General features: G+C 39.9%; 1 protein-coding gene across 1 annotated transcript; it reads left to right on the forward strand.

Moving 5' to 3' along the window:
* Positions 1-26,064: 26,064 nt before the first annotated feature.
* Positions 26,065-46,393, forward strand: YIPF6 (Yip1 domain family member 6). Its single transcript, XM_053699028.1, has 7 exons — positions 26,065-26,155; positions 28,868-28,996; positions 31,050-31,128; positions 34,533-34,575; positions 35,987-36,112; positions 38,731-38,888; positions 43,868-46,393. The coding sequence occupies exons 1-7, from the start codon at positions 26,111-26,113 to the stop codon at positions 43,981-43,983; spliced, it is 696 nt and encodes a 231-aa protein (XP_053555003.1). The 5' UTR covers positions 26,065-26,110; the 3' UTR covers positions 43,984-46,393.
* Positions 46,394-72,089: the final 25,696 nt, after the last annotated feature.

Genomic DNA, 72,089 nt, shown 5'->3' on the forward strand with positions numbered 1-72,089 from the left:
GAGGGTATGGCCGCTCTACATGTTACTGAATTGCAGAGAAAAAAAATTGTGGGCAGAGAGAAGCTGCATGATGGGCATTAAAAAGAGAAAACTTTTAACTGACGTAATTCATAAAAATGATCGATCTGATTGGGTGATGTCTTCTGAAGCTGTTGTGCTTTTTGCTGAGACCAAAGTTGCAATGAAAATACCGAGCAACACTTGTTATTAGATGCAAAAGGAAAAATAAAAAATAGAAGGTGGTGACGAAAGAGGATTGATATACTCCAGACACTTTGAAGCTGACAATTTCGGTTTTACAGGTAACTCAGGAGGACATTTTTACAAGGATTGACTTAAAGTGATGGTTGCAATAAAAATTCATTACTGTACAAGCAAAACCGCATAGTTTTTTTAAAGTATATATATATATTTTATAATACAATATTTATAATCCTACTTTGTATCTTCTGTTCTTCCGCCCCCATTAATTTCCTCTTTTTGCTGGGCTGTGGCATAGGCAGCAGTTCCACCCACTCACTACATAGGCTTCCTAAGGGCTTTCAAAGGGCTGGACTTCAACAGTGTCATATGCCACACACACTGATTGGATGTTCGTTGGAATCGTCATAAAAAAAAGAACAAAACAAAGAGAGTTCATCCCAGTGGGCCGGCATAACATTGTAATAGAAGCATTACTATAGGCACGGATTTAACCCTTTTCACGGATAGATTTATAAAAAAACAAGTACATATATACTTTTTTTAATGGCAAATATTACAGGTATGGCATTTAATTAGCTAAAGTTTACCATCACTTTAATTTTAACATGCTTTTCATGAAAACACAAATGTAATGTTCAGAGTTTACTATGACTTTAATTTTAACATGCTTTTCATAATAACACAAATGTAATGTTCAGAGTTTACCATCACCTTAATATACTGAAAATTTTAACTAATCTTTTTAATCTGCACCATTGAAGTTGTGTGCTTTGCTGCATTGTTCCATTAGAGTGAAAGTAAATTTTTTTTTTTTTTTTTTTTTTATTTTTTTTAAGTGTACTTTTATTTTAATGAAATGCGAAAGACATTACAACTATAATTGTAAACATTGCAAGAGTTGAATTGATACAGAGATCACAAACCGCACCAGTACAAAGAAACAATGATACAAATTAACTTTGTCTTATCGTTAACTAGCGGGGTAAGTGGCTGCGTCAAGGGAAAATTAGAGTCGTAATCTATAAACTGTCTGATAGGTGTGGCGAGGACCGCCTAACCTAGTTTGTGATATTAGCGCTAGTAGTTCCAAAATGGTTCGGATGTTGACTAGTAACTTAGGGAAAGAAATCTATGGGTAGCCTAGTAGAGCTCACCACGGGTACGCGGCGAGGTCCACTGCTCATTCTGTACATCCTTATTTTTCACCATCAAGCCGAAGCGCTCCCATTGGGGAGGGGATAGGGCTTCTGTACAAAAGCAAACCTAATGATCGGATGGGGAGAAGGGGAGGGGGGTTCATCTTTGGACAGAAAGGAAAAGGGGGGGGAAGGAGGGTAATACAGTGTCTGGGTCTTTGGACTACTATTGCCCTCACTGCAATACTCATCTTGGGGGATTCTGCTGTAAGTAAGTATCCCAGGGTTCCCAAATAAGGCTAAAGATATCTGATTGGCGTCTTATTCGGTAAACAAAATCTTCCATGGACTTCACATAGTTTAGATATTCCACTACACTCTGCCACCTGGGGGGGTGTACTTTCTTCCAGTTTCTAGCAATTGTCATTTTGACTGAGGTGAGCATGTATATTAAGAGAGATCTCTGATGCAAGGGTATTTTCTCTAGATTTAGGTGTAGGAGGGCAAGTGCAGGGTCACAGATCTCAGGGAGAGCCATTGCTCTACATGCCTCTCGGAGCTTGTTCCAGAGTGGCTTAAGTCTAGGGCAGGACCACCATATGTGCAATGGGGTACCTAGGCCTCCACAGTCCCTCCAACAAGAGGGAGAGTGGGTAGGGTAAAGAGATTGAAGCTTGGTCGGGACCAGATGCCATCTAGTGAGCATTTTAAAATAGAGCTCGTACATCGTTGCGCAGTGCAACACCGCTTTGGTCTTAGTGATAGCCACTGTCCATTTCTGGGCAGTGAACGTTGTTTTTAAGTCTGTCTCCCAGGAGAGCAGGTGTCTCGTTTTAACTAACACAGGGGACACTATGAGGCACTTATAGTGCGCCGAAAGGGGCTTATAGATTTGGAGTCCCATTTTCCATCTCGACTCCCAGGGCGTAGGGGCCCGTGGCGAGTCTCCAAGAAGCCCCCACGCTCTCAGAAAGGAACGCAGTCTCATAAGTTCAAATTCTAGGTGCCTCGGGATTTCATATCTAGCTATCATCTCTTCTTGAGTTAAGAGGCGTCCATTGGCATAGAAGTCTCCAACCGTCTTTATTTCTAGCTGTTTCCATAAATTCAGTCTGAAGTTAGGGAGAGTCTGGAGTAGAGGAATAACTGGCTGGATGGGAGAAGGGTAGGGGGCAATCTGGGAGCTATGTCGAAATCTGTACCAAAGTAGTTGACATCCTCTGACTATTTTGTTAGAAATGGTATATGTGGAGGAAAGATGGGGGGGGGAGCCATAATAAATCAGATAAATCCAGGTATGCTGGGAGAGAAGCCTGCTCAAGCTCCCTCCATCTCGCAGGTGGGAGATCCCTTCCCCACGCTGAAGCATGGGAAATCATTGCTGCTTCATAATAGTGTCTAACACTAGGTAGACCCAATCCTCCCTGGTCAAGGGGGGAGTACAAGATTGCTGCAGCAACTCTGGGTCGCTTGCTATTCCACACATACGAGTTGAAGAGAGTCTGGAAGCCTCTTAGTAGTTTTTCCGGGACTGGGAGTGGAATACATCTCATGATATATGTTAACTTAGGTAGCAGCATCATTTTCAAGGCTGCAATTCTCCCCATCCAAGACAATTCATCATATCTTTTGGATCTTAATGATTTGGTAATTTCTTTCATCAGAGCTTGATAGTTCTCACGTAGTACTATATCTTTGTCGTGAGATAGAAAGACCCCAAGGTGGCGGATTCCCTTGTTAGACCACTTAAATGAATATTGCTTCTGCAAGGCACGCTGTTCTAAATGATCAGGGTGTATCATATATGCCTCCGTTTTGGAGACGTTGATTTTGTAATTGGAAAGCTTGCCAAATTTGTCGATTAAAGCCAGCAGGGGCGGGAGCGAGTGTGTCGGCTCTGTAATGAAGAGGGTAAGGTCATCGGCAAACAACGCCACCTTTTGTACCGAGTCATGCAGTAGTAGGCCCTGGATCCGAGTATCGCTTCTAATTGCCTCAGCTAGTGGTTCCATTACCATCGCAAAGAGGAGCGGCGACAGGGGGCAGCCCTGTCGTGTTCCATTCCGGATATGTATCTTGGGGGAGCTAAAGCCCAGTCCCTTAACTACTGCTGTGGGGAGTACGTATAGTGCCTCAATTGCTCTACAAAATGAGTGTGGGATCCCAAATATTTTTAAGGTCTCAAACATATATTCCCATCTCACCCTGTCAAAGGCCTTTTCGGCATCCAGTGACAGGGCGAGAAGGGGTAGGCCCATGTCGTGTGTTTCTGAAAGGATATTCAGTAACCTGCGTGTGTTGTCGGTTCCCTGTCTGCCTTGAACAAACCCAACCTGGTCAAGGTGAATTATAGAGGGCAAATGTTTCCCCAGTCTGGTCGCAAGGACCTTGGAATATATCTTTATATCCACATTGATAAGGGATATGGGTCTATAACTCCCACATTCCATTGGATCTTTGCCTTCTTTAGGAATAGTCAGAATGTTGGCCTCTAGAAATTCCTGGAGGGTCTTACCTTCCTCGGCAATTCCACTGAACAACCGAAGAAGCAAAGGGGAAAGGAGTGAGGCAAAAGACCGGTAAAATAATGGTGTGAACCCATCTGGGCCAGGGGCCTTGTGGGGTTTCAGTGATAGGATGGCTGTTTTTATTTCATCAATAGTAAAAGGTTTCTCTAGATCCTCTATAGAGTCGTCGCTTAGTTTTGGTAATTGCAAACTTGTTAGGAACCGTCTCAATTCATCTCCACTCGGAGGCAGGTCACTAGAGCCACCCTCTAAATCATAGAGGGCAGCATAGTACTCCGAGAAGGCAGTGCCAATGTCCTTGGGGGAACGGACTATTCCTCGAACCGACTTAATAGCCGGGATCCTGCTGTTGGCCGCTCGGTTTCTAAGCTTGCGGGCTAAAAGCCTGTCAGCTTTGTTTCCCTTACTATAATAGATCTGCTTTAATTTAAACAGATTGGCTTGGACCTTTAATAGTTCCTGCTTATTGATTTCGGATCTTATAAGCCCTACTTGTGTGGCAAGAGCAGGATCAAGAGTTTTTTTGTTGGCCATTTCGAGGGGTCTCAGATCGGCATACAGTTTTGCCAATGGGACCTGCTGGGTTGCCTTCCACTGGGCCTTTTTTTTTAGGAAGTGGCCTCTCAAGTAAGCTTTAAGCGCGGCCCAAACAATTTCAAGTTTAGTGTCACCCGTGTCATTAAATTTCAGGAAGTCAGAAATTAACTCAGTCAATTGCGGGATCTCAGGTTCCGCTAGGCACTGGTCAGGAAGCCTCCAAGGTGGTCTACAGTTGGGGGTCTGTAAAATTGACAGTTGAGCGCTAACCAAGTCATGGTCTGACCAAAGACAGGGCTTAATCTTCGGGGCGGTAAATTTATCTAGTGTCCATGAGTCGCATAGGATGTAGTCTATCCGCGAGTATGAATTGTGTGGTATCGAATGATGTGTATAATCTAGTTCAGTAGGGGCGAGGCACCTCCAGACATCAAACAGTCCAAACTGGAACATGAGTCTACGGAAAGCATAAGATTGGGTAGCTAGGTTCCGGTCTATCGGGTGATTTTTATTTATTTTCTTATCTAACATCGGATCCCAAACCAAGTTCAAATCTCCCCCTAAAAGGACCTGTCCCCTTTTAATGAGGTCTAGCTTATTGAGAAATTTTCTGAGAAAGGGGATCTGTCCAGTGTTCGGGGTATAGATTGAAGCCAGCGTGCAAAGAACTCCATTAAGGGAGCAAATCAGAATAAGAAATCTACCTTCTGGGTCTCGGTCAATATGCTCTATTTTACAACAAATATCCCGGTGAATCATTATTGCAACACCTCTTTTTTTTTTCGTGAAGGAGGCAGTTTCACATACGGGGTATAGGGGAGACCTTCTGGGTAGTGTAGAGGTCTTTTCCCAGTGAGTCTCTTGCAAGAATACTAGGTGTAATCCATGTGTGACCAAGTACCTATATAGGAGGCTCCGTTTAGTTGGGGAATTAAGTCCCTGTACATTCAGGGTAGCTACTGATATAGGAGCCATGGTAGTGTGGGATTCTTTCTACTTAATAGAGTAATTCTGTGGAGGGGATGGACAAGAAAGGGGCGGTTATAAGGGGGAGAAAGCTATTAGGAGCACTTCAGCTAGACAGCAAGAATTTTACTGTGATGGGGACTAACTAGCGCGTACCGATGTGTGTATAACACTATCACAATGAGTGATCTCTCAAGTGTAAGTAAGAGAGCACAACTATTTTGATGTGGGGGGGAAGAGGCCGGCAAAAATAGCCCAGCCCCAGTCGGCTATTCTGAGTTATGCTATATATTATTTCTCCTAACGAGAGTCTTAGGATGCAATGTAGGACCAGCTCCTGATACGTTTTTAGTCTCAGGGCAAGAAGTAAATGCGTAGGGCAATGCTCTGCATATAAGATTAGTGTCACAGATTAATAAAGAGCTTCATGTCATGGGCTATGGTCCGTCATTACTGTCTCTGACCTCCGGGGGACCTCCTAGTAATCCCTCAAGTTAAACTGTCACACAGGAAATACATTGTGCAGGGTGGATTGTAGGTCTGCTGAAAGTTGCATTAAAACAGTGAAACAATCATCAAAAACATAAGGAACAACAATTTTAGAAACAATAACAATGTGTAACAATGATCTCCATATTAATAAGCCTAGGTTGGGGGCACCATCAGCGGCGGCCCAAGGGTAAAACACAAATAAGGGTCCAGTTGGTATCCTATCTGCAGAGAAACAAGTGTCTAATCGCCTGGACGGACACAGGTACGGTTAGCCGCGGGGGGGTGGAAAGGAGGGGGATTGTACAATCATAATTTCAAAATATATATCAGCCATTGTGAGCGGACCCATAAGGGGAAAGTGCTCTTCTTACAAGGCTAGTGTAAAAGAATGATAACAAAGTGTAGGTTTTAATCCATAGCCAAACCTTTCTACCCATGTCCTCCAGGGGCCCACAAGGGGTCTCCTAAGTTAGATTGTCACATCTGCAGTGTGTTGTACAGTTAAACTTGCAGGTCTGTCAGAATTGGCATAAACAACGTAACAAGGAACTGAAATACTAGCAGCAAAAATAACAAGAAAAATAACAAAACACAATAATGGTAACCATGTTAAGAAATCTAGTTGGAGGGTTACATTGACATTACCTCTAAGGGCCACAGACTAGAGTATGTCTAGTTAACATCATATCTATAGGTGATCAAGTTCTTAATTATCTGGGCCGGCATAGTTATGATCTTCCAGTACCAGAGAGGGGGAGGGGGTTTGTACATATATAACTGTAAGATACATGACCTTAAACGCTGGTGGACACATAGTGAGACAAAAAGGGAGAAAAAAGAGAGAAGGGGAAAGGAGTTGAGGAGTGGGAGAAGGGAAGGTAAAAGGAGAGAGAGAACAGAGGTGGGAAAACAACCATCATAAACATAGCATATACATCTTTGATACTATATCAATCTCACCAATCTTCATGTACCCTTGGTACACAGGAGTCAGTCTCTTTAGTGAAGTATAGTCTCTTGATCAAAAGTCTGTGGATCAAAAGTCCAATCTATGGAGAAATAATAGGGTATGGAACAGTTTATTTTCTAATTGCTGATGTCTCTAGAGATAGGGTCACGGTCTCCAGATGTTGAGGTTGTCCTCTGACGGCTTCTAGGTCTCTGTGGGAGGGGACCCCAGTCAGGGGCTGATGCTCTCAGGCCTCTTCCAGGCACAATCGCCTGGGGAGGCGCAGGTGGGTTTTGTGGTAGTAGTCCCCATCTTTGGAGCAATTCCCTTGCTTGCTGTGGAGAGGAAGCTGCAAATTGCTGTCCGTCTTTGGTGATGTAGAGCTTAACCGGGAAGCCCCACCTGTATTTTATAGCTTTGTCTCTTAAAGTTTTAGTGTAGGGTTGGTAGTGTCTTCTTAGTTGGAGGGTGTGAGGAGAGAGATCCTGAAATATTTGGATAGTAGCGTATTGTTCCGGGAGTGGTCTGTCACTGGCTAAGGTCTTGAGTAGCTTCTCCCGGAAGGTATAATAATGAAGCCGGGCAATGACATCTCTAGGCTTGTCTCCCTCGGCCATCCGTGGCCTCAGGGCTCTATGAACTCTATCAATCAGCATCTCTTTCTCCATCTCTGTACCTAGGACAGTTACAAACAAGTCCTGCAGGAACTTTTCCAAATCTTGAGGAGGTACTGACTCAGGGATGCCTTTCACTCTAATGTTGTTTCGCCGAGTCCTGTCCTCAAGGTCTGCAAGTTTAAGCTCCAGGTCAGTGATCTGTTCTGCAAGACTCTGTGAGTAGTCTAGTAGATTGGAGTGATCTATCCTCAGGTCCTCTTGTTTACGTTCTAACGCATCTGTTCTTTCCCCTATCAAGGCTATGTCTCTCTTCAGATCAGCGTGACCCTTGTCAAACTTCTTAGACAGGGAGTCATGGTGAGAGGCCAGGAGTGACTTGATAGAATCCATCATATTATTGTCAGCAGAGGCTTCTTTATGTTGGAGACGGCCTGTGGCTTGGGTTAGCGTTGTTCTAATGTGTGCATCATTAAGGCTGCTTGTATCTGAGGCTTCGTCCTCTGAGCCAGACTGTCGCCTAGAGGCAGGCTGTCCAAAGTGATCCGCTACCGTCCTTTTTGGCGTGTTATGGGGCTTTTGCTTTCTCTTAAAAGATTGAGGCATTGTGTATGTCTGCAGGACTAACAAAATGGAGGGTGCTAAATCAGTTGAGAGGAGAATATAGCACTATAGGAAAATCTTTTATAAAACCGACTGGGGCTATGGCATTAGTGGGTCTATTACATCTTCATCACAACCCGCAGCTGTAGTCCGTAGATTGGGCTAGGTCAAATAGGAGATCTTTTTAATGAGGGTTGTTAGCGCTTCTGTGCAAGTTCCAAGTTTCAAGTCCCTCCTCAGGGGAGTTGTCCCCTTAGGACGATGTGGGGTCAGGTATGGGGGTATGACCCGCAGGCAATAAGGGCCGGCGGGAAAGGGTGAGGAGGGACTGATAGAGCAGGGAGGGGTGTGAAGCTGAGCCTAAATCTTGGCCTGTTCCCCAGAGCAGCCCTCTAGGCCGTAAGCAGCTTTCTGGGTTTTAGCACTTGATTTTCAGATATGGTTATGATCCTCAACTTCTGTCTCCTCACAGCAAGTTTAATCTGCCTGGTGTGCTATTGTCGTAGTGTCTGGTAGGTTGTCAATGCAGCAAGGGAGCATATACATTAATATCAAGTAACAAATGATGTTGTGTAGGCTGTGCTAGGGGGCAAAATGCTGTTTGACTATCTATTTAAATCCTGGTGCCTTTTTCCCCTGCACTCCAAACAATTAGCACATATGGTTGCTGCTGTGATAAGTACTTTTGCAAAGTGTGCTGTTATTTTGTTTGCCCAGCTCCCATTATGTCCCGGTGACCTAATGTCTGTAAAAAGCAGAGAGGCCTCCACAGCACTAGCAAGGTGCCTAGTAAAATGGCGTCTATTCGCGCCAAAAATCTCTAACCCTGTGTATGGGTCCAAGCTCCCCGCCACAAGCACTGGCGGGTGTCCTAGGGAGAACTCCGGTCCGTCCCTTCAGCAACAAGTGTCCGGTGTATAGTGTGTGGACAGGGTGAGTGTTTCTTACACAGACCTGAGGCGGGCAGCTGCGCGGAAGATCCTCTCTTCGGGTAGTGCTGGGCAGCGTCGGGAAGGAGCTCACAAAGTGCACCGCTGCACCCAGGGACCTCCGATTGAGCCGCAGGAGATGTCGGGTAGGTTCTCTGCTTGTGCGGCAAGTTGTGGTGTCCGGTTGGTGCTGGAAGTCAGGGTAGTTGCTGGGAGTATAGCTCCGTGTCACAGTGATACTCCGCTATATGGCCGCAAAGCTGCTTATGCTGAGGAGTGTAAAAACCGCTCAGGAGTTACAACATTAACGATCCATACACTGAGGGGTATAATCAATAACCCCAGGGCAAATTGGTTTTGAGCTTATATTGAAAAATAAAGTTATATGGGCATTTTGTGTGAGGAGCTCTTGCAATACACGACCGCTCAGTATGGCTGCCGGCTCCGCCCCCCGTGAAAGTAAATTTTAACGAATAAAAGCCCTGTTTTTAAAAATACTATTAAAAACAGGGGCACTTTCATTCATGAAAGTTTACATTGCAGCTGTTTTTTTAAAATAACTTTTATTCCTTGCAAGCTTGGAAAACCAGAGCAGTGATTCCCTCGCCCCCAGGTCCTCTCTTCTTACGTCAGAAATGACGAATCCAGCTTCCTCCAATAACGGCTTCACCCCAGAGTAAACATTCCCTGAGGCAACGCCGTGATTGGATTAAGCCGGATTTGTCATTTCTGACGTAAGAGAGGAGGATGGGGGAATCGCTGCTAAGGTGATCTAAGCTTGCAAGGAATAAAATGTAAGTATTTAAAAAAACGGCTGGAATGTAAACTTTCATGAATGAAAGTGCTCGTTTTTAATAGTATTTTTAAAAACAGGGCTTCGATTCGTAAAAATTTACATTCACTTTAACGTTGTCATTAAACAAAGACAGTTCCGTGCTATTTGTAATGCTTTAAAGTACAATTATTTCCAATTGTCTCTTCTGTAGAATTTACAGTTGGGATTATAATTCTTTTGAATATGGAAATCAGGATTCCAATGCATTTTCTTTTGTCTTTTTTTTTTAAATTTGTTAGCACTTGGGGCATATTGACAGGTGTTCTCGTTCTATTTTATAACATTGTTTTCTATAGAGAAATGTACAATTTATTTTGTACCCATCAATTGAAATCAAGCTCATGTATTTCTAAATTGTTCACAAGAATAAAAGAAAAGTGCACAGCCACTCCAGGCTCTGTAGAAAAGAGAACTTTTAAGAACAGTAAATAGGGTTTTTCAAAGTAACATTCCATGTTGTACTTTGTAAAATACCTAAAATAAATATAAAAAACAAAGAGGGACTTCAACATTCAAAACAGATTAGGAAAAGTTGCATGTCAATATATGCCTAAATAACTCAAAAAGAAATATTCTGCACAGGATCAACTAAAATATATTGAGAAAATATCTTAGGGGCACTGCCCTCTCTATAATAAATTTGTGAGACTGAAAAATCACAAAAGAACATTTTTGGGTTTCATATCCCTTTAAGCCTAATTCTCCCAAGATTTTTTTTTTTTTTTTTTTTTTTTAAAGAATAATTTTTTATTAATTTTAACATTAAACAAACAATTCAACAGAAGAAATCACAGGACTGTAATCTGAGCAAACAATTTCATGGAGGTCTACTTGTATAGGCTACAGTACACTTCAATAACTATTAGTTTCGTATTTCTAGCTTGTAGGTTTCTGGGTATTATAGCTTTTTGTAGCTGTAGACCTTAGCATAGTCCTTTATTGTCCATGTTCGTTTTATGCAGATTTTGGTCTTCGTCCTGTCATTATATTATAGTTGATGTGCGGCTACTACAATAGACCAACACCTCACATCTCCAAGCCTGAGATATTCTCCAGCTAAACCATAGAGCAATATAAAAAGAAGGAAAAGGAAATAACAAACACAACAGAAGAGAGAAGGGAGGTGGACGGGAGGGGGGGAGGGTAACAGGGAGGGTAACTGGCAGAGACGTCCTCGAATGAGAATTATATGCAGCTCTGTTATGACAACGTTTACAAACCTTAGTTTTTTTAAATTTGTTAGGGCAAAGGAAGTTCAATGATGTATTTATGTCCCATCTAGTCTGTTAATGTACTTATGATGTGGGGGTCCTTTTGCGTGATAGAATCCCAATAAAATCTGACATCCGCATAGAATGCAGATTTGCCTCTTCTAAAGTAGCCATATTCCTCACATGAGAGCATTTTATCAGTGCTTTGTAACCAGCTATCTAGTGTTGGTATTGAGGGGGACTTCCAATGCTGGGCAATCAGTGTTTTAGCGCAATTGAGTCCTATACGTATTAGTGTCTTTCTAATTTTGCATTGGAGCGGGGGTGTCTCATTTAGCAGGATTAATCTTGGGTTTAAAGAGAAGTCTATTTCCGCCAGTTTCCCCAATGTGGTCTCAATTCCCCTCCAGTATGAGTGCAGTTTGGGGCACGACCACCACATATGTATTGTGGTGCCTCGTTCGTTGCAACCTCTCCAACACGACGGGGAAGAGACAGGGTAAATGTTGTTTAATCTCGCTGGTGTCAAATACCAGCGTATAAGGACTTTATAATTGAGTTCAATTACTTTAGGTGAGGTAGAGGAGGTGCGTGTGTTCTGATAAATTTGTATCCATTGTTTAGTGTCCATTGTTGTACCCAATTCTCTATGCCATTTAGCTACATATGGGGGAAGTATGGATGTTTGTGCATTTTGGAGCATACCTTTAGCTAATGACAAAGTACCTCTGGCAGTTTTCCCTGCTAAGCAAGTCTGCTCAAATGGTGTTGGCAATCTAAGAAGGTCTTCTTTATTGGGAGTTGTCTGGATAAAGTGTCGTAATTGAGCGTATTTTAGCCAGGGGGCAAAGGAGCCAAATAAAATTGGTGCAAGTTCCTCCCTAGTTTTGAGTGTGCCTTGTGCAATCAGAAGCGCCATGGGCACGGAGTCCAGCAGTTCAGTAATTTGTGTGTCTTTTTTCCTGGTTTCGTAACCCCCCATCAATTCTATATTAGGGAAAATTGGAGTAAGCGGGGAAACTAGGGTGGACAGAGCTGGTGTATTTTTAATTAAGTAGTCCCAAGTATTAAATATATGACGATAAAGTGCGGATGATTGACAGGCAGGGGTGCGCCTATTTTTAGGGAGCCAGCAGAGGGGGCCTGGGTTAGGGGACCTGAGCAGATGAGAATCAATCATTACCCATGCTTTAGATTCTTTTCTACAATGCCAATCCAAAATTCTCTGCAGTACAGACGCGTGATAGTATAGGCTTATCTCTGGTAGACCTAGTCCTCCATTTTGGAGGGATCTATACATTGTTCCCCGAGCTATTCTTGGGCGAGATCCACCCCATACAAAGGTATTCACGGCTTTCTGTATTTGTTGTATAAATGTCTTAGGAAGGGTGATCGGCATTGCCTGTAAGATATACAAAATTTGGGGGAGTATTGTCATTTTGATTGATTGTATCCTGCCCCACCACGACAAAGGTTTTTCCCTCCAGGAGGATAGAGAATGCTGTATAGAGTGCAAGAGGGGCCAGTAATTCAGGGTGAACCATCGTGCAGGGTTAGAGGATAATACTATGCCTAGATATTTTAAATGTGAATTTTGAATTCTGAATGGGCATGTTGGTATGAAATTTGTGAAGTCGTTAGTAGTCATGGAGATATTTAGGAGTTCTGACTTGGAATAATTTATGTGGAAATGCGAAAATTTACTGAAGTTGTTAAATTCCTGGGTCAGATTGGGCAGTGATATGTCAGGTAGGGTTAGGGTAACTAACACATCGTCTGCAAACATGGCTAGTTTGTGGGAGTCTGGGCCGATTCTAATACCGTGTATATCTGGGTTTTTCCTAATGTGACAGGCTAGGATCTCCATCGTGAGGACAAAAAGAATGGGCGATAGCGGGCATCCCTGTCTAGTCCCGTTACTAATGTTAAAACTTTGTGAGAGTACCCCATTTGCACGGACTCTTGCTGAGGGTCTATTGTATAGGTGGAAAATTTGTTTGATCATTAAGTCCCCGAAACCAAAATGTTGTAGTGTACTGTGCAGAAAGGGCCAATTCAGCCTGTCAAAGGCCTTTTCCTCATCAGTGGAGGCCAGGACTGCAGGGATCTGTTTTGTTTTTGCATATTCCATTAAATGGAGAACTCTAATTGTATTGTCCCTGGCCTCCCTGAGCGGAACGAAGCCAGCCTGATCTACATGCACTAGGGTTGGGAGTATTTTACTGATACGGTTTGCTAGGATCTTGGCATATATTTTAATATCCCCATTTAGTAGGGATATCGGGCGATAGTTGCTTGGTTCCGTGGGGGATTTTCCTGGTTAAGGGATTACCGAGATGTGTGCTTCTAGTAGGTTAGGGGAGAGGAGTCCATCTTTATTGAGGGAGTTAAAGAGTTTAGTTAGGTGAGGGGCCAAGATAGATTGGAACTGTTTATAGTAGGAGGCCGAGAGGCCATCCGGGCCGGGGCTTTTACGCAAAGGTGTACTGTTTATGGCTGCAATAATTTCTGTCAGGGATATGGGGTCATCCATTTGTTTCGAAATATGGTCAGGTAAACTCGGAATATTGGCTCTTTGTATGTAGGCATCTATTGCCTCGCTGTCTGAGGAGTGTGGTGTTGCATGGATGTTATATAGGGTGTGATAATAATCTCTAAAGATATTAGCGATTGTTTTACTGTCATGGCTATGTTCCCCTGGCGTGGTTGGCAGCGACAATTTATGGATAAATCGGTTATTAGTGCGGTCTTTTAGGGCTTTTAGATCGCTTTTCTCTGCATCTCCTTGTTGAGCAAGTCATTCAAGTCGCGTCTAGTTTTAGTTAATTGAGTTATGTACTGTTCATTATTTGGGGTTTGCATATGTAGTGTCTCTGTATCTCGGAGCTGCTGTAGTAGCATAGAGTATCTCTCATTATAATTTTTCCTCAATATAGACTTCTGTTTCAGAAATTCCCCCCTAATTACAGCTTTGTGGGCATCCCAGACTAAGGCGGGGGGTGTATCTGGGTTTGCATTATGTAGGAAATAGTCTTTGAGCGAGCGCGTACTTTTATCTTTAATTAATGGTTGCAGCAGAAGTATTTCGTCTAGGCGCCATTAGGGATCAGTAAGGGGCTTGTCCGGCAAAGCCAGGGACAGTGTTACCATCGAATGGTCAGACCATGGGGTTGGCAGGATATCCGAGTGTTTTGCTAGGTGTAGGCTCCTCTGATCTATAAATATGTGGTCTATTCTGGAATATGACTTTTGGGGATTTGAATAAAAAGTATATGTTCTTTGTGTAGGGTGTTGAAGTCTCCAAGTATCTAACAATGTTGCATTTCGCAGGGCTCTTAAGATGACACCTCTGGAGCTCTTGGGTACTGAGCTTTTATGAGTGGAACAATCTAGCGGTGGTTCAATAGCCACATTACTGTCTCCTGCAAGAATCAGTGTGCCCTGCGTCACCTCCAATAGTGTTCTGAGCAGTTTTTTAAAAAAACGGGCTTGGCCAGTATTTGGTGCATAATATGTTGCCAGTGTGGTTGGGCGGTTGTAGAGTGTGCCTACGAGAATCAAAAATCGTCCCTCATTGTCTACACATTTCTGAGTGAGTTGGAAGGGGATATTGTGTTTAAATAGTATGCCTACTCCATTTCGCTTAGCAGGGGCCGAATTAAAATATCCAACTGGAAATTGTTTAGAAGAGCACTTGTCTCCTGTTTACAGAAATGTGTCTCCTGTTTCCCAAGATTTTTATTTAAAATTCAGTAACTTGGTAATTTTTAGAGAACATTTTGCATCTCATAGTATATTGCTTAGCAAGTGTAACACGATGGTGTAAATGAATGGTTGCAACCTTCAACTGGTACCAATATAGCTGGTTCCGTAGCAGTAAACATGCACAATATGTACTAAACTAAATCTATGTCAGACTCCTATGTTTAGTCAATATATTTGTCTTCATTGTTTTAAGCAAAGCATTTATATAATAATTGTGACTTTAGTGTATAATAATATAATTCAGGTGTTAATATATTTGATATTAATATTTATAGGTACCTTGTATAAATAAAACATTAGTCAACATAATTCTTAATAATTTATAGGATTTATTGAATGTGTTTTACATCTATTAAATATTTAACATTTTGAGATACCAGCTGTAAATGGCTTTTTAAAACTTAACGGGATGAAAAGGTCAACATTTAAAATGTGCATGAGTGCAGTTACATTTTAAATAGAAGCATTTGTGTATTATATTTAATACAAACAACAAAATATAATATACAGTATAATACTACATATTTGCTCTGGGAATTTCCACTGCCTAAAAATACATCACACCGCAGTTGAACTCCTACATTATATGGAGTGAGTATACTGCACTTATATTCATCGGTATTTACATGCACCTCAAGCCCTTTTTTCTCTTCATCATTTAGAGAAATATTACTTCACAGACCAGCGCCATCTACCTTTCTATTGCCACGTGTATATACTTAGCATTAGCTAAAAAAGAAATTGTTGTTGCTTTTTTTATGTTAGAAACTCATATGCTGTGAGTGCCCTGTGCAACAGTAGTCAAACACCACATCTTCCTGATGATCAAATATTCTCCTGCTTGGACAGAAATTATATTGCAGACTTCAGTGAGGGCCCAATTCTCTACAGGTCTCTGGGCTGATGAGATTCTTTAACCCCTTAGTGACCAGAGCACTTTTCCATTTTCTGTCCGTTTGGGACCAAGGCTATTTTTACATTTTTGCAGTGTTTGTGTTTAGCTGTAATTTTCTTCTTACTCATTTACTGTACCCACACATATTATATACCGTTTTTCTCGCCATTAAATGGACTTTCTAAAGATACCATTATTTTCATCATATCTTATAATTTACTATAAAAAAAATTATAAAATATGAGGAAAAAATGGAAAAAAACACACTTTTTCTAACTTTGACCCCCAAAATCTGTTACATATCTAAAACCACCAAAAAACACCCATGCTAAATAGTTTCTAAATTTTGTCCTGAGTTTAGAAATACCCAATGTTTACATGTTCTTTGCTTTTTTTGCAAGTTATAGGGCCATAAATACAAGTAGCACTTTGCTATTTCCAAACCATTTTTTTCCAAAATTAGCGCTAGTTACATTAGAACACTGATATCTTTCAGGAATCCCTGAATATCCCTTGACATGTATATATTTTTTTTTAGTAGACATCCCAAAGTATTGATCTAGGCCAATTTTGGTATATTTCATACCACCATTTCACCGCCAAATGCGATCAAATACAAAAAATTGTTCACTTTTTCACGAATTTTTTCACAAACTTTAGGTTTCTCACTGAAATCATTTACAAACAGCTTGTGCAATTATGGCATAAATGGTTGTAAATTCTTCTCTGGGATCCCCTTTGTTCAGAAATAGCACACATATATGGCTTTGGCGTTGCTTTTTGGTAATTAGAAGGCCGCTAAATGCCACTGCGCACCACAAGTGTATCATGCCCAGCAGTTAAGGGGTTAATTAGGGAGCTTTTAGGGAGCTTGTAGGGTTAATTTTAGCTTTAGTGTAGTGTAGTAGACAACCCCAAGTATTGATCTAGGCACATTTTGGTATATTTCATGCCACCATTTCACCGCCAAATGCGATCAAATTAAAAAAAACGTAAAATTTTTCACAATTTTAGGTTTCTCACTGAAATCATTTACAAACAGCTTGTGCAATTATGGCACAAATGGTTGTAAATGCTTGTCTGGGATCCCCTTTGTTCAGAAATAGCAGACATATATGACTTTGGCGTTGCTTTCTGGTAATTAGAAGGCCACTAAATCCTGTTGCGCCTCACACGTGTATTATGGCTAGCAGTGAAAGGGTTAATTAGGGAGTTTGTAGTGAGCTTGCAGGGTTAATTTTAGCTTTAGTGTAGAGATCAGCCTCCCATCTGACACATCCCACCCCCTGATCCCTCCCAAACAGCTCCCTTCCCTCCCCCACCCCACAATTGTCCCCGCCATCTTAAGTACTGGCAGAAAGTCTGCCAGTACTAAAATAAAAGAGTTTTTAAAAAAAAATGAATTTTTTTTTTAGCATATTTACATATGCTACTGTGTAGGATCCCCCCCTTAGCCCCCAACCTCCCTGATCCCCCCCAAAACCGCTCTCTAACCCTCCCCTCTGCCTTATTGGGGGCCATCTTGGGTACTGGCAGCTGTCTGCCAGTACCCAGTTTACAATAAAAAGTGCTTTTTTTTGGTTTTTTTTGTTTTTTTCTGTAGTGTAGCTTCCCCCAACCCCCCACCCCCCACAAACAAACCCCCACCACCTTGCTCATTGTATATATTTTATTTTGAATATATTTTTTATTTCCCCATTTTCTGCAGTGTAGCGGTTCCCACCCGCTCCCTCCCCGTGCACGCGCCCGCCCCCACCCTCCCGTGCACGCGCGCGCGCCCGTGCGCGCCCCCAGCCACCCCCGCCCACGATCCCGCCCCCCTTCAGATCCACATGGCCATCGATGGCCGCCACCCGCCTCCCGGTCCGGCTCCCACCCACCAACGCCGGTAGCCACCGATCTCCGGTGCAGAGAGGGCCACAGAGTGGCTCTCTCTGCACCGGATGGCTTACAAACGTTATTGCAGGATGCCTCCATATCGAGGCATCACTGCAATAACCGGAAAGCAGCTGGAAGCGAGCAGGATCGCTTCCAGCTGCTTTCCACACTGAGGACGTGCAGGGTACGTTCTCAGGCATTAACTGCCTTTTTTCTGAGGACGTACCCTGCACGTCCTCAGTCGTTAAGGGGTTAAAGGGCCACTGTAAGTAAATATTTTCTATACCTGTTACTAACTACCCCAAATACGCTTTTTATCAATAGCATTTCATTAACATATCTCTACCGTATATCAGAAATCTTGTCTGCAAATTTAATTGTTTTCCAAACCCACTCCGTGGGTATCCTTTGCTCTGTACCAATCCGTTTACAATACCTAGGTTTCAAAATGGCGCTTTAAACACAAAGTTATTGGTTTAAGTATTTTGAACACGCAGTGCTGAAAATAGTGGGCAGGATAACGTGACATCATCGGCGAATAAAATATATAACTTTTAGAACGTTATGAAACTTTGTTTTGGAGAAAATATAGGTCAGTAGGTTTTAATTAATGTTTATTAACTTTAATATGTTAGTTGTTTATCTTAAAAATTATAACAGAAAGTAATCCTTTAACAAAGCTCACCAGTACCTCTATGTCCCTGGTGAAATTCTATAAAGGCACTTTTTACCCTGAAAACAGGGTGTCTTGCTAGTATTTTTGTATGCAAAACAAAAAAAAGTGCACAATGAAAATCATAAGCTAAAAAGCATACAAAACACATAATTGAAGCATTCACACAAAAACTACTCATGAATATATATATATATTGTTAAGGTGCATCAAAAATTGTAACAAAATTGTTCACCAAAAATCGTATTTTGTCAAATATGTAAAATTTGTACTTAAATTACACAGGAATAAATTGTATTAAATATGCACAGCATAAATTGTAATTTAAGTACACTGGCTGTGCAAAAAACACATATAAATTTGTACTTATAAGTACCAAATACAAAGCGTAATTGTTGTTGTTTTATCGTAAAATGGGCTGAATATGGTTGTTCAGTAGGCGTATATGGAATTGTCTCTCAAAGCCAAGTGTAATTCTCTAAATATTTTCTCCCTACAGTTCTCACTGTTTTTTTTCTCGCAACTTAAAAGGTGGTGAGCTTTTATCAAAGTACTCAAAACACTAATAACTCTGAAAGGAAAACCTATGCATACAGAAAATAAAAGTGATTTTAAGATACAGTGCGCTGAAAACAGCATCATTTGATTTGTATTAGGCGTAATATTAAAGCTTAAACATACACTGGTTTTTCCCTATGTAATTCATCCTCCATTTCAAACTTTTACAAAGAAGAGAACTCTTATTATTTCTATGGGAGACAGCTGGTCATTCGTCGGGACAGTCCCTTTTTTTTATAGAATTCCACGAGTGCTGCCACTTTGAATGTCGGAGTGGAACACCATGTCTAGAACAGCAACATTTTTAGAAAAGGCCCCTGAATGCTAAAAGAAAAAGGACGGAACCTGGAAGTGCCAGAGAGCTGAGAAATGCCACCCATAAAGCTCCCCACTCAGATGAGATGATCTAAAATGATCCTCCAGCACTGCGAGGTCTCTCAAAAGATTCTAGAAACATTTTGCTTTACTTCTCTAAGAGGTGTTTTCTGCATTTATGTATGTAAAGGAGAAGCCTAGAGCAATATAGAACTGCATGACATGACAGTTTTCTTACACTTACACTTTGTGCTTTGTATTGTAAATTACGGTACACTTCAGATTAGGTTCTTTATATTTCAGCTTTGCACTTTAATTACATTGCACTACTGCTGTAAGCATTTTACATAAGCTGGTCTCTCTGATTTTTCTCAAACGCTATATGCAGGTGAAGTTTGCTTAAATTCACAATACACTTATTTAACTGACAACACAGTAATATATACTAAACTAGAGACAAAAGCAAGATAAACTGCAGTGAACACATTTCAGTTTAATTTGTATTTGAGCAAACTGAGACTTTATATAAGCCCCAGTTGCTGTTTTGTTAACTTCACTCTCCCCTGTGAAGTTCTATATACCATAGAGCCTCATTACTTTCTATAAAAGGCATCTCTAATATCTCTAGGGGTTCCAGGTTCTGTTCTTTTTCTTATAGAATTCAGTGAGTTCAGCCCCTGTATATAATTTCTTTCTAAACTAGAGAATATTTGATCATCAAACCCATAGAAATTAAGCTCTTTGGGAAACTGAAGCTGTCATGTTAATGATAAACAAAACAAATACAAAGTGCAATGTAATTTGTAAAAGATACACATAAATATACAAAGTATGACCCTAAATTGTTAAAGGGACACTCAAGTCAAAAATAAAGTTTTATGATTCAGATAGAACATGCAATTTTAAACAACTTTTTCATTTACTTCCATTAACAAAATGTGCACAATCTTTTCATATTTACACTTGAGTCAGCATTATTATTAATAACAGGTATTTGTAGAGCGCCAACAAATTCTACAGCGCTATAAACATAGTTGGTATACAGGATAACATTTATAGGGATAAAATGGGTAGAGGGCCCTGCCGAAAGTTGCACTTTTTTAGTCGGAGTTCCACAGGATGGGGGCCAGTCTGGAGAAGTCCTGTAAACGGGAATGTGAGGAAGTAACAAGAGAGGAGGAGAGGAGGAGATTGTGAGCAGAGCGAAGGGGACGGGAGGGAGAGTATCTGGAGACAAGGTCTGAAATGTAGTGGGGAGCAGTGCAGTTGAGGGCTTTATATGTCAGTGTGAGGATTTTGTGTTTAATCCTGGTGGCAAGAGGAAGCCAGTGAAGGGATTGGCAGAGAGGTGCAGCAGATGAAGAGCGAAGTGTAAGGAAGATGAGCCTGGCAGAGGCATTCATTATGGATTGTAAAGGAGCTAGGCGGCAGCTAGGTAGACTAGAGAGGACGGAGTTGCAGCAGTCGAGACGGGAAAGGATGAGAGAGTGGATTAAAATCTTAGTTGTGTCTTGTGTAAGGAAATTTTAGAGATGTTTTTAAGGTGGAAGCGACAGGCTTTAGCCAAGGACTGAATGTGAGTGAAGGACAGGTCTGAGTCAAGTGTGACCCCAAGACATTGGGCATGTGGGGTAAGGGTGATGATGGAATTATCAACAGTTATAGAAAATTGGGGGTTGGAGATTTTGGAAGGGGGAGAAATAAGGAGTTCAGTTTTGAGAGAGATTTAGCTTAAGGTAGTGAGAGGACATCCAAGATGAGATATGAGAGAGTTAGTGACACAGGTTAGTAAGGAAGGAGGTAGGTCTGGTGAAGAGAGGTAGATTTGGGTGTCATTGGCATACAAATAATATTGAAACCCGTGGGACTTGAATAAGGAACCTAATAATGACATATAGATTGAGAAGAGAAGTGGACCGAGGACAGAGCCTTGATGTACCCCAACAGAAACTGGTAACAGGGCAGAGGATGCTCCGGAGAAGGCTACACTAAAGGTACGGTTAGATAGATAGGAAGAGAACCACAAGAGAGCTGTATCGCAGAAGCCGAAGGATTGGAGGGTTTGGAGCAAAAGAGAATGGTTGACAGTGTCAAAGGCTGCAGACAGATCAAGGAGGATAAGCAGAGAGAAGTGGCCTTTGGATTTTGCTGTAAGTAGGTCATTGGTAACCTTGACAATTGCTGTCTCTGTGGAGTGATGGGGACGAAATCCAGATTGCAATGGGTCAAGAAGAGAGTATAGTGTAAGGAAATGGGATAGACGTGCATATACTAGCTTTTCAATGAGCTTTGAGGCAAGAGGGAGTAGGGATATAGGACGGTAGTTGGATGGGGAGGTTGGATCGAGGGAAGGTTTTTTGAGGATAGGTGTTACCAGTGCATGTTTTAGAGATAAGGGAAATATACCAGTGCTGAGGGAGAGGTTGAAAATGTGTGTGAGTATGGGGGTGAAGGTAGAAGAGAGGGAGGGGAGTAGCTGTGAGGGGATATGGTTGAGGGGACAGGTAGTGAGGTGGGAGGATAGTATAAGGGCAGAAACGTCTTCCTTTGTAACAGGGGCAAAAGAGCTAAATTTAAGGGTATTTGGGTTTTGAATGATTGTGAGCTTTTGAGGGGGTGGGAGATTGGTAGTAAGTTGAGAGGTGATTTAATTTCTGATGGAGTCAATTTTGTTGAAGTGGCTGGCAAAATCTTGAAATGAGAGAGAAGTTGTATTAAGAGGTGGGGGTGGGCGGAAAAAAGTACTGAACGTTGAAAACAGACATTTTGGGTTAGCGGAAAGACTAGAGATGAGATTGTAGAAGTATTGTTGCTTATAAAGTTTAAGGGCAGAATAGTAGGAGTTCAGGATGAACTACTGAGCATGTGCAAGAATTCACAGAATATATGTATATGCATTTGTGATTGGCAGATGGCTGTCACATGATACATGGGGAGTGGAAATAGACATAACTTTGAAAATTGTCAGAAAAAAATCAAATCTACTACTCATTTGAATTTCAGACTAAGTTCTATTGCTTTGTCTTTTTATCATATATTTGTTGTTTATGCAAATCTACTATATTTACTAGTCCTTTAAAAAAGTTACACAGAAAGTGTCAAAGCATAATCAGAATTTGTAAAAATCACATTTCTAAATAAACTGCTGTATACAGAATCTATATACATTAAAATATAAAATACTAACAAAGGAGAAAATCTGAAGTGTAAATTAATATAAAATACAATGCACAAAAATGCAGCAAAACTCTCATGTCATGCAGTGCTTTATTGCACTCAGCTTGTCTCTCTTTCACATCCAGAAATGCAGTGAACGCCGCTTTGGAGAAGTATAGCAAAATCTTCCTTGTTGGAAGATAAATTCATATCATCTTGTCTGAGAGGAAAACTTTATATCATCAGGCCCCTAATCTGAAGTGTAAAGTAATATAAAATACAAAGCACAAAGTGTAAATGCAGCACAACTTGCATGCCATAGAGTGATATATTGCACTGGGCTTGACTCTCTTTCACATCCAAAAATGCAGGGAAAGGTATAGCAAACTCATCCTTCACAGTACAGTGGAGGATCTTTTATATCCTCTGAGAGCTTAATAGCATCAGGACTTGAGTCAGCAGTGAATTGTATTGACACAATACTCACCAACCCAATGTCTCTGATCAGGCATGGTGTCTGAACAATTATACTCTAGTCTACTCACACGTAGCATATGTGTGTATGCCACTGAAACACTAATACATTTTACTATAAGCATTTTTGCAAATGGAAGTGTGATGAGAGCAGGAAGTGATGTCACTAGTTTGGGGGCGGGGCTTAGGTCCGGTAGTCTGTGTCGGAGTTAGATAGTGAAATCAACGTGACTAGATGTATGTTTCCATGCTCTGTAATAAAATAGAGTTGTACCATCATTGCTGTGTCCTGCATATGTCCTGCATCTCATGACATGGTGTCAGAAGTTCTTGCCTGCGCTTCTGTTCCTGATCGATGACGATGTCAAAGGTTACCCCACCTGAGCCTTTTGACTTCTCTCAGCCTGCAGCTTGGCCCACATGGCGTCAGCGGTTTTAGCTCTTCAGCATTGCTTCCAAGCTGGACAAGGAGAGTGGTGAAGTACAAATTAATTCTCTTTTATACTCTATGGGGAAAGATGTGGAGCCAGTGTTCAATGCTTTTACTTTCCAAGAAGGGGAAGAACTTAACTTTGATATAGTTATGGATAAACTCAGTGCCCACGTTGTGCCCAAAAGAAATGTGATTCATGAGAGAGCTTGTTTTTACAAATGTAATAAGCGTGTTGGAGAATCTGTGGAGCCATTTGTGAGCAGCCTGTATGAACTAGCTGAATTCTGTGAGTTTGGTGTTGCTAAAGAAGAGCAAATCAGAGACAGAATAGTTATTGGAATTGCAGATGCTGAAGTCTCACTGAAGCTGCAGTTAGAGCCTGATTTAACATTAGATGGGGCTATTAGGATGGCCCGCAGAGTGAACTGGTGAAAAAGCAAAGTGCTGATCTGAGGTCTGAGAGTATTGTGGATGAAGTGCAACAGTCCACGAAAACTGCTAATGAAAGGCATAGTGTGAGCGGTAGATCTAAAAGAAATGGATAGACCTAGAAGTGGATGGGCGCAGCATGCCCGATGCACACGGTGCTACCGTGCCCATGATCAGAGTGTTATATGCCCGGCCAGAGATAAAAGATGCAGAAAATGTAACAGAATGGGCCATTTTGAAGTGGTGTGTAAAACTGAATACATTAAGGAGATACAAGTGGACAGTGACCAGGAGGGTCAGGAAGTGTCTTTTGTGGGGTCTGTTGTGGAACGGCCAAGCTCAGAGGAAGATTGGAAGGTTACTTTTACTGTAATGGGAGCCAAAGTTGATTTTAAGATTGACACAGGAGCAGATATCACTGTAATGTCTCTCGCTGCATTTATGAAACTGACTCGACAGCCCCAGCTGGCGAAGGTTACTACAAATGTCATTAGTCCTGGTGGCCGCATTGATTGTGCAGGGAAATTTCTTGCCAGCTGTGAGTTCAAGCAAAGGAAATTCACCATGTGGGTGCATGTGATTCCAGGTCAGTGTGTTAGCAATTTATTGAGCAGAAAAGCAGCCTGTGACTTGGGCCTCGTGGCCAGAGTGAATGAGATCTCCGAAGATATGTTTGGCGAATTGGCCTACTGAATTGCAAGCCAGTCCGTATAGCACTTAAAAGTGACGCAGTCCCATGTGATGAGAGCAGGAAGTGATGTCACTAGTTTGGGGGCGGGGCTTAGGTCCGGTAGTCTGTGTCGGAGTTAGATAGTGAAATCAACGTGACTAGGGCTGCGTTCGGGCAGCGCTCCAAGCGAACTGGGACTCGCTTGGAGCATTTTTCTCACACTTGCAAGTGAGATGCCTGGCGTTTTTTGAGCACTCTGATGACGTAAGTCCCAGCACTTCCAGTGTGCTGGAAAAGCTGGGACTTTTCAGAGCAAGCTCAAACGCTTGGCAACATGGCAGCCTCCACACACGTGTTGCTGTGGAGGTTGCCATGTTTTTAGTATAAGCAGCAGAGGGACCGGTGAGGCGGATAAGTCTGACAGCAGCATTTAGTACAGGGCAAAGTGGTTTAGTAACCTATCTCCACTTTGCCCTGTACTAAATGCTGCTGTCAGGCTTATCCGGTGTTATTGTTTCCCCAGTGTCTCTGGTTTCCCCTGCCTCTCGGCAAACATCGGAACTTTGACCCACCTCCATTCAGTTGCTCTCAGCTCAGCACCTGTAGTATTATTAGCTGAATGGTGCAGGATAAGCTACAGGGGCTGAGCTGAGAGCAGCTGAATGGAGGTGGGTCAGGGTTCCGATGTTTGCTGATTGTGCAGTTTACTCCACTGTGTTACTAAACATTAGAGTTGGATTCATGGTATGCTTATTTCTGTATTGCTGTTGACAATGCTGCTGTAAAATCCACAGAAAACTAAACTCTTGTGCTAAAAGGTATTCAGATTTGACAGGGCGTTAAAAAACTATACATGTTGTATAAAAATAATCCTCCACTTAAACACATACAATTTGTACGGTCAGCTACAAGGGAGCTTGGTAAAAACGATCGCATGCACAAAGTCCATTATTGTGCAGCAGATCCCTTTGCGCATGCAATCGTTTTCTCTAAGCTCCCTTGCTTGTGACGTCACCCAGCGCCATATCATCGCTGGAAGTGAAGCGCTCCCACTAGCTCCTGAGCGCTGCCCGAACGCGACCTAGATGTATGTTTCCATGCTCTGTAATAAAATAGAGTTGTACCATCATTGCTGTGTCCTGCATCTCATGACAGGAAGTATATTGTAAACAGGATTCTAGTTAAAACTGAAAAACATTCACACATATTTAAATTTTGACCTTTCTATCTCTTTAAAGAGATAAAAAGGTCAAAATGTAAACATGCGTGAACGCTTTTCAGTTTTAAATAGATGTTTACAATATAAATAGGCTTTTATGTCCCTTTAACACAGTAGATGTTTCGATATTATTCAGAAATACAACTGAAGCTTTTAAAATGACATGGAATTATATATATTTCCTATGTGCGTTCACAAATCTGTGTTCGAAGCAGAAAAAATGCACCATAATAACCTGTGCCTATCCCATATATATATATATATAAAATCACTGCTGCTCCTTATTAAAAACTATAAATATGAAAACCATTGCTACCTTGCTGAAATGCGCTAAAATTCTCTCTTATACTTGTAGCTGTTAGGAGGATCTGCGTACAGAACAATTATAAATACTACACAAGCTTGCGATAGCCTGCTCAAGGCACACGCTTCTTTACAAGTTTACACGCACAGTATATATGCACAAAGTGACTGTATGCATTTGTACATTGATTTCTCCATTTCCACACCGGTAAGTATCTTTATTTCACGAAAAAAACAAGTGACATTACCGCCGGAAGAGGATACTGGCAGCTGACTTATGACGTAGGTGAATCCGACTCCACGTAGCTGCTACAGCTGGAGAGGGGCGGAGGGTAAAGATGGCGGAAACGGAGGATCGAGATGCCAGTGGAAACAGGCAGCTGGTGAGGAAGTTTTGCAGCTTGGGAACGAGGAAGGGCTTTGATAAATTGCTATGTTGTAAATAGCTGATGTGCAGTGAGCAGTAGAAGTGTGGTAACTTTATATGTGGTGGTTAATTGCGTTATAACATTCCAGTTTCAAAATCGTTTTTATATTAGGGTAAATGATTTGTCCAAAAGCGAATTTCTGCAGTTGTCGAGCATTGTAGTCACTGTACCACACACCAATGTGTGTCTAGGTAGTAGGCACTGTGCCGCACACACCGCCGTGCATCTGGGTCTGTGCCGCACACACCGCCGTGCATCTGGGTCTGTGCCGCACACACCGCCGTGCATCTGGGTCTGTGCCGCACACACCGCCGTGCATCTGGGTCTGTGCCGCACACACCGCCGTGCATCTGGGTCTGTGCCGCACACACCGCCGTGCATCTGGGTCTGTGCCGCACACACCGCCGTGCATCTGGGTCTGTGCCGCACACACCGCCGTGCATCTGGGTCTGTGCCGCACAAACCGCCGTGCATCTGGGTCTGTGCCGCACACACCGCCGTGCATCTGGGTCTGTGCCGCACACACCGCCGTGCATCTGGGTCTGTGCCGCACACACCGCCGTGCATCTGGGTCTGTGCCGCACACACCGCCGTGCATCTGGGTCTGTGCCGCACACACCGCCGTGCATCTGGGTCTGTGCCGCACACACCGCCGTGCATCTGGGTCTGTGCCGCACACACCGCCGTGCATCTGGGTCTGTGCCGCACACACCGCCGTGCATCTGGGTCTGTGCCGCACAAACCGCCGTGCATCTGGGTCTGTGCCGCACACACCGCCGTGCATCTGGGTCTGTGCCGCACACACCGCCGTGCATCTGGGTCTGTGCCGCACACACCGCCGTGCATCTGGGTCTGTGCCGCACACACCGCCGTGCATCTGGGTCTGTGCCGCACACACCGCCGTGCATCTGGGTCTGTGCCGCACACACCGCCGTGCATCTGGGTCTGTGCCGCACACACCGCCGTGCATCTGGGTCTGTGCCGCACACACCGCCGTGCATCTGGGTCTGTGCCGCACACACCGCCGTGCATCTGGGTCTGTGCCGCACACACCGCCGTGCATCTGGGTCTGTGCCGCACACACCGCCGTGCATCTGGGTCTGTGCCGCACACACCGCCGTGCATCTGGGTCTGTGCCGCACACACCGCCGTGCATCTGGGTCTGTGCCGCACACACCGCCGTGCATCTGGGTCTGTGCCGCACACACCGCCGTGCATCTGGGTCTGTGCCGCACACACCGCCGTGCATCTGGGTCTGTGCCGCACACACCGCCGTGCATCTGGGTCTGTGCCGCACACACCGCCGTGCATCCTGGGTCTGTGCCGCACACACCGCCGTGCATCCTGGGTCTGTGCCGCACACACCGCCGTGAATCCTGGGTCTGTGCCGCACACACCGCCGTGAATCCTGGGTCTGTGCCGCACACACCGCCGTGAATCCTGGGTCTGTGCCGCACACACCGCCGTGAATCCTGGGTCTGTGCCGCACACACCGCCGTGAATCCTGGGTCTGTGCCGCACACACCGCCGTGAATCCTGGGTCTGTGCCGCACACACCGCCGTGAATCCTGGGTCTGTGCCGCACACACCGCCGTGAATCCTGGGTCTGTGCCGCACACACCGCCGTGAATCCTGGGTCTGTGCCGCACACACCGCCGTGAATCCTGGGTCTGTGCCGCACACACCGCCGTGAATCCTGGGTCTGTGCCGCACACACCGCCGTGAATCCTGGGTCTGTGCCGCACACACCGCCGTGAATCCTGGGTCTGTGCCGCACACACCGCCGTGAATCCTGGGTCTGTGCCGCACACACCGCCGTGAATCCTGGGTCTGTGCCGCACACACCGCCGTGAATCCTGGGTCTGTGCCGCACACACCGCCGTGCACCTCTAGGGGCTGCGCCGCACACAAAACCGGCGCCACCTCTAGGGGCTGCGCCGCACACAAAACCGGCGCGCACCTCTAGGGGCTGCGCCGCACACAAAACCGACGCGCACCTCTAGGGGCTGCGCCGCACACAAAACCGACGCGCACCTCTAGGGGCTGCGCCGCACACAAAACCGGCGCGCACCTCTAGGGGCTGCGCCGCACACACAACCGGCGCGCACCTCTAGGGGCTGCGCCGCACACACACGTTTAGAAATTACAATTAAAGTATATGGGGATTTTTGTAGATAAATAATTTGGTCATTTTTAAAAGTTTTGTGATCCACCCCCTCCAGTGCAGTGGGAGTTCTTGCCGTACAAACAGTACACACTTTTACCTGTGTGTGTTAGGCATCTGTGCCACATATTCACACTGCTGTTTAGAGAGGGTCTGTACCTGGCACATTGGCAGCTACACAATTCAACAGTGAGGCTCTGTGCTGTTGAGTAATGCAAGTAAATACTCCACCTAATAAAAATAAACGCTAAATGTCAAAGGCTTACCAAGCTATATTAAATGTAGGAGCTAGTAAGATTGAGCAGATTTTAGGAGTTACACAAATGTTTGTGTTCAGACATGTAGTAATCAAAAAAAGTTTAGATCCAAAAGTAAAATTCAGGGGGTCGTAGGTTTCTGGTGTTTAGGATTTGTCAATCATTTAAATATGTACTGCTTTATAAATGTGACATGCATTGTGGTTTTTAATATGTTGTTTTTTTATTAATTATTATTATTAACAGTTTGCAGGTTTGTCAGATGTATCCATATCAGGAGATATTCCAGTGGAGGGGGAAATCACTGTGCCTATGGCCTCTCAGTCACAGGAGGAAGATTACTCTACATTAGATGAACCTGTCAAGGAGACCATAGTATGTAGCACACACTAGCTGATGGAGATTCCATGAACTGGTGCTGATAATTTCTGTTTTTTTTTCAAAAGAAAGGGTTTTCCCCTTGAACTCTTATATGAATGAGTAGAGAATATTAGGTGATTTGTTGTCATAATGATAAATATCAAATGTGATTACCATAATACTATGTGCCCAAAGCAGCCCCAGTGTGGTTAACACACTTGTATGTTCTCAAATGCATATTCTATTATATTCTTGAGGTTATTTAAAGCAAGCCTGCTACTGAAGAATGCTATTTATATAAAAAATGTAACCCCTTTAGGACCGGGCATTTCAGACAAAAACTTCCCTAAAAGACCAGAGCATTTTTGCCATTACTACATTTAGTAACAGAAATAGAGCCTTTTTTATATTTACCTATCAAAACTATGTGTATGTGTGTATATGTAATTGTTTTTTTTTTTTTGTTTTTTTGTTTTTTTTTAGTAGACAACCTAAAGTATTGATCTAGGCCCATTTTGGTATATTTCACGCCACCATTTCACCGCCAAATGTGATCAAATAAAAAAAAATTGTTAGCTTTTTCACAATTTTAGGTTTCTCACTGAAATTATTTACAAACAGTTTGTGTGATTATGGCACAAATGGTTGTAAATTCTTCTCTGGGATCCCTCCCTTTGTTCAGAAATAGCAGACATATATGGCTTTGGCATTGCTTTTTGTTAATAAGAAGGCCGCTAAATGCCACTGCGCACCACACTTGTATTATGCCCAGCAGTTAAGGGGTTAATTAGGTAGCTTGTAGAGTTAATTTTAGCTTTAGTGTAGAGATCAGCCTCCCACCTAACACATCCCACCCCCTGATCTCTCCCTGACACCCCTCAAACAGCTCTATTCTCTCCCCCACATTACAATTGTCACCGCCATCTTAAGTTCTGGCAGAAAGTCTGCCAGTATGAAAATAAAAGCCTGTTTTTTTTTGTTTTTTTTATATATTTGCTGCAGTGTAGGTTCCCCCCTCTCCATAAAAGCTCTCTAACCCTCTACCTGTCTGCCAGTACCCAGTTTGCTGCAAAATTGGCAATTTAAAAATAATAAAAACATAAGTCCCTTTTTTTTTCTGTAGTGTAGCTGCCCCCCCCCTCAATACACTACCCCCCCCACCCCTCCCAGATCCCTTTCTCTTAATAGATCCTACATGGGATCCAACTCATTGCCCCTACTCCCTCCTTTCCCCTCAGTTACGCCGTTTTTGGTGAGGGTTTTTTTAGTCCCTGTAGCGTGGCCGAGCGGTCACACCCACTCTCCCGCCTCCTCCACGATGGGCCACCCACCAACAATCGGCACCACCGCTGTCTGATGCCCTCTCTGCATCGGTAACTCTGCAAATCTATTTCTGCAGTGCCCCACAAAGGGGACTTTCATTCATGAAGTATAACATATACTCCTTTTATTTGTTTCAAGTGTTCCTCATTCTGAGCTGCTCAGGCAGCCCACAGCAGAACGCTGTTTTGCCAAGAGGTGACTTTTCCACCTCTTGGGAAATAGCGTGTGGGAAATCTGGCTCCCAAGGGTGCCAAGCCGGATTTCCCGCATGGCTATTTGCTAAGAGGTGGAAACTTCACCTCTGTCAAAAAATAGCGTTCTGCCGTGGGCTGCCTTAGCAGCTCAGAACGGCGAACGCTTGAAACAAGTAAAGGAGCTTTCTGCATGAAGTATCTTATACTTCATGAATGAAAGTCCCCTTGGTCACAAACGCTAGGATTTACTTTCACTTTTAATGAAAAGTTTTAAGTGCTTTGCGTTTTTAAATGTCAGAAAGGTACATTTATTTATAGAGTAATTTCATATAACAAATTTACTGTAACACATGCCTATTATTGATGTACTTTTAAAACTATTCTTACACTGTTATAGCTTGTTGTGAAAGCCAAATCAAATTTAGCTGATTAAACAAAACACAGCAATTAAAGCAAGAAAATAAGCTAATACCGCTGTGTATGGGTTTAATTTATTTTTGTTTCTTTTAAAACTTTCACCTATCTCTGAGATATTCTATCCTCTGTTGCAGATGCGGGACCTAAAGGCTGTTGGCAAGAAGTTCATACATGTTATGTATCCCAAAAAGAGCACTGCACTGCTCAGAGACTGTGAGTATTCACCCTATGCCCTACTATGCACACATAAGTGCTGCCATCTGACTCTACCCTTAAGTGTGTGTGTGTGTGTGTGTGTGTATATATATATATATATATATATATATATATATATATATATATATATATATATATATATATATATATATATATATATATATATATATATATATATATATATATATATACTTGTTTTCAAATACTCGCCGATACCAATTACCGATACTTTTTTTTTAATGTCATGTGACAGTTTACCAAGCACAATACAGACTAATTATTTAAGATTCCTTCTTTATAATTATAAAGGGCTGTAATTCAAAAGACATTATGAAATAATAAAAAAGTTCACTGAACATGTTTATAAATAAAAACTATTACAATAAAATATTAAATTTAAAGGGGTGATACAATTGGGTTGTAGGGCTGTTATATAACATCAATCTGACATTTGTATGGAGGTTCGACTCTAAGTTGAACAGTCTTTCACTTTCCACACTACTGCATGGGGCAGAAAGATATTTTTGGGCCATTTTTGCCAGAGCTTGAAATCTGTTTATTAACTGCCCAGTACTTCAGGGTTTTGTCTGAACGAGGTACTGTGATCTCTCCTACAATAATACAAATAACAACAATTTGTATTGTCAGAACAGTAGTAAACAATTTTTAGTTTAGTCTCCACTCCAGTTTAAAATGAAATGGGAACATGCAGTTTGAAAAAACGCCACAAGATAGCATATGGGTAGGAAGTAGAGGTATTGGTTTAAGTATCGGTGCATTTGCACGAGTACAAGTACTCATGCAAATACTTGGTATCGGTACCAATACTAGTATCGGTATCGGTGCATCCCTATTAAAAAAAAATATATATATATGTATGGGACTAGACAAGCGCCAAAAGGCACACTTCGTGTAATACGTTCAGATAATTTACTTATAGTATAACAATGGGAAAAATCCGCTCTCACCTGGTTCAACCTCAAGGTATGAGGTATACAAAGGGCACTTGTGTTAGTGTACTCTCATCTCTTGTAGTCCTCCTGTATGTCCTTAGGTCTCCTGGTGTCCCTGGAAGTCTGCAGCGTGTCCCTGGAAATCTTAATGTATAGGTTGAACCAGGTGAGAGCGGATTTTTCCCATTGTTATACTATAAGTAAATTATCTGAACGTATTACACGAAGTGTGCCTTTTGGCGCTTGTCTTGTCCCATACTCTTTCAGATTTTCAAGAGGAACCTCGCCCTGCGGGGGATCATCCTTTTTCTCACAGACGAGCGGCCTAATCTTTCACAGCACACAGGAACTAGCATTGTGGATTCTAATGAACAATATACATCCATAGACTTGCCACATTTGATTGAATGAGACTGTTTACTGCCTGACCTGCAAGTGTCTTGTGTACATATATATATTCCAGGTAGTGGATGGGAATATATATATATATATATATATATATATATATATATATATATATATATATATATACACACACACACACACAGCGCTTTGTGGTGCTGAAGTTTAACCTCCCATGGATTTTGAAACAGTGCTGTAATCATTGTGAGATTGCAAGAAAAGTGACTGGCACCATTTTGTTATGTTTAGTTCACTCTTTTTAGTGCAATCTGTGTCTCAGTGCTATAGGCTGGCAAATTGTACTACAGTGATTGTCACTATTTTACAGGTACAGTATTTATTGAATACTGTGCTAGTGTTAAACTAAACATAGCACTATTGCACCCCTAATAAATGTTAGTTCAAACATGTTTTCAAGTATTTTAAACTCACTGGCAAGTGAAAAGAAAGCTAAAACTGCCTTGTTGTTTAACACTTTAAGGCAGTTTTCACTTTACAGCGGGGCTCCGGTCCCTAACCTGCTTTATGAGCGGGATATGTATATTATTTTTTTCTATCAATCTTATGTTGTCCTAAGATTATATAGAAGCCACTTAGAACTTTTCTGGATTCCTTATGTTTGGTAAATAGGAGTATTATGCAATAAGTCCCCTTGATTCTACAAACTTTTAACATAAGGATTATTTTGGTATTTGTGACAGCACAGGGACATAGGCTTGTACATCTTAAAGGGACATTAAACACTTCTTGTTTTTGTGTAAAATTTATATTTGTCCCACACTCCATAGAGGGACTAAAAAGCAAAATATGTAGCCTTTGCAGATTTGGTATTTTGGCCTCCTAGGGAGTGTGGGGCAAGCACCATTCTTTGACAAAAGCAGCAAGCTGATATTTTATCATGTATGTTAATTATCCTCTGTTCCACTTCTCTTGGGGATACTATTTTCTGTTAGCAGATACTTGTCTATTTTGTTTTGTGGCACTGCTGACTTATATAATAGTAAGGTTGATTGGCTACTTCATTAATGAAAAGTAGAGTATATCATCACCTGCAGCTTTGCAAACAGATTCTGCTGAATCATAAGGAAGTTGTGTTCTTATAGCATCTACCTTTTAAATATAAGTTCAAAGGTATTCTTTTTCTTTTAAGCTATTCATATATTCAGGTTTTTATTCTGGAGCTGAATTAAAAAACAACAACTTTGTTAGTATATGGAAATCTATTTCTCTTTACCAAGTACACATAAAGAATAAACTATCGTTTCAGCATATAGGAAAAAAATGAGTTTAACAAATTAAATAGCATATCAAGAAGCCATATTTTTCCAAGAAATGTGGCTTTTCACTTCTTTTGCACAGATAATACAGATCTATGAAGACTCAATTTTGCCTTTTTTCATCAGTAAAAGCCGGCAGTGTTTTTTTGTACATTCATTGGCATAGTGTAGTGGGAGTCATATATTACAAGAGCAATGTTTATTTTAATGCATCTGTTAAAGTCATATCATAAAAACCATACTGTAATTTGCTTATGTAATTTTGCACTACTCGCCCTGCAAAAAGGGCCATTATAGTCTAAAAATACATGCTTTGATTTGTTAGAACGTGTCATTTTAGCACTAGGGACCCTGACACTCTGTTATTAATACCCGCAAAAGGGTTAAACACTACTTGCACGGAACTGCTGGTCCCAAGCAGAAACAGTCTGTGAGCCAATCAGCAGCGGTTGTCAGACAGCTGGGTTGTGCAACTACCACTGCTGATTGGATCACTGCCTTTGTCAGCTCAGGACCAGCTGTTCCGTGGTGAGTAGTGCAACAAATTAGAGCATGAAATATTTCCAGTACAATGTCCCCATACGCTATTCTTTTTTCTTGCAATACAAAGTTTACTTTCAGCAAGTTAAATGAAAGCGTTGTATGTTAATAATTTTTATATATATATATATATATATAGTATGTGTTTGTGTGTTCTTGAAGGTTAAAACAATTCTTAATTGCATTTTCTTTTCTTTAACATGACTCTACTCTGGACTCTTCTCTTAAGGGGATTTATGGGGCCCATTGGTGCTCTGTGTATCACTTGCCCTGTAAGTATTCTATGTTGGGTTTTTTTTGTTGTTGTGTGGTTTTTTGTTTTTTTTTCATTTTCATTGTATAGACCTTTGATGAAAAAAATCATATCATGTAAAAAAAAAATCAATATCAAATGTCCTTTTTAAAGGGACAGTAACATAAAAACTATAAGGATTGGATAGTTGTACTGCTGTCATAGAATGCTAAAGACACATCCATGCGTCTAAGCTTCTATCAGCCTACCTAGATTTACTCTTCAACAAAGAAGCATTTCTTTTAAAAAGAAAATATATTAGAAAATTTGTGGTAGTGACAGAGTAAGTAAAACATATTTAAGCTGACTATATAGGGCTCGGTTTATCATTCATATTCTCCTATATTTATTATATATTATTATTTTTTACTAAAAGTTCTCATGAGAAATAATTCCCCTATTTATCATTTAAAAATGCGCCTAAAATTGGGCAAGTTGAACTGTAAAATTCTCCTACTCTGTTCTCACTCTCCTTGGAGAACATGTTGTCCAAAAAAAGGGTTAAATTAGCTCCTTTAGTCGTATTTCATATAGTTCTCCTCATTAATTCTCCTAGTTACAAATATCATTTATATTCTCCTGTGGAGAGCTGAAAGTTCTCCTGCATAGTTCCTGCATTAAAGTTCTCCATAACTACTGTGGAGAACAGCATTAGAAATCTATTCTCTATCTGTTGTGGTAGAAAAGGGCCCTACAAGGTGCAAAAATAATCTGTAACAAAGCGCAATAATAATGGTTATTGGAGCATGATAAAGGAATTATATAATGGTGCACCAAAATAATATACACCAGAGCACAAAAATTATCTATTGGGGCATAAAAATAAGATATAAAAGAAGCGTTAAAATTGAAGCACAAAAACAATGAAAATGTAGATCTATTTTCTTACATGACAGTTTGCTGAAGAGGGGTGTTAACAAAGCTACTAAGAAGGCTGTATAAATATTTCTAATGCCTTAAATATGACTGACATGGAGAATAGTTGCTTATTTTCAGTGGTAAATAAGGAGAAGATACTAATCCGACTGGAGAAATGTATCATTAGTTCTCCTCAGCTCTCCTATGGAGAAAAAACTTTGTTTAAGATAAATACGGGCGCACAGGTGCGCCTCTCCAAAGGAGAGCTGCGGAAAACCGATAGAATTCCCCAAATGATTGATAAATCGAGCCCATAGAATAGTTATCAGCCCTGTGCTTATATGCTTCTGCAAGCATTTTAATAAAGATCAAGTAAAATTAAGCTTTTGTTTTCCTCTAGATTTTATTTGCATTTACTTTTTAATATAACTTGTATTTTTCTTGCAGTCAGTGACCCTTGAAACCTTTATTTATAAGAGGGGAGCTGCTGTTTGTTGATGTTGGTCTAATTGTTAATTTTCTCTTCTCTACAGAATGCTCCAGGGCAGTTCAGCTAACAGCAAGGACGATGGAGGACCACAGTTCGCAGAGGTCTTTGTTGTCATTTGGTTTGGCGCCGTGGTCATCACTTTAAATTCAAAGCTTCTAGGCGGCACAATGTTAGTAATAACAGCTTTGTACATTTTTGTTTAATATATATATGTATATGTGTGTATATATATATATATATATATATATATATATATATATATATATATATATATATATATATATATATATATATATATATATATATATATATATATATATATATATATATATATATATATATATATATATATATATATATAAATTTAGGGTTGCACCGATACCATTTTTTTTAAGATCGAGTACAAGTACCGATACTTTTTTTTTTTTTTATGTCATGTGACATTTTCTTAAGCACAATACAGACTAATGATTTAAGATAGCTTCTTTATAATTATGAAGAACTGTAACTCAAGACATTAGGAAATAAAAACAGTTTTATTTGCTTGTTGTCACAAAGTTGTAAAAACTCGAAGAAATTTCACAGATCATGTTTATAAATAAAAATATTACAATAAAATATATTAACAAAAACAATACATAACAAATGTAAAATCACAACCAACCAAAAGTGCAATACAGTTAAAAATATAACAGTGCAATGTTTAATCATGGAGAACTATACTATGGGATAGATTACCTCTTCCTGCAATTATATAAGCTAAGCATGTTCCTCAGAGTACAGTATGTTTTGAGCATAATTGTGCAAGATGAGAGCTAGCAGTATAATGGGCAATCTAGTAATTAGAAAACATTTTTCAAAAGTTAGTAGCAAGTTTTTTTAAAGGAACCAAAGCATCTCTGGATGTTCAGCTATAAGTCTGTTTCTGCTATCGGTAAGGGCGTTTGACACTAAGCTGAACAGTCTTTCACTTTCCACACTACTGCATGGGGTAGAAAGATATTTTTGGGTCATTAAATCTGTTAACTGCCCAGTACTTAAGGGGTTTGCCTGAATGAGGTACAGTGATCTCTCCCAGGTAGGCTTCCCGCTGTAAAGTAGCAGCTTTTGGAGCACTGCTCTTAGACTTACAATAATACAAATAACAGCAATTGTTATTGGCAGAACAGAAGTGAACAATTTTTAGTTAAGTCTCCACTACAGCTTAAAATGAAATGGGAATATGAATTTTGAAAAAAACACCACAAGATGGTGTATGGGTAAGATCTAAGATCTGGAGGTATCGGTTTAAGTATCGGTCCATTTTCACGAGTACAAATACTTGGTATCGGTAGAATCCTAGAGAGAATTTTTTATTTTAAATTAATGCAGTTTAGGGATGGTATATATTTTTAAATTTCTGTAGTGTATTGTGAACCCACCCACATTTCCCCTCAAACAGCTCTCTAACCCTCCCCTCTCACTTGGTGCCGTCATCTTAGGTACTGGCAGCTGTCTGCCAGTACCCAGTTTGTATTTTTTTTTAAATGTTGTTATTTAATCAAAATATTATGTTTCTGTAGTGGCCGCCCACCCGCCTCCTTCCCTCCCACACCATGCACAGTACCACCACAGCAGAAACAGTGTGTCACTGTCTGTATCTGCTATCTGGCTTCATATAGTAACAGGAGCGCGATCATTCAGCAACAATAATTAAGTTATACCCAGTGGCGTATTTAGATTTTGTGCTGCCCTAGGCACTCCTTTTAAAGGTTTTAGGCCTTTTTTCCTCTTAATATTTTTTGAGCCAGTGTGTGTTGAAAATTGGCTGGCAAAACACTTGCATCTCATACCATTTTCTCCCAAAGGGGAGGGGAGAAAAGGGAGGGAAAGGAGAGAGAAGAGAAAAGTGGGGAGGGGAAGAAAGGACAGAAAGAAAGGAGTAAAAGAAGGGAGGGAGTGAGTTGATGGAGAAAGGAAAAGAAGAATACACTTTGAAACAATCACTGTCCTTCACATGCAACAACAAACTGTAATTACCATCATTCAAGTAATTAAACTTTTTAAGTGTCAGTTTACTATTTAATCTGTGGGTTCATGAATGCAGAGACAGCTAGCTATTAGTAGCTAACATACGTCAGCACTGAGAGTTTGATTAGACATCACAAGCTGATCTAAGCAGTGCACAGATGCATCCAGTCTGTTAGTTACTAAGACCTGCAATAAGCACTGCACTCGCAGACTCACCACAGCTGACAAGGGGAGGCAGCATATCGGCACAAGGTCTTCTCCTCCAGCCTCACCTTGTAAGCATCTCCCCGGCAAGTTTCTCACCAAGAACGATTCCACTGCAAAAATGCCGGCGTCTCTAAATGAATCAACGGTTTAAAGGCGCATTGCCTGTGAAAAGCGACCTTAATTGGCGCACGTGCCTTGTCTCCTTGGTAAAAGCCTGCACTTTATCGCTCACTGTACTGTGTGCTGGCTTTTAGAGAGAGGGTAGGGCAGATGGGCTGCCCCTCCAAAATCTGCTGCCCTAGCCACCAGCCTTGTTGGCCTAGGCCATAATACGCCCCTGGTTATACACCAGCCTTGTTGGCCTAGGCCATAATACGCCCATAATACCTCATGTACGTGTACCACCAACACTTAGCTGGTGAAAATTAGTAATCTCTGCATTTTAGATACTGGCGGGTTGTGCGTGTCATAATCTTTTTAGCCACCCAGTCATAGCATATTTATAGCATATATTTTGTTTAACAGGAAATCATTGGCCTTTTTGTTTTACATTTGCTGTTTCTCTTTCAGCTCTTTTTTCCAGAGTCTATGTGTGTTGGGTTACTGTATCCTGCCTCTCACTGTGGCAATGCTAGTATGCAGACTAGTGTTTCTTGGGGGCATGAACACAGTGACTTTCGTTATACGACTGGTCGTAGTGTCTCTCATGTTTGCTTGGTCCACCTTTGGTAAGAACCTACTTTTTATTTATGTATGTGTATGTGTGTGTGTGTGTGTGTGTGTGTATATATATATATATGTGTATACAGGTGGCCCTCGGTTTAAGCCGGTTCAATTTGCACCGTTTCAGTATATCAACCTTTTTTTTTAGTCATGTGACTGCTATTGAAAAGCATTGAGAAAGCAGTGCATTGATTAAAATAGCCAGTAGGTGGAGCTGTCCGCTTGTGTTGCAGCAAAGATACACACAAGCAGGCTGAAATGAATCAGTGTAGCTATCTAGACATGAGCTATCGAACAGTTTTTATTGGAACAAGATCTTCCTGTCTATAAATCAGTCCAGTTTGGAATGCATAAAAGGAACTGTTTGCAGAAAAATGCAAGTAAAGTCTGTGTTGTGTGATTATTTCATAAGGTTTATAATGCAGTTTAGCAAATGTTTTTGTGCATTTAACTTAGTTTAATTATATATTCTGTGTTGTGTGAATATTTGATGCTGTTTAGCATTTAAAGTCTTCATTTCAAAGCTTTATAAATAATGTATTAGGTGTTGCTTATGACAATTTTGAGAGGGGCCTGGAATCTCACTCCCTCACTTCCCATTGACTTACATTATAAACTGGGTTTCAATTTACAATGGTTTCGATTTACAACCATTCCTTCTGGAACCTAACCCCGGCGTAAACTGAGGGCTACCTGTATATGTGTATATATGTGTGTATGTATATACAGTAAATATATATACTGTATATGTAGCGCTGCGGAATCTGTTGGCGCTCTACAAATACATGATGATGATGATAAAAAATAATATATATATATATGTATATGTGTGTGTGTTCAAGAAGGAGCTCTCACCACAATAACAGCTGCCAGGGTGCCAACGGTAAAATATAGCTGATAAAGGACGGCACTCACTGTACTTTCCAAAGTGTACTTTTAATAGAAAAAAAGTGACGTTTCGGTGGGGGGGGGGGGGGGGGGGAAACTCCCCTTACTCAGACAAGCAAACACAAGTGACAAGAATCCTTTTAAACATTGTAAGCCCCTCCCAGTGAAGTGAAAAAATTGTGCCAAAACCATAGTCATGACAACAATCCGAAACAAGTAATGTCAGTTTCTAGACAACAAAAAATTATAAACATTCATAGTGTCAGAGCATACCTCAGTATACAAATTATGCACTCCCAAATATGCTTCCCAAAAAAAACTAATTCCCAAAAATCATGTGTAAATAGTGTGATCATAGATAAAATATAACAGTACATGTCTGTCTATAATTCTAAAAGACCTGCATCCCTCAATTTACTATGCTGAATGTAGCAGCACAGCCACAGGGAAAAAGAAAGAAAAAACTGAGAAATGGCACTGAGAATATGTGCATGTGAACAGAAACTGAGCAACAGAGACTGAAAACAGAAACAAAAAACGGAAAAATGGAGACACAGAGACAAATTAAGATTAAAGTAAAATAGAAATAAACTGTTACCTCTGCTATCCTCCTAATTCATGTCTCAGCTGGAGATCTGTCTGTCCCCAGCATGTAGTCTCACCACATACAAACACTCAGGCTCAACATATGGACGTCATAATGCAGAGTCATAGCTGAGAGGCCACACAATGATTACACAGAGATCGTCCGCCCTCTTGTGGTATACGCAGATACTGCAGCTACAATAAGCCCTATATTTGCATACCTCAGACCAAACATATATCTATATATAAGCAGGCTATTTGATCCTTTTTCAGGGTCACATAATAATAACAAACATTACTGCTGTGAAAAACAGTCGTGCACTAACCCAGATATATAAGTCCTTACCAATGGTAATAGCTGTCATGTGTATCACTCTCAGGTCAATGTAAAAGCCTGGGGAGACAGCTTTACATCCTCTGTTTCTTAAAGGGGTAGGGAAATTAACTGTATAAATCAGATACATCATTACAGTCCCATAGACTGATAGGATAAAAAGAAAAACAGAATAAGGAGGATCCTACATTACTCTATTAGTCTCTTAAAGGGATTAGAGAGTCCCCGAGAGTAACGTCTAATCCCTTTAAGAGACTAATAGAGTAATGTAGGATCCTCCTTATTCTGTTTTTCTTTTTATCCTATCAGTCTATGGGACTGTAATGATGTATCTGATTTATACAGTTAATTTCCCTACCCCTTTAAGAAACAGAGGATGTAAAGCTGTCTCCCCAGGCTTTTACATTGACCTGAGAGTGATACACATGACAGCTATTACCATTGGTAAGGACTTATATATCTGGGTTAGTGCACGACTGTTTTTCACAGCAGTAATGTTTGTTATTATTATGTGACCCTGAAAAAGGATCAAATAGCCTGCTTATATATAGATATATGTTTGGTCTGAGGTATGCAAATATAGGGCTTATTGTAGCTGCAGTATCTGCGTATACCACAAGAGGGCGGACGATCTCTGTGTAATCATTGTGTGGCCTCTCAGCTATGACTCTGCATTATGACGTCCAGCAGCACCAGTACACCATATGACACATTATATTGAATAAGCGCCAGTAGGGGGCGTGAAACATGTCAGACATCTCTCTTGTGGGTCACTCCATGTCTGTCTGACCCTGTGTGGGTCATTTTCAATGGTCTGGAATAAAGATTAAATTTTTTGCCTACTTTTTACTCTCCTGAGTCGCTACTTTTGTGTCCTATCCTGTTGCATTGCGGCAACACAGATCCGCTGCCTAATAGTGACTCTCTGTCTGTCTGCTGCGCACCGGAAGTGCGTGCTCTCAGTGCGTGTGTCCGGGAACTGGAGAGAGTGAACGGAACCTTGAGATTGTCCCTGCTTTTTCACAATTTTTGTTCTCAAATCCTCAGACAATTTTTTGCTGCACTTTCTCTTTTCCATGCTCAGGGTGGCACACAGAGACACACAACAGAAAGGTTGAGAACATTTTTCACCATTTTAACTGGTTGCCGGTGTGATTTCTATATTGTCAGCACCTGTAAGGTGAGTTTAATTACAAATTACAGGAGCATCACAAACTTGGAATGCAATCATTTCTTACAATTTTTAGAAGGTGCCAATAATTTTGTCCAGTCCATTTTTGGAGTTTTGTGTGGAATTTGTCAGATTTTTGTTTTCTCCACTTTTTTTGTGTCATACCAATACAAACAAAAGAAATAAACATGAGAATGCCTAAACATTGCAACAATTTTCTGGGCAAAGTGGTGCATTGTCTGACAGAAATGCAGGAGTGCCAATATTTCTTGCCATGACTGTATATATTACTGCATGTTGGAGGTAAAATCAATAGATTGATAGATGGTCTTCATTAAAGTCTGTTTAGCCTTTTACTGCAACTACCATGTAGCTAAATGTGCATATACAACAGAATCTTAGTTTATTAACTGGTGAAGGATCATTTGGATTTGTATATACTGTATGTTAACGTGTTCATGTGTTTTAAGGACTTCAGGTGTAGATAGACATTCAGAAGTATAAACTTGTATATTTCGTGCACACAACTATAGGTGAGACATATTATGACCTACAGGGCTGGTCTATAAAGCATGCACAGGTAGCCAATCACCTCCCTGCTTCATGTGCTTTCTGCCCAGTCACGTGATCCAGTTAAGGAGGCTGCAACATAACACAGCATAACAATGGTCAAAGTACATTTATTACTCCACTTGAAGAAACAAACTTATAAATGTGTCCCCAGATCTCACAATACATTTAAATAAAAGATCGGTTTTCTAAGTAGAGAATGCCATGGACTACTGTGTCTGACATATGTGATCAAAACTCTGTTACTTGACAAAATATCAATTCAAATATTTCCTTATCGCCTCCTTTTATTCATGATCAGATATGGGAAAGAGGAAAGGCTGTAAAGGGCTACCCATATTCTGTCACCTAACTTATTTTTAATACGTTTTCAAATAATTAACATATTTAGGGTATGGGTTTTCCACACTTCTGTTTGCTAACTTGCTCTTTATTTATCTTTAAAGTGACACAAAGTCAAAATTAAACACTCACGATTCAGATTATTATTCCTTTATCAAATTATGTTGTATTGTCTTTTTATTATGCACTTGTTAATTATGCAATTCTATGTTATTTAATGGTCCTTTAATTGAAACAGCAATTTTGCCAAAATATTCACTGCTCTCTGATCGGCTTAGCTCTTATTCCTGTGGTGGGTGACAGGGTAAGCATCTACATATAATTTATTATGGTAGTTTTCCATTATCTGGACGCCAGCCACCCCTGATTATGATTAGAATTATATAATTACGCCCCCTGCACATTTATATAATATAATTCTAATCATAATATATAGGAATTGTACATCCCCTGATGAAGTACCTTATCTTTAAAGAAACAAAAACGGCACTTATTGTAATACCCATTTTTATAGAGAATACAAAAAATGTGCAATTTCCATTTTAAAGGGATATGAAATCTAAATTATTTCTTTCATGATTCAAATAGATCATGCAACTATCTAATTTACTCCTATTATATCTTATCTTTATTTGAAAAAGCAGGAATGCAAGCTTAGGAGGCAGAATCATTTTTGGTTCAGCACCCTGGTTTGCGCTTGCTGATTGGTGGCTACATTTAGCCACCAATAATCAAGTGCTATCCAGGTGCTGAACCAAAAATGGGCCAGTTCCTAAGCTTACATTACTGCTGTTCAAATAAAGACACCAAGAGAATGAAGAAAAAAGGATGATAATAGGAGAAAATTAAAAAGTTGCTTAAAATTGCATTCTCTATCCGAGTCCCTTTTAAGTTGATCAACAAAGGTTGCCATCTGCTCTACTAAAGACTTCTGGTGTTTTGAGGCTTTTTTTTTCTTTGTAATTGATGACCCAAGTAGTGTGTGAAAATATAAAGCTAAATATAGACATCAAATTATGTTGTTTTTGTCTGTATATTTTTTATAAACAAGAACTGTGTAAACCCACTTTTTTTTTTTCTCTCCCCGTTTTTAGCCTCCACAGCATTCTTAGCAGACAGTCAACCTCCCAATCGCAGGGCACTTGCAGTTTATCCAATATTCCTCTTTTACTTTGTAATCAGCTGGATGATTCTGACCTTCAGTCCTTGAGCTACAGTAAATACACCAGGTCATAAGCTTGGACTAGTTTGGATCTACCAGCACATGGAAGGATTGTATAACTGTATTTGGACGTTTCTCCAAAACACCGGAGTTAGTCAACTCTGTGTGAGTGAGCTGCAGTACAGGAAGACCGTACGTGTGTCCAAGCAGTTGTTAGTTTAACTTGTATATAACCCTGCACTATATAGAAGCCTCTACATGTTTTCACATACTTCTGTAAATAAACGTGATGCTAGCGTTATGTCCCTGTACTGGAAGGGGAGCCAGGGAACTTGTGAATCATTATGGTGGCGAGAGAGTTCCAACTTTATTTCTATTTAAATTAACAAGCTTCCATATTCTCCAAGTGTATTTAATGTAAACAATCTGTGGGGTTTCTGTAGTCTCCTTTAAACAGGTTGTGGCCATGGGGGCACCACATACAATAAATGTTCAAGAGTCATTTTATTTGTGCCTGTTAACTTAAGTTTCCTATCTCCATTTAAAAATGTTTCTGTAAATATGGCACTATGCAAAATTAAATGATGCAAACATGTAAACCAACATTGGGCTAGATTATGAGTGGAGCACAAACGCTTGCACCCGAGTAATTTATCGCGAGGGTTTGTGCTCATCAGGTGTACTGCTCGTATTACAAGTTGAGAGTAAACGCAATTGCTTGAGCGCAATCGTGATTTAAGCAAGAAATATTACCGTGACTTCAAAGCTCTGGTTAACAGTTTTGCGAAAATAAAAAGTTGCATAAAACACATAAAAAATGCATCACAAAGTATAGTTACACACATAACACTATTAAAAAAAAATATTGCACACAAAAGTTAAGTCTCAAAGGTATGAGGTCTCAGGTGGTGTTGAAAAATGTATATGGTGTGTGTGTATATAGATATATATTGGTGTGTGTGTGTGTGTGTACATATGTATTAATATGTGTGTATATATGTATTTACAGACACATAAATACATATGTATACACATAGGCAGATATATAAGTCCATTGGAGCCCTTTGCCGTAGTAGGTGAAAACATATAAAAGCTTATTAAATATTCATATTTAATAGAGGTTTTAACTGTGAATGTACTGTAAATATTTCACATTCCAATGTTCTGCACATAGCAGAATATGTTCCAAGTATTTCTAAATAGAGATATATATATATATATATATATATATATATAAATATCTGTGTGTGTGTATATATATATATATATATGTATGTATGTGTGTATATATGTATATTGTACCAAATTACCATCAGAAATATATGTATATATGAATAACTAGAACATATATATTCTATGTGCATAACATTGGAATGTGAAATATTCATATTTTCATATCGGGTTTGCACAAATGAGAATGTGATTGGGTTTGCTCGAAAGTAGGGTGTTTTTTTCCCACTTTAATTTTTCTCCACACTTTTTTTTCTCTCCTCCATTGACTTCTATGGGGGAATACATAAACGTGCACACAATATTCTAATTTTGAATTTTTGCACTTTTCAGGTTAGCGTGATTGCAAAAACGGTTTACTTTTTAACTTGTAAATTGAGAGCAACCAAACGAGCTCAAAAATCTTGTAGCGCATATTAATCGCAATTAATCAAGTGGAAGCATTCATTTGAACTCCACTCGAAATCTAGCCCATTGTGTGCAGGCTGTACTATATACAATACACTTAAAAGAAAGCAGATAGTGCTGCGTTTAACCTCTTCTCTGCTACATTGGCAAACATTATTTTTTGTGACTTGGACTCTCACTCCCCTTAACCCTTGTGCCGTGGTGGCTAGAAAAAGCTTTTGAGTACTCAAAACACAGTAATTCCTTATATTGGATAGATGGTATAAATACCTAACTTTTATGGATAAATCCAAAGACAAGAACGGTTATGATGGATTGCATAATATGGTAAGAGACCAGTACACCGCTGGAAAATAGTTACTTTGTTATGTTAGTTATTCTCTGTTACTGTCAGATTTTTGGGTGATATTCTCATTTTGAAAGTGATCAGAACTGTTGCAAAGAGTAAAGGCAGAAAAAAAATCTGTATTCAGCTTATTAAACCAAATAACCTGAAGAGGGCAGAAGAGCTGCTTGTGTGTATATAAGATTTGCACACACAAGTGTATGGCCAGTGCATTACAATATAAACTGTATGCAGGACAGTGTACTAAAAGATATGTCTTTGTTTTTATATTTGGTTGCACACCAATCGGTTGGTTAATGAGTGTGTACCTAAACACTAATATATTCTCTGTGCAGCTTTCTCTTTTCTTCATGGGGTGTAAGTAACATGTGAGGGGCTGCTGTTTCTTTTCTTTAATATGTGATCTGTAAATTTTGAAGGGTATAAATGCAATCTATATTTTTTAATTTATTAAAGCTTTGTTTTATAATTGAATGCACTTGTGGTGTTTCATTCATCTCTTGCAGTACATACATTTCCAAACACACGATGATCTGAAACAAATGACCAGAAAATTTTTCTGACCCATGAGATAAATAGATAATTTGGCTTTTTTTTACATTGAACTCAGAAAATTGGTAGAATTGTCACTGAATATTATAGAAAATCCACTACCACAAGCAGCATTTTAAAAGAGTCACGTGCACATCTAAAGTTTCTTAAACAAGGGACTCCATCAGGATTAGTACCTTTTTGAATTGGAAAGAAATGTTTTTCGCGCACTAAATTCGAGCAATGCGCATTTAGAGGCCTATTTATCAAAGGTCTGTCTGACCTGTGCAGATCAGGTCCGACAGACCTCGCTGAATGCGGAGAGCAACTCGCCAGAAACACGGGCCCTCAAGCTCCATTCGGAGCTTGATAAATGGGCCTCATAGTATGCAAGAGAGGTTTTTGAGAAGGGGTCATTATAAAAAAAAAAGTGGTACAGAGATCTACGATCAGAGCAGTAAGAACTGAAAAAGATTCCATATTCTGAAGCTCCAGAAAAAGATGATCAAAAAATTAGATGCCTGACAAAATGCAGCTGTTAATGGAAGAACCTGCAGTCTATCTTGATAATTTGGCACTACTTATAAATAGATGAGTACATTTAGGTAGTTGGTGACAAACCGTCGCTGACTGTGAGACGAGCTCCTTGTCTTAGAGGGACATAACCCCCCCCCTTTTTTTTTCATGTTTCAGATAGAACATACAATTTTAAACAGCTTTCCAACTTCTATTATCTATTTCTTTCATGTAATTGGCAAGAGTCCATGAGCTAGTGACATATGGGATATACAATCCTACCAGGAGGGGCAAAGTTTCCCAAACCTCAAAATGCCTATAAATGCACCCCTCACCACACCCACAATTCAGTTTTACAAACTTTGCCTCCTATGGAGGTGGTGAAGTAAGTTTTTGCTAAGATTTCTACGTTGATATGCGCTTCTCAGCATTGTTTTAGCCTGATTCCTCTCAGAGTACAGCGAATGTCAGAGGGACGTGAATGGAGTATCACTTATTTGAATACAATGATTTCCCTAACGGGGGTCTATTTCATAGGTTCTCTGTTATCGGTCGTAGAGATTCATCTCCTACCTCCCTTTTCAGATCGACGATATACTCTCATTTTACCATTACCTCTACTAATAACCGTTTTAGTACTGGTTTGGCTATCTGCTATATGTGGATGGGTGTCTTTTGGTAAGTATGTTTTCATTACTTAAGACTCAGCTATGGTTTGGCACTTTATGCATTTATATAAAGTTCTAAATATATGTATTGTACTTATATTTGCCATGAGTCAGGTTCATGTATTTCCTTCTGCAGACTGTCAGTTTCATATTTGGGAATGTAAACATTTTTAAGAAATTTATTTCTTACCTGGGGTTTAGTCTTTTTTTTCAATTGACTACTTCTTGCAATTGCGGTATTAGGCCCGCGGGTGCGTTAAATGCTAAACTTTATTGCGTCATTTTTGGTTCCAAAAAAATTTTTGCCGCAAAAAAGTACGTTTATGACGCAACTTTGTCATGTATGACGCCGAGACCTTTTATTTCCGGTCATTTTTGGCGCCAAAAAAGAGTTTACGTTAAGTTGTGCGTCATACTTGGCGCCAAACTTTTTTCATTATTTCAATACCCCTTGTTTGTTTGCCTCTTGCTTTTTGCTTTCAGAGGCCTATGCTATTGCATTTTTTCCCATTCCTGAAACTGTCATATATTTTTTTTTCTTACATTGTGCAAGATGTCCCAATCTGATCCTGCCTCAGAAGTTTCTGCTGGAACATTGCTGCCTGACATCGGTTCTACCAAAGCTAAGTGCATTTGTTGTAAAATTGTAGAAATTATTCCACCGAATGTCATTTGTAATAGTTGTCATGATAAACTTTTACATGCAGATAGTGTTTCCATCAGTAATAGTACATTGCCAGTTGCAGTTCCTTCAACTTCTAATATGCATGATATACCTGTAAACTTTAAAGAATTTGTTTCTGATTCTATTATGAAGGCTTTGTCTGCATTTCCACCTTCTAATAAACGTAAAAGGTCTTTTAAAACTTCTCATTTAGCTGATGAAATTTCAAATGACCAACAACATAATAATTCATCCTCTTCTGATGAGGATCTATCTGAAACAGAAGATCCTTCCTCAGACATTGACACTGACAAATCTACTTATTTATTTAAAATAGAGTATATGCGTTCTTTATTAAAAGAAGTGTTAATTACTTTGGATATTGAGGTAACCAGTCCTATTGACGTTCAGTCTAATAAACATTTAAATGCTGTTTTTAAACCTCCTGTGTTTTCCCCAGGGTTTTTTCCCATTCCTGAGGCTATTTCTGATATGATTTCTAGGGAATGGAATAAGCCAGGTACTTCTTTTATTCCTTCTTAAAGGTTTAAAAAATTGTATCCTTTACCAGCAAAATCTATATAGTTTTGGGAAAAAATCCCCAAAGTTGATGGGGCTATTTCTACTCTTGCTAAACGTACCACTATTCCTATGGAAGATAGCACTTCCTTTACGGATCCTTTAGATAGGAATCTTGAATCTTATCTAAGGAAGGCCTATTTATATTCAGGTCATTTTCTCAGACCTGCTATTTCTTTGGCTGATGTTGCGGCTGCATCAACTTTCTGGTTGGAAAATTTAGCGCAACACGAATTGGATTCTGACATATCTAGCGTTGTTCGCTTACTGCAACATGCTAATCATTTTTATTTGTGATGCCATTTTTGATATTATTTATATCAAAATTGATGTTGGATCCATGTCTTTAGCTGTTTTAGATAGAAGGGCTTTGTGGCTTAAATCTTGGAATGCTGATATGACATCTAAATCTAGATTACTATCTCTTTCTTTCCAAGGTAATAATTTATTTGGTACTCAGTTGGATTCTATTATTTCAACTATCACTGAGGGGAAAAGGAGTTTTTTTGCCTCAGGATAAAAAAACCTAAGGGTAAATCTAAGGCTTCTAACCGTCTTTGTTCCTTTCGTCAGAATAAGTAACAAAAACTCAATCCTCCCCCCAAGGAATCTGCTTCCAATTGGAAGCCTTCCTCAAATTGGAATAAATCCAAGCCAATTAGGAAACCAAAGTCAGCCCCTAAATCCGCATGAAGGTGCGGCCCTCATGCCAGCTCAGCTGGTAGGGGGCAGATTAAGGTTTTTCAAGGATTTTTGGATAAATTCTGTCCAAAATCATTGGATTCAGAGCATTGTCTCTCAAGGGTATCGTATAGCATTCAGAGTAAGACCTCCTGTGAGAAGATTTTTTTTCTCTCATGCATCCCTGTAAATCCAGTAAAAGCTCAAGCTTTTCTAAAGTGTGTTTCAGACCTGGAGTCTTCAGGGGTAATCATGCCAGTTCCTCCTCAGGAACAAGGTTTGTGGTTTTATTCAAACCTATTCATTGTACCAAAGAAAGAAAATGTATTCAGACCAGTTCTGGATCTAAAAATTTTGAATCGTTATGTAAGAGTACCAACTTTCAAGATGGTGACTATAAGGACTATTCTGCCTTTTGTTCAGCAAGGACATTATATGTCCACAATAGACTTGCAGGATGCATACCTTCATATTCCGATTCATCCAGAACACTTTCAGTTTCTGAGATTCTCTTTTCTAGACAAGCATTACCAATTTGTTGCTCTTCCATTTGGCCTAGCAACAGCTCCAAGAATCTTTTCAAAGAGAACAGGGTATTGCGGTGTTTCCTTATTTGGACGATATCTTGGTACTAGCTCAGTCTTTACATACTGCAGAATCTCACACGAATCAACTAGTGTTGTTTCTTCGGAAACATGGTTGGAGGATCAATTTACCAAAAAGTTTCTTGATTCCTCAGACAAGGGTCACCTTTTTAGGCTTCCAGATAGATTCAGTGTCCATGACTCTGTCTCTAACAGACAAGAGACGTTTAAAATTGGTTGCAGCATGCCTGCTCCTTCAGTCTCAGTCATTCCCTTCAGTGGCTATGTGTATGGAAGTTTTAGGTCTCATGACTGCAGCCTCGGACTCGATCCCCTTTGCTCGTTTTCACATGAGACCTCTACAGCTTTGTATGCTGAATCAATGGTGCAGGGATTATACAAAGATATAACAATTAATATCCTTGAATCCCAGTGTACGACACTCTCTGACATGGTGGATAGATCACCATCGTTTGGTTCAAGGGGCTTCTTTTGTTCGCCCAACCTGGACTGTGATCTCAACAGATGCGAGTCTTTCAGGTTGGGGAGCTGTTTGGGGATCTCTGACAGCACAAGGGGTTTGGAAATCTCAAGAGGCGAGATTACCAATAAATATTTTAGAACTCCTTGCAATTTTCAGGGCTCTTCAGTTCTGGCCTCTGCTAAAGAGAGAACCGTTCATTTGTTTTCAGACAGACAACATCACAACTGTGGCTTATGTCAATCATCAGGGTGGGACTCACAGTCCCCAAGCTATGTGAGAAGTATCTTGGATACTTGCCTGGGCGGAATCCAGCTCCTGTCTAATTTCTGCGGTGCATATCCCAGGTGTAGACAATTGGGAAGCGGATTATCTCAGCCGCCAGACTTTACATCCAGAGGAGTGGGCTCTCCATCCAGATGTGTTTTCTCAGATTGTTCAGATGTGGGCAAGTTCCTTGAAAGGACAAATCTCCGCTCTTTCTGTTTTATTTCACAGAAAGATTGCTATACTTCCTGATATTCACTGTTTTGTACAGGCTTTAGTTCGTATTAAACCTGTCATTAAATCAATTTCTCCTCCTTGGAGTCTTAATTTGGTTTTGAAGGCTTTACAAGCTCCTCCATTTGAGCCTATGCATTCTTTGGACATTAAACTACTTTCTTGGAAAGTGTTGTTCCTTTTGGCTATCTCTTCTGCTAGAAGAGTTTCTGAGCTATCTGCTCTTTCTTGTGAGTCTCCTTTTCTGATTTTTCATCAGGATAAGGCAGTTTTGCAGACTTCTTTTCAATTTTTACCTAAGGTTGTGAATTCTAACAACATTAGTAGAGAAATTGTTGTCCCTTCCTTATGTCCCAATCCTAAGAATTCTTTGGAGAGATCCTTACATTCTTTGGATGTGGTAAGAGTTTTGAAATATGTGGAAGCTACTAAAGATTTCAGGATTACTTCCAGTCTATTTGTTTTATTTTCTGGTCCTAGGAAAGGTCAGAAGGCTTCTGCTATTTCCTTGGCTTCTTGGTTGAAACTTTTGATTTATCAGAGAATTACAGCTCATTCTACTAGATCAGTCCCCACTTTGTGGGCTTTTAACCCCTTAATGACCACAGCACATTTTCTGTCCGTTTGGGACCAAGGCTATTTTTACATTTTTGCGGTGTTTGTGTTTAGCTGTAATTTTCTTCTTACTCATTTACTGTACCCACACATATTATATACCGTTTTTCTCGCCACTAAATGGACTTTCTAAAGATACCATTATTTTCATCATATCTTATAATTTACTATAAAAAAAAATATAAAATATGAGGAAAAATTGAAAAAAACACACTTTTTCTAACTTTGACCCCCAAAATCTGTTACATATCTACAACCACCAAAAAACACCCATGCTAAATAGTTTCAAAATTTTGTCCTGAGTTTAGAAATACCCAATGTTTACATGTTCTTTGCTTTTTTTGCAAGTTATAGGGCCATAAATACAAGTAGCACTTTGCTATTTCCAAACCACTTTTTTCGAAAATTAGCGCTAGTTACATTAGAACACTAATATCTTTCAGGAATCCCTGAATATCCCTTGACATGTATATATTTTTTTTTAGTAGACATCCCAAAGTATTGATCTAGGCCAATTTTGGTATATTTCATACCACCATTTCACCGCCAAATGCGATCAAATACAAAAAATCGTTCACTTTTTCACAATTTTTTTCACAAACTTTTGGTTTCTCACTGAAATTATTTACAAACAACTTGTGCAATTATGGCATAAATGGTTGTAAATTCTTCTCTGGGATCCCCTTTGTTCAGAAATAGCAGACATATATGGCTTTGGCGTTGCTTTTTGGTAATTAGAAGGCCGCTAAATGCCACTGCGCACCACAAGTGTATTATGCCCAGCAGTTAAGGGGTTAATTAGGGAGCTTTTAGGGAGCTTGTAGGGTTAATTTTAGCTTTAGTGTAGTATAGTAGACAACCCCAAGTATTGATCTAGGCACATTTTGGTATATTTCATGCCACCATTTCACCGCCAAATGCGATCAAATTGAAAAAAAAGTTAAATTTTTCACAATTTTAGGTTTCTCACTGAAATAATTTACAAACAGCTTGTGCAATTATGGCACAAATGGTTGTAAATACTTGTCTGGGATCCCCTTTGTTCAGAAATAGCAGACATATATGACTTTGGCGTTGCTTTCTGGTAATTAGAAGGCCGCTAAATCCTGCTGCGCCTCACACGTGTATTATGGCTAGCAGTGAAGGGGTTAATTAGGGAGTTTGTAGGGAGCTTGCAGGGTTAATTTTAGCTTTAGTGTAGAGATCAGCCTCCCACCTGACACATCCCACCCCCTGATCCCTCCCAAACAGCTCCCTTCCCTCCCCCACCCCACAATTGTCCCCGCCATCTTAAGTACTGGCAGAAAGTCTGCCAGTACTAAAATAAAAGGGTTTTTTTTAAAAAAAAAAATTTTTTAGCATATTTACATATGCTAGGGTGTAGGATCCCCCCCTTAGCCCCCAACCTCCCTGATCCCCCCCAAAACCACTCTCTGACCATCCCCTCTGCCTCATTGGGGGCCATCTTGGGTACTGGCAGCTGTCTGCCAGTACCCAGTTTGCAAAAAAAAGTGTTTTTTTTATATTTATTTGGATTTTTTCTGTAGTGTAGCTTCCCCCCCCACACAGACAAACACCCACCACCTTGCTGATCTTTATTTTTTTTTTATAAAAAGGCATTTACAAACTTTTTTTTAAGATATTTTCTGTAGTGTAGCGGTTCCCACCCGCTCCCTCCCCGTGCACGCGCCCGCCCCCGCCCTCCCGTGCACGCGCGCGCGTCCGTGCGCGCCCCCGCTCATCCCCGCCCACGATCCCGCCCCCCCTGCAGATATCCAGGGCCATCGATGGCCGCCACCCGCCTCCCGGTCCGGCTCCCACCCACCAACGCAGGGAGCCACCGATCTCCGGTGCAGAGAGGGCCACAGAGTGGCTCTCTCTGCACCGGATGGCTTAAAAAAGTTATTGCAGGATGCCTCCATATCGAGGCATCACTGCAATAACCGGAAAGCAGCTGGAAGCGAGCAGGATCGCTTCCAGCTGCTTTCCAAACCGAGGACGTGCAGGGTACGTTCTCAGGCATTAACTGCCTTTTTTTTGAGGACGTACCCTGCACGTCCTCGGTCGTTAAGGGGTTAAGAATGAAGCTTCAGTTGATCAGATTTGCAAACCGGCGACTTGGTCCTCTTTGCATACATTTACTAAATTCTACCGTTTTGATGTATTTGCTTCTTTGGAAGCAAATTTTGGTAGAAAAGTTCTTCAGGCAGCTGTTTCAGTTTGATTCTTCTGCTTTTTGATTAAGTTTTTTTCTTTCAAAAATTAAAATAAACTTATTTTTTTGGGTTGTGGATTAATTTTTTCAGCGAAATATGGCTGTTTTTATTCCCTCCCTCTCTAGTGACTCTTGTGTGGAAGACTCCACATCTTGGGTATTGATATCCCATATGTCACTAGCTCATGGACTCTTGCCAATTACATGAAAGAAAACATCATTTATGTAAGAATTTACCTGATAAATTCATTTCTTTCATATTGGCAAGAGTCCATGAGGCCCACCCTTTTTATGGTGGTTATGATTTTTTGTATAAAGCACAATTATTTCCAAATTTCCTTTGTTGATGCTTTCTACTCCTTTCTTTATCACCCCACTGCATGGCTATTCATTAAACTGAATTGTGGGTGTGGTGAGGGGTGTATTTATAGGCATTTTGAGGTTTGGGAAACTTTGCCCCTCCTGGTAGGATTGTATATCCCATATGTCACTAGCTCATGGACTCTTGCTAATATGAAAGAAATTAATTTATCAGGTAAGTTCTTAAATTATGTTTTTTCATAGTTTTCTTATCGTTTTTATGAAAAGCAGGAAGATAAGTTTAAAGAGCGTGCACGTGTCTGCAGTACTAATGACCGCAGTTTTGTAACAATGTTATACATTAGCAAGATCACTAGATGGCAGCACTATTTCCTGTCATGTAGTGCTCTAGATATGTGCACGCTACCTATCTAGATATTTCTTCAACAAAGAATAGCAAGAGAACAAAACAAATTTTGATAATCGTAGTAAATTGTAAAGTTTGTTTTATAATCGTATTCTCCATCTGAATCACGCAAGACATTTTTTTGGGTTTCCTGTCCCTTTTAAAGATATTTTAGTGAGAATCTTTTATCAAAATTCTCACAGCCAATGATTGACTTACCATTAACAGGGTCATTTGCTAATATATATATATGGCCCTGGGGCAGAATCCTTTACCATGTTACCCTTGCTATTTTGTGTGCATCGGCTTGTTTGGTGTGCTTAGTTTGTATTTCGCGCCCTGAGGTTGCACACTTTGGGTTAGCGCACGTCCCTTTAGTTTTATTATTGTTACTTTTGCGATTCAGCTGGTTTACACTTGTCTGGTTAGCGCACGTTTTGGCACGCTAAATCCCTTATAGCTGTTAGGTTGTTTTTTCTCTTTCTGATGGGTGTTGTCTGCCCTTAAGATGTAATGTTAATGTCTTCTGCTTTTTTTTAATTTTATTTTTTTTGCAGTTTGGCTTAGCGCGCATTCACCTGTGAGTTTATTTAAAAGCTACTTAGGAAGGAGCTTTCCATTCCTCAAGCTTTTTAAGGGGGTTATAGTGGGTTTTTTTTTTGCATTGCTTTGTCATATGCTTTTAATGGAGCAGTCTGATTCTGCCCTCAAATCTACCTCAGAAACTGAGTCCTCTGAACACCTTTCTATAATTATTAGGTGTGCTTATTGTAAACAAACAAAGCTTAGGTGTCTTTTCAAGCTCATTTTATGTGACTTATTTAGGAGAATGTTGATAATGTTTCAATAGAAATGACTTAGTCCCACTGTCACCAGGCGCCACTCTATAGGCAAATAATAGATGGTGAAAGATGCCACAGTCGGCTCTTCATGGGATGTAATATAAAGCTGAAATGAAAAAGAAAAAATTGGCGCTCCAATGGCACAATAACATTTGTGTTCAGACCCCTTCACTTAGGTCCCCTTTATATAGGTTACTCACAAAGTTTAAGCACTTATATCAAAGTGCAATTAGGGCAGTATGGGTCCTCAAGAGCTCCCCAGCTAGCTCACCTCCAGAAACAAAAGGATCAGTATAGGTCACTTGTGTAGATTAATTGTAAGTCCCCCAGTGATCAGAGAATCACCATGCAGGATAACCAATTTGCTTAAAAAGTATCCCAAGTTGACTACAGCAGCAGGGTCTGGTTAAGCAGAAATCACCATTTGCTGACATCAAAAAGGGGATGCACTCAAAGTTGTGCAAAGCGAGCAGGCTGGACTAGTTTACAGCCAACCAGCTGACTCATCCTTCGTATCCAAGATAAGATATGCACCTAATTATAAAGGCGCTATATGCGCATGCTGGTCACATTCACAGCCTACCAGCTGGTTAACATAGGTTTTAAAATATATCAACTTTATTAGTTTTATTTAAAAAGGGTTATACACAATAAAACCAGTTGCAGCAAGTAAAAGTGTTTTTCAAACTTTTGACAAAGCCAGTAGGCGAAACATGTTAAGGGAGGAATGACAGGATTGTTGGATGTCCTGTAGTTGTGGTATTTCTTAAACAATGGGGAAAGTGGTATCTCCTTAGGAGATCTATTGTTCGGGCTTATCCAATATTAGCTAATTTAAGGTACTTATGCAGCACATACCTGTAATTTCAGCACATATTATTACTGCCCTAGGGCAAGCTTTGTGCTACTCATATTTCTTTCACTAACCTCTTGTGGTGGTTGCCCATAGTACAAATTGCAAGCATATGATATATAACAAAGAGAAATTTTTAGTGGTAACACTTGACTAACCTGGGGTAAACTGTACTGTATAGTGCTTAGACACACGGCAGTGCCCTGAGTACAATCCATATAAACAAGTTTCATTTACGTATATACAGGTCAAACGTTGAGCTCAATTTATAGTGGCCTCTTTATTCCTTAACTTGTGGAACACTGCACAATCTAAGTGTGACCTTAGGGCATATAGATATTCCTTATTTATTTGCACGTTCATTACTAAGCGTATACAATTCATAGTGGGGTGAGAGGCCTCTCTATAGGAGTCTTGCTGTTTGGGCGTTTCTAAAACCAGCTGATTTAGGTTACTGCTGTAATAAATAAATTGCATATCCTGCACATACCTGCCTGGTGGCGAGCTTTAGTGTTAAGCCTCCTCCCCAAGTATTACACTCCTTTGTAGGTTGCTGAAAATCTTATAATAAAAGTATACGATACGTAACTTTTTAATTAATCAATAGCAACCAATACATAGTTAGTTGCGAGTCGTGGGTTACACTGTAACTTAACGTTTGATTACATGGTAACTCCTGTGGTTTCATTTATATACATACATTCCATTTTAGATATTGGGCTGTATATTTGACGGTGGAGATATAACTCTAATCTGTGGAGCAATGACTATTCTAACTGTGACCCATGGGCACACTAACAAGTAATCTGTATAAGCCTCCTCGCTAAGTATTACACTGGTTTAATTTATATACATACGCTCCATTTTAGATATTGGGCTGTACATATGACTGTGGAGATATACCTCTAATCTAATCTGTGGAGCAATGAATATTCTAACTCTGACGCATGGGCACACTAACAAGTAATCTGTATAAGCCTCCTCGCTAAGTATTACACTCCTTTGGAGGTTGCTGAAAATCTTATAACCAAAGTATAGGATATGTAACTTTATAATTAATCAATAGCAACCAATACAAAGTTAGTGGTGAGTCGGTTACACTGTAGCTTACCGTTTGAATACACGGTAACTTCTGTGGTTTCATTTATATACACATGCTCCATTTTGGATATTGGGCTGTACAAATGACGGCAGAGATATACCTCTAGTCTGTGGAGCAACCAATAATCTAATTGTCACCCACGGGCACACTAACAAGTAATTTGTATATATAAGTGCAAACTACACGTAACCTACAGGCAGGATCACCATCAGGGGGTGAGAGGGGTGACTCCTGTCAGGGGCCCAATGAGCCAGGGGGGGCCCATGAGGCAAGAACTTTAAAAAAAAAAAAAAATTAATTTTGGCAGCCACCAGTGGGTACTATAGCAGAGTGCTAATTGAGCATGGGAAATGTTATTACAAGGAGTAAAGTATTAGCATTTGAGAGGATTTCTTAGTGTGCACTAAACCACTATGCTCAGTGTGAGACAGACTTGGCACTTTGTACAGTGTGTGCCTGAGTCAGACGGCAGATCACTTTCATTTGAAGAGGAGGTAGGACTTACTTAGCAAATGTTTTTTATTTCTTTGTGCAATTTTTGATTGAAACTTCAGTGTGGTAGTTTTTGTATGGTGGGGCTAGGGGTCCATAAAAACACATTTTTTTAGCAGCAGTGTATTTATGATTATTTGACAATGCTGTAGAAATTCTATATTTAAAACCATGCAGAAATGTTTCCTCCTCAATACACAAATGGTAGATGCCCTTTTGGCAGATATGCATTATATATATATATATATATATATATATATATATATATATAACATTCCAGTTTACTGCCCCTTTATGCAAGGACTTTCCAGAGGCATTTTATCTAAGATTTTTACATCTGCATAAAATTTTAGTTTTTAACAATTTTTATTGAGGAATTATACGATACAGTAAACATGCTTCTATATAAATGTACAATACAGTGGCAATTTGATAGTATAAAATCATGCTTTTAGACCTTGAATAGTTGTCCTCATTTTTGTCCCTTCAAGTAACAATGCGGACCACTCATGGATCCTCCTTGCTGTATTGTAAGCATAGGTGTAGGGATTATGTATAATAAAAACAAATAACAAACAATTTGAACAAAACAAACAAAACAAAGGTTATCAATAAAAGATATCTGCTGTACAGTCAATGCTTGAGTTGATATATCTGATTATCTGTTAATCTATCAGGATCAGGACCGGTAATACTTATAGGCTGGGTAAATACATGGGCAGAATATATAACTTAGTGCGGTAGTGGGGGGGAGGACATCAATCTACGCCTTATGTAGGTATGCAAAGGAGATAATTTTTAACAATATAATAAGGTCCGTGCTATGCTCCCCAATGAACAGCCAGATATCTTAACTGCTAAGCAGGTGACTGGGGTTATGGGTTAGTGTAGCAATAGGGATAAAACACATTAGAGCATTAATAGCCATTCCCCCCCCCCCTGAGGTGTATAAACAAGTAAGCATACTATAAATGACGGCCATAGCTCAATAGTGGTCATAGCCATAGGGAGCCAACGTCCTGCAGTATTTCTAAGATGCAGATGATAATGTTGTGAGGCGAATCCCCTTACTATAGTATTAAGGCAGGATATGGAGACAAAGGCTTGGCGACAGTAACATTTACACTATGGGCAAGCTGTTATCAGGAGGGTGACAGATAGTGAAGCAGCACTGGGGCAGGCTAGACCACCTCCACATGAAATTAAATTATGCATGGCAGTGAACAGAAAAAAAAACGTCAACTCATGTAACCAACAATTACATAACTATTGCATACCCGGGTTAACATTCACCCGACACGACAATAAAGGATAGTCCTCTCAAAATGCCTTGTTTATCTGCCCCTCTCTGGCTTTCATAGCAGGCTCTCCTCTTTCGTTGCAAAAGTGGATCCCACTCCACGCTGCTGTGGGGTGTTTAGAGCGTTCGGCATTTCCAGAGCTATGCTGGGGGTCTCTCCAACCAGTGTCAGTTACTTCAGGATAGAAAAGGCAGGATCGTGTTAACTTGCGCTTGAGAGGGAGCCCATTGATCACACTGAGTACAAGTTCAGCAGCTGTCTGCAGGCCTTCCTGTGAGCCCGCGTCTTCTCTGAGCGCTGCGACCATAGAGCTCCCTGCATCCCTGATGAGCTGCGGCAAGAAGTTAAAGGATTTTGATTCGGAAGCGATCCGGGGGACCAGTTGATGTTGAGCCGATATCTCTTGTCTTGCTCCGTGAGTATACTGTGGCTCAAAGTTGTCAAGTAGCCAGTCTAATGATGTAGCTGAATGACTGCGTGAACCAGCTTGGGTATAGGCAAGTGTCTCCCATTCTTTGTGTCTAACTGATGTGGACTGTTGGCGGCATGATGTTCTCTTGCAGGTAAGTTGTGCGGCCAGGTAGCCTCCCTTCGGCATGTCGCCTGATGCAATCAGACCAAGCTTTTTCACAGTCACAATTTGTGTATGGGTCACGGCCCCTTCCAGCAGGGCTACTAACATATGGTCTGTTAAACAGTGCTCCTCTGTGGCAATCCCATGTTCTGCAGCATGTGTTTTCTCTGGGTCACCGGAGGATTTCAGATCGGAGGATTTACTTCCCTGGGGTATGCTAGAATTGTAAGTATTGTATGCAGAGCCAATGTCGGGATATTGCGTTGCCCCCGATGGTCTCTCCTCGCATTTTGCAGCAGTCTCACTCGCTGCTATGCGATCAGTCAGGTAGTCGTACGGAGCCTTCTCAATAAGCCTATTCATAAGGAACATTAGTTTTTTGGGGAAGTCAACAGGGTATATCGGGCAGCCCCCTTCAGTTATATTCGCCATGCTGTAGGATTGCTTCGCTTTAAATAGTCTTGACTTCAGGAGAGAAGTTGTGTAGCGATTGACTGTCCAGTTAATATTATATTTTGAAGAGGTTTAGTAAGTTGGGCTAACCCAACAGCACTAATAACCCGGCTCTTCCCGGGGGGAGGTGTTAGCCTAGATGTAGTAGGCCGCCGCCTTAGGCCTTTATATTCCGATCTGAGTCTCCAGCTTCATAAAACAGCAAAATGAAGAGATATGGGGCCCCAGTATCTATTACTGCGAACCTTTTATGTGTGATATTATAATTCTTGCTGTAGAAGGCTAATAATCGGCGGATTATTAGAGATTCTCCTGGAGCCTTCAGGAAATACGTCCTGTCAAGAACGTTGCACGGACACGCCCCCCATCTGCATAAAATTTTATACTCTCAGACTAAGATTGCTCAGTGTTTGAAATGAGACAGGTTAACTTAAGACTTTTCAGTTTACACTACAGCTGACTTAGTTTTGAAAGACATACCAACAAGCCTAAATCCTGCATTTAACCAGATCTTATGGTATGAGTACCACAGCTTATGGTCCCACCAAGACCATATAGAGTACAGCATTTTCAAAATCCATAAGTACAGCTGACAGATGGGAAAATCTGTACACTATATTTGAAGTGGTGCTCTTGGTTGGGGAAAATGGGAAAAAAACAAACAAACATATGTCAACCTTTTAAAGGTACTTTTCTTCATCTAGCCATCTACCCAGCTCATTAATGTACAATTTTGAATTCACAGATTTATTTTTGTTTGCACATTTACAAATATGATTCTTTAAAAAGTGATCTCTTAATTTCTGCATTTTTTTTTATCATGCATGTCACACACTGTTGATTTAGGGGATACAAGGTGCATAAATGTTTCCTCTTGTGAGTGTTTCTGTGGGTGTATGTGTTTATGTCTTTGTGCTTTGGTTTGTGTCTCTATGTGTATGTATTTTTTATCTGTGGGTCTCTCTGTGAGGGTGGGGTGTTACCGTGTGTATGTCTTTGTGCATTTTCTGTGGATGTCTGTGAGGGTGTGTGCATATGTCTTTGAGCTTTTTCTATGGCTGTTTCTGTGAGGGTGTTTGTGTGTATGTCTGTGTTTTCTGTGGGTGTCTCTGTGAGGGTGTGTGTATGTCTTTGTGTGTTTTCTGTGGATGTCTCAGTGAGGGTGTGTGTATGTATGTCTTTCTGTGTTTTTCATGTGGTTGTCTGTGTGTGTGTGTGTATGTGTATGTATGTCTTTGTGTGTTTTCTGTGGGTGTCTCTGTGTGTGTATATGTCTTTGTGTGTTTTCTGAGGCTGTCTCTGTCGTTGTTTCCTTGGGTGTATGTGCAAGTTTGAGTTTGTGTGTGTGTGTCCATTGTCTGTTCCTTTTTAGGACATTTTGACCTTACTACTAATTATTCACATCTTTCTACAGACTTTGAGACTAACAAGACCTTTCCGGAAGTAACCACTCCACCATTTAACCTTTAAATTATTGTTTAGGCAGTTCAGGGCCCTTCCTTTCAGCCACTGCATGCTGTTGTCATAATTTAGTTGTCATCTTCCTTTACAAAAAGATAATCAGAACTCCATATTTTGTTTTCTAAATCTCCTTTTTTTTACAAAACTGTAGTTTACCTCATTACTTGTCAGGTCAATGTAAACAAGTGCTAAGTGTCTGTTTGGGTTTCTGTGTCTGAGTGTGTTTCTTTGCGTGTCTGCTAGAGTGTCTATATGTGAATCCTTATGTGTGAGTGTGTTTGTGTTTTTCAGTGTATGAGTGTGTATGTGTGTGTCTGTATGTTACTACCTTTACAACATTTCCAAGTTTAAATAGACAATTAAGAATAAAGTGCATATACATTTTAGTCACTTGGTCAAATGGTTGAGTCAGGGGCCCCAAAATTTCTAGTGGCGGCCCTGCCTACAGGGTAACCATACCTAGCCATACTACTACTACTGTTGCAATACTCTATCACAGAGTACATATGGGTTCAATTTATTTTAGTATCCATATAATACTCAGTGAGGTATACAATATATTATATTCGACTGAACAGTGGCCCCTAATAGGTTTGGCCCCATTTTGCAGGGATGTTAGCCCACAGCAGATTCCAAACATACATTTACCATTAAGATTTACCACAAATCCTCTTTAGGTGGGAGTTACTATCCATGATATCAATTCAGGATAAGAATTTGTAACTATCCACAATTTTCACCACTTTTACTTGCTGCAACTGTTTTATTGTGTGTAACCCTTTTTAAATAAAACTAATAAAGTTGATATATTTTAAAACCTATATACACTAAGCCCATACGTATGAGGGTAGAGTGCTTTTCCAGTTAGTATCCTGTCCAGCTCTCTTGCTGGAATTGTTCTTGTATATGTTTCTCTCTGATACTCTGCACCTATACACAATTACATAGTATAATTATATATTAGATTATATTCCATACATTTAAATATAGTGTTCCCTCAAAGTAACAAGAGTGGTGCCATTGCTCATCTCTCAAATTTTACCAGCTGGTTAACTCTCAACGTCTCAGAATAAATGGCGTGACTTGAAATGAAATCCAAAAAAGATGTTCCAGAGGTAATATGTTTTTGGTTTTATAAGGAGCTGCCACTGTTTAGGGAATTTCTGTCCGTGTTCTTCTGCTTCTATTGGAGTACATTTATGTGACATGTTTAGAATTATTAATGCAGAGTAGTGGCACTGGATCTGGGGGTTGACGGCACGAACTGACGCTCGTGTGACGTAGGCGCATTGGAATCGCGCCAAATCGGGCTGAGCGAGACGCCACGGAATCTGCGTTCTCGCACAAGTTACAGCCCAATACGAGTAGGCCTGCAGGGGGAGAGCTGATTGCCGGATAGAATCCACAGCTGTCCGGTTGATCTGGAATTCACCTAACAGTTCAACGGTCAGGCGTTTCAGTCCAGCTCTTTAGGTAAGGGGTGCGGGGGGGGGGGGGAAGGCAATACAGGGGAAAGTAAAAGCACTACTATCTCTGATGTTTATATGCTTAAACTGCAGTAAGACATATTGTACTCATTGCCCTGTAGGTTGCTATTTTCCCTCAGCGCCCCTACCAGGAGCTGGTTCTAAGTTGTTTCTTTTAGAAGCGTGCAGCATCTTCACTGCACTAGTTAAGCAGTGTTTGAACCCCCATAGAGTTATTAGGATCTGTGGATAGGGGGGGGATATATGTTAATTTTGTTAGGGCCCTTAAAGGGACAGTTTACTCAAAAAATTTCTCCCCTTTAATTTGTTCCCAATAATCCACTTTACCTGCTGGAGTGTATTAAATTGTTTACAAGTAGCTCCTTTACCCTTATATTGGTATTTGAAATTGTTAATTTAGCATGTGGTATCCCCACCTATTCTGAAAGTTTGTGGCCGCGCGTACCAGCTATAGATAAGCTGTGTAAACACAGCCAGCAGAAGAAATTACACTCCCAGTGTGATAAAGCAGAGATAAGGTAATAAAATGTTGATTTTCCATTGTTCTTTCAAAGTATTGGTGATTGTTTTATGGACAGATATAAGATAAAGAAGCAGGTATATGTGCACAATGTGATACAGTAATAAGATCTGATTATATCTACAAGCTCAACCTATTTTATTAGGCTGTGGCTTCAAAACACAAAATCAGAGCTTTAATATACAGAAATAAACCTTAAAAAGCTAATTTTCATACATTTTTTACTCTGCAGTTGGTAAAAAAGGCAATTGTAAACACATTAAGGGAAAAACTATTTTACAGTATACTGTCCCTTTAACATACAGGCTTTTTTTAAAAAAAAAAAAAATTTTATCGTAAAAGGACTCTTACGTGCAAAATTTGAACAATAACGGCTGTTAGGACTTCCAAGTTCAGGAGTAATATCTAAGGAGCTGGAGTTAATCAGCGCGCTGAGCTGCTGTAAAAGGCTCAGCCTGCTCAACTTGGCATACTGTTGCCGCTACACTTGTGAGTACCCTGTGTATCTTTTTTATGCTACAGAAATAGATGCTTATGTACGGATTCACACATGTGGGGCACATGTTTGTCTTTTCTTTCTCCTGTCTTGTATGAGGGATAGCAACGACGACTCTGGGAACAGTGTGCTGGGCTGCTGTTGAAGGTCCAGCTTGTGCTACTAGGCACATCAGAGTGCCGCAACTTTTGTGAGTATTCTGTGCTCAACCTACCTTAGCTAACAGAAATACATAAACAGATTCACACATGTATTTTGTATTTTCTACTTTTTTTCCACCCTTATTTGGCCTTGTATCTCATGCCTAACGTAAACGGATCTTTAAAACCACGGAAGGAGACAGCAAGCTGGGCTGCTGCTGAAGGTCCAGTCTGCAACTAACGGCACGACAGAGTGCCTTACCAATCTGTGAGTACCCTGTGTAGTGTGATGGAGGGATAAGGGGGAAGCAACAGATACACACATGTGGCGGTCTTTGTGTTCTTCTCTTTTTTATTCAGTCTGGATATCTGAGGTCGGATTCCAAGGATCCTTACTGCATCTGCTAAGCTAATCTTTAAGGAAAAAGTGTCACAGACCTCGACCCCTTGCTAACTCAGAGAAAATTTTGGAGAGAAGCATCAATAGCAAGCTCTACAAGCCTAAACGAACTTACTTGAGTATCTGATTGACGTTTTGGTTGTTTTGTTTTCTTTTTATCTGTGTGTAATATCTTGTGCTTTGCTTAGTTAGGGGTCTAAAAATCTGTCGCATCTTTTTGTATCAAAACTAATTTTGGCTAGATCCATTAATTCTTTGGTTTAGAAGCAGGGTGTAATATAATCTATCAAAATCAGATATAAATAAATTTAAGTGATATAAGCAATTTTCAAGGTTAGGGTATTTCCAGAAATAAGTTTTAGGGCTAAATAAGGCTAAATAAGTAATGTAATGTTCCCTATAAACCGGCCTTTATGGATAAATTTCTTCTCCCCCCCCCCTCAAACAACAGAACAATGAACATGGCGAGTAGAAGGCAGCAGGAAAAAAGGTTAATCAGGCGCAGCACTGACAATAGTCAGGAGGTATCTCAAGAAAATGTGGTAGAAGGTGTAAACAGCTCTGAATTACTGAAACAAATAAGTGAACTATTTCTTCCTAAATTTGAGGCAATTCAAACAAGTGTAGACACACTGTCACAGGAGATTAAACAGATGATAACAAGAATTGGCTTAGCAGAACAACGGATTTCAGATCTGGAAGATAGGGACATAGAGAAAGATAAAGACCTAGTATATATCCAGAAACAAGTTAAATTTTTAACTGACAAGGTCGAGGACCTAGAAAACAGGTCCAGGAGAAACAATGTAAGAGTGATTGGAGTTTCTGAAGCACTATCTGATAAAGAGCTAGTCCACTTTGCTTCAATTGAACTACCTTCCTTATTAAATATCTCTGAGTCATACAGAGGCGTATTTAGGTTTTGTGCTGCCCTAGGCCCTCAAAATTCTCCTAGCCCCAGGCTGTTGCCGCCAAGCAATGTGCATGCGTGCGTGCTCCAGTGTTAAAAAAACCCCAAAATACATGCAATTGGCTGAGACTGAGAGTGTATGAAGCGGCACTTTCAAGTTTTTTTTTCCCGCCGCATATTCACTTCAGTGCAGCCACGGCAAATGCCGCCCCTCAAAATCTGCCGCCCTAGGTACTGGCCTCGTTGGCCTATGCCTTAATACGCCCCTGGAGTCATACTTTTACAGTAGAAAGAGCACATAGGATAGGCAGGTTAAGAGATCAAGAAGATGGTAAGAATAGACCTAGACCAATTATTATTAAATACTTAAATTTCCAAGAAAAAGTTAAGATCTTACAAGCATACAGAGCGCATAAAGAAGTGTTCTATCAAAGCAAGAAAATATTAATCTTTCAAGATTTTGCATTTGAAACCTCTAATAAGAGGAAGCTTTGTGCCCCCATTTGTTCACGCCTGATTCAAGAAGGAAGGGTAGTCAGGCTATTATATCCTGCCAGAATCAGCATACAGGATTCAGGATTTTTGAGAACCCTCAAGATTTGGAAACCTTCTTAAGAATTGAGCAAAGATAAAATGATTAAGAGATAGTTTTAAAATCAGTATTATGAGCAGTCATGTTTTGCAAAAAACTTTATGGTGTACGGTTGCTAATAAGCAGATGTGTGTGAGGGCCTTTTTTTTTTCTCTCCTCTCCCCCCCCCCCCCCCTTCCTTTTATTTTTGCTATATCTCTCTGTAGGAATTAGAAAATAAAATGTACGTATATTGGAGGTATGTAAATTAGGATCATGGAATGTTGGAGGGTTTACTTCTCCGGTTAAAAAGAAAGCAATATTACAACATTTAAATAAGCTTAAAATCGACATTGGTCTCTTACAAGAGACTCACTTAAATGAGTTAGAAAGTCAAAAACTTAAATGGGGATGGGTGGGTGAAGTAATCTACTTGGCTGGGGTACAGCGGAAGAGAGGGGTAGCTATAATTTTTAGGAAATCTCTAAAATATACAATTTTAAAACAGGAAATTGATCAACAAGGGAGATATATTATACTTGAGATAAAAATAGGTTCAAAAAGAATCATACTATGCAATGTATACGGCCCAAACATAAAGACAACTGGGTTTTGGGAGTTTTTGCAGATAAAATTATTAAACTATAACCAAAATATAATTATGGGGGCGATCTGAACTTAGTAGCTTCTAATTCTTTAGATAGGAACCGGCTAGGGAAAGAGGTCTTAACAGGTTGCAAAGATAACAACATCTTTAAGAAATTTTGTTTTAATTTAGGTCTACTAGATATTTGGAGAAATACACATCCAGATAGTAAAGAATTTACATGTCTATCCAAAGTATACAAATCTTTATCACGAATTGATATGTTTTTAATTAGCGACAAACTGTTCTCTCTAACAAAAAAGGTAGAAATCATGCCAATTACCATTTCAGACCACGCCCCAATTATGCTTTCTCTTTTGATCATGAATCCAAAACCGGGAAATTATAGATTATATTTTCCAACATACTTATACAATAACTTAAAATTTCGCAGATTTTTGAGTGAGAAATGTGAGAAATCTATTATAACAAGAATATAGGCTCAGTATCCAATATAGAAATTATATGGCAAGCCTTTAAAGCAGTAATAAGGGGAGAGATACTTGCGTATGTAACTAAAGTAAAAAAGAAAAATGACACTTATTGGATTCAGCTCTCCAAACAGATTATTAATAAATACCAAAAATATGTTTTAGTTAACAACGAAGTTAACTGGCGGAATTATTTAGAAGCTAAAAAACTAAAAGACAATTGGTATATCTTAAAAGAAACACAACAGGAGTTAAAGAGGAATAGTAACTATATGCAATTTGGGAATAAGATAGGAAAATGATTGGCCAGACTGGTAAGTACACGTAAAACAAATAGTTCCATATCTCTAATCAAGTCTAAACATAGATCATGTACTCTCCCTCAAGACATCTTAGAGGAATTTTTGCAATACTTTAAACGATTATATCAGGACCAACCTATAGATAAATTAAAGGCGGATCACTTTTGGGACAGGGTTAAGCTACCCCAAATAGCCAAAGAAGAGTTGGATTTTCTAAACTCCCCAATCACGGAAGAGGAGATTAAAAACTCTATTACCAATTTAAAGTTAAATAAAGCGTCAGGCCTGGATGATCTCCCAGGGGAACTATATAAAATTCTCGCAGATAAGATTACCCCTACTCTATGTAAAGTTTTTAATTGTTTTTTTCAGGAAAACCAAATACCCTCTAAATATTTTATAGAATCTATAATAATTTTAATTTATAAACAAGGTAAAAACAGAGAAGCACTGGAGTCTTATAGGCCCATTTCTCTGTTGAATGTCGACTACAACATTCTAACTCACATATTAGCAAATAGATTACAAAATGTGATCAGTGAACTGATCCACCCAGATCAAACGGGTTTTATTAAAGGAAGGACACTTATTAAAAATCTAAGGAAATTAGAGTTAGCAATTAATTATTGTGAACTAATGAAGGAAAGAGGAATAGAGTTAACAGAAGACGCTGCGGTTATCTCAATAGATACACAAAAAGCGTTTGATACATTATTATGGGATCATATGTTTACGACTATTACCAATTTTGGTATTGTGGGTAAATTTTCTCAAATTATTGCTCTATTGTACTCTAATCCGGGGGTGTCCTTAAGTGTTAATTTCTTAATATCAGAGCAGTTCATTCTTCATCGTGGGACAAGACAAGGGTGCCCATTATCCCCGCTGCTTTTTAACTTGGCCTTAGAGCCTCTAGCAATATTCTTTAGGCAAAATCTGCTAGGAATTAATATTGAAGGTCATAGAATAATTCAAGCTATCTATGCTGATGATATTCTTCTTTTTGTCCAAAATCTTAAGTATAATTTACCCATAATTATGGAGGCTCTAGAAGCCTTTCATGCCTTCTCTGGTTTTGCGATTAATAAAGAAAAATCTGAACTCATGTGGCTTATTAAACTAAAAATCTCTCCAACAATTCCCTTTAAGGAGGCTAAAGACTATATTACATATTTAGGGATAAAATTTTCATCTAATTCTAAAAGATGGTACAATTTAAACTTTTTACCAGCCATTGCATCATTCAAGGAAGATTTAGAGAAATGGAGGAATCTGCCGTTATCTGTTGCAGGTCGTATTCACTTAATAAAAATGGTCTCCCTTCCAAAATGTATCTATATTTTCTAAGCCTTACCATTGTTACTACTAAGGAAAGACCGAGTGTTAATTAATAAATTAATAACACAATTTATTTGGAGCAACAAAGAACCTAGGATTGCGCTCAAACGACTATGCGCAAGAAAAGAGGCTGTAGCTATGGCTTTACCTGATTTTGAACTATATAATTTAGCATCTAATTTAAAATTTGTCTGGGACTGGTTTACCGATAAGGGTCACCTTACCTTCTCTGAAATTGAAGGAGCTTTAGTAGCCCCTTTTGCTCTTAAAGCACTGATGCATATGCCCCCGAATCGAATCCCCAAAGCTATAAAAAGGATGTTAATTATAGATCAACCAATACGGGCTTGGCGTCATTTCTGCTCTAAGATAGGGATTAACTATAGAGGATCGCCCTTCTTAACAATCAGAGGCAATCCAGAATTTGAGGAAGGATATGATTCTGCCAGATTTAACGCATGGTCAGATTTAGGGATAAACTACATCTCGCAGCTGCTCAAAAGAGAAGATAACTCTATTAAAACCTTTGATGATTGCAAATTAGAATATAACATGCCAAACCGCCTCTTCTTCTCTTATATACAAATTTGGTATTATGTTGAACAATGTAAGAAAATAAAAGCAATAGACTGGGACAATGATGTACTCAAGCAGATAATTAGCATCTTCCAAATAGGGAAATTCTCTATTTCATATTCATATCATGCTTTATTAGCATCCCAAGAACAAAGCAATGCGAGATTTTTGGAACTAAAATGGGATCCACTTTGCAGAACTCAGATAGAACTAGAGTTAATGAAGAACTCAGGAGACAGGGTGGCAAAGGCGATGAAAGGAGAATATTTTAGGGAACAACAGTTAAAGATCCTCTACCAGTGCTACTGTACACCTGGGTGGCAAGCCCAATGGGATAAAGTCAATGAAAAGATAGTTTGTAGTAAATGTTAATACTTTGCAGCAGATATGATCCACCTCTTTTGGCTCTGTCCAGTAATACAAAGATTCTGGGGGAAAATCTCATTCTGGGCTACTAAGACTCTGAATCAATATTTTCAGGTAAACAAATTTGTAGTATTCTTTCTGGTAACCCAGGAGGAAGCCGGGTTTAATCATTTACTAATAAATACAGCAGTTCTGATTGGTAGAAAACTTATATTGGAATATTAGAAGTCTAACAAAGAACCCAAATTTTCCGAATTTAAAAATGGGTTAATATACCAGATGTTTTTAGAACAAGCCTCAGTCCAGACACAGATAGATAATAATATTAAATTATTCATGAATAAGTGGGGGATATTCATTAAGTCATTGGAACAGGAAACTCAAAAATTGGTCCTTCAACCTTTCAAGAATTCTCTGTACATATTAGAAGCAAATTTAACAGGAGAGTGGCAGTTTACATGAGAGGTTATATGTGAGTTTGGTAGACAGAGGTGGGGGGATGTTTGTGTTTTTTTTTTTTCTTTGTCTGTTGGTTGGGGTGCTTGGTTTGTTAGTTTATTATAAAATTAGTTAGTTTGTGTTAATTTATAAAAAAGAAAATCCCAGCATTGTGGTACAAATGAGCACTTCTGTTAGAAAGCTCTCTAGTCCATACAAGTCTTCTACAGTTCTAAATATAATCGGGAACAGCATATTTTACTGTATCTAATGGAGTATGTTATCAAATTACGCTGTATCATCAATTCTATGTTACTTTATCGCACCCTGCGTGGTGTCGTGGATCTGTAATTTGTTATTGTATCATGTGCTGGTTATAAATAAATAATTTAAAAAAAAAGAATTATTAATGCAATTAGACCAACCTAATGCTGTTTCTTTGGGTATTAGTACACCTTCTGTTTGTTCTTTACAGGAAAATGTTAAAAATGTTTCACCTTTGAAATTTTTTATTAAGGCTGCAGTATCTGAGGCGCTGTCTCCTCTCCCGCCTTCAAGCGTAAAAGGTCAGTTCAAGTTTTACAAGTTCTATGTGCTCTGAAACTGGTGATGAGGAATCTTCAACTGATGTTGAACCTGATATTTCCTCTTTTTTTGTTTAAAATTTAACATATTCGTTCTCTTTTTAAAGGTGGTTTTAATTACTTTAGGGTTTAAAGATCCTAAAGTTTCTGATAAGCCTTGTTATAGTTTAAATTCAGTAAGACTCCCTATTCCTGATGCTGTCTCTGACATGATTTCTAGGGAATGGTCTAAGTCAGGTAATTCATTTACACTTGCAAGGTTTTAAAAGTTATATCCTTTACCTGCTGCTAATGTTGATTTAAAAATAAACTGTTTTCAAGGTAGATGAGCCGTTCCCACTCTGGCTAAATGTACTACTATTCCTTTGGAAGACAGTACATCTTTTAAAGACCCTTTAGATAGAAAATCAGAGTATTTTAATAGAAGAACCTTTTTACAAACAATGTATTTGCTCAGGCCAGTTATTTCTATTGCTGATGAGGCTACTGATTCAACTTACTGGTTGTCTAGTCTTTTCAAAACAATGTTCTGTTGACTCTGCTAGTACTAATCTTTTTAGGTTTACTAAAAAAGTAAATTTATGCTTACCTGATAAATTAATTTCTTCTATGGTACGACGAGTCCACGGATTCATCCTTTACTTGTGGGATATTATCCTCCTGCTAATAGGAAGTGGCAAAGAGCACCACAGCAGAGCTGTCTATATAGCTCCTCCCTTAGCTCCACCCCCCAGTCATTTGACCGAAGGTACAGGAAGAAAAAGGAGAAACTACAAGGTGCAGAGGTGACTGAAGTTTAAAATCAAAAAATATAATCTGTCTTAAAATGACAGGGCGGGCCGTGGACTCGTCGTACCATAGAAGAAATTAATTTATCAGGTAAGCATAAATTTACTTTTCTTCTATAAGGTACGACGAGTCCACGGATTCATCCTTTACTTGTGGGATACAATACCAAAGCTACAGGACACGGATGAACGGGAGGGACAAGACAGATGGTTAAACAGAAGGCACCACTGCTTGAAGAATTTTTCTCCCAAAAATAGCCTCCGAAGAAGCAAAAGTATGAAATTTGGAAAAGGTATGAAGCGAAGACCAAGTCGCAGCCTTACAAATCTTTGGTTGCTTGCAAGTAAAACTTCAAAG

The sequence above is a fragment of the Bombina bombina genome, chromosome 1, assembly GCF_027579735.1.
Source record: "Bombina bombina isolate aBomBom1 chromosome 1, aBomBom1.pri, whole genome shotgun sequence".
In the NCBI taxonomy this organism is placed as follows: Eukaryota; Metazoa; Chordata; class Amphibia; order Anura; family Bombinatoridae; genus Bombina; species Bombina bombina.

Bases quoted from the DNA above. Each gene is read 5' to 3' on its own strand.
- YIPF6 (XM_053699028.1), top strand. From the start codon at position 26,111: ATGGCGGAAACGGAGGATCGAGATGCCAGTGGAAACAGGCAGCTG. The intron at 36,113-38,730 runs GTTAGTAATAAC...TTTCTCTTTCAG, and splicing joins AAGCTTCTAGGCGGCACAAT to CTCTTTTTTCCAGAGTCTAT. The intron at 38,889-43,867 runs GTAAGAACCTAC...CCCCGTTTTTAG, and splicing joins GTTTGCTTGGTCCACCTTTG to CCTCCACAGCATTCTTAGCA.